A 71,606-nucleotide genomic window follows, 5' to 3' on the forward strand; every position below is an offset into this window, starting at 1 on the left:
TGTTGTGATGTGGTATTACACAGGTGCACATTTTATATCCTGATTTGTGCTCGAGTACTGATAGCAACATTCAGCCAATTGGGTTTTATTTCCTTGAGCAACCTTCTCCTTTCCAGCGTCCGGGGGCTGAGGGGCCCTCTCTAGGTCTCTTGATATTTGACATTCTGCTTGAAATAATCCCAGTTTGGTCATTCAACTCCATTCTTTGCTCCCAAGGCAAAAAGTACCCTTTTCATTTCCATACTTCTGCAAAGCAAATCGTTGTGTTACAATATATGTGAAGCGTGACAGCAGTTTAGTTCCCTCATCCTCTGCTCCAACAGAGACCTACTTCTACAAGTGACATGTAAACAGTTACTGCTGCAAGGAGAAACTACCATCCAGTTTTTTAAGTGACAATTTAAGGAACTTTAATAGTTCAGTCTTGCAGAAAAAGAATAATAAATCATTCTTATGATTCTTTTAGTGTTGGGAAATGCTGGCTTCTAAACAAGAACTTTGCGACCTTATTTAAGAAGCCATTCATTTACAGAAATACATGCTTCCTGAATCACAAGCTGAGTTTCCTTTAACAACTCTGAACATCAATCACTGTGACCTCTTCTCCCAATGGCTGGTGCAGAAAGTCATAACAGACATAACAAGTGCTTTTCTTCCAAAAAATATTGAGCAGAAATTATTGTCACATAGTACAAAAGTCACTCCCATTTTATTTACTGACTTGAATTAAACAAAAATGAACATCCATGGCCGCTGTCACACAATGCAAGCCTCAGGGATGATGTACAAAGATAGTTTGTTTGAGGTGTGAAGGTTTATAACACAACGCCGTCGAAACAAACCTAGTCAATCTTATATGCAAGCAGTCAATCCAATTTAGTCCTCTAATAACCTATGCAACCACGCTGCAGTCAGCCGGGACAGCTGACGTGACGTCAGTCAGTACGGACAGCAGCGTGAGGCGCCGGTTTTAGGAAAGGGTTAAATTTCCAGAGCAATACCAACAACTGATTGTGAGGCTAACCAGTGAGGTCCATCGGCGCCCACTTACACCTCACCTAAAGGCTGACCCAATAGTCTCTCCCTACACCCAGCTCAATCTGAATTTAGCAGACCGAGCACACCACCGAGCACACCGCAACAGCGGGGCTTGGCTCAAACACTATAATGCTACTGTCGGCCCTATTTACATTAGGACTCGGAGGAGAAACGGCTATTAATTTTTCTAGCGAGGCACAGAAAAGTTGACTCAAAAAAGTCATAAGGCACCACTGATTCAATCTGGTCTGTATTCTTTTTTTAACACTTCATAGTGAAATAAATACTTTAATACTGATCATATTGTAAATAGCTACTGATATATGAAGCAATATATTGAATGATAAAATGCTGCATTGTTCTGGAATATATCTAGGGACTTTTATTGCAAATAGTAAAGTTGCTGTTAGGTGAAAAAAATACCTCTTTCTGCATTGTTGAGCTATTTTACATATATGCCAAACATCCATTCTGAAGAGGTTTCTACAGTACAAAGAAGTGCTAAAACCCAAGCAGCTCAGGTTTCTTGGCTTGTTGACTTGAGGGCCTTTTACACAGCATTTTAAAGTGAGATGGAAGCTGGTTTGCCAAGTCTTTGGTAGTGGTCCAGAATTTCTGGTCAGGAAACCTTGCTCAAAAGATCAAATATAGGGCATTTTGAATGATGCGGAGAGTTGTCAGAACAACGTGCAGCATTTTCATTGACTTAAAGTAAAACATTCATGCTGGAAGCAGGTAAGTTACAAAACGGGTATAGTTTCTGGAGGTTTGGGGTTTTTTTGGCTGCATAGCTATTTGGCTATTAAGAAGGATTTGGCAGGTCAAGGTACGGAAAATATTGTATTCTTAAATTCAAAACGTTGTTCCTTAGAAAGTTATAAGTGCTTCAGTTTAAAAACATGAATACAATAATTTATCTTTTAAGTTATTATCCTAAAAATCTCATTTGGACTTCTATTCACATCATAATATCCCAAAGAGAAAGGCACTTTAAGTGACATCCATAAAATACATTTACAAATTCAGCATTGTGCTAGCTTTGATCCCAAGGTGCACCTGTCACATGGCGGTCCCGCTAACGTCTGTTTAAGAAACTCTTACAGCCACGATCCTGCAATTAGGTGTAGATACATCCCTGCGCCTGCGCATTCAATTGCAGGTTCAAGACCATAAACAGTAACTTAAAATAGGCCATTAGATATAAAAATATAAAAAACAGGTACGTAGGCAAATGCTATCTGAGCTAACAAGATTTTGTAAACAAACACTGAAAAGGCCAAATTAAATTTGATCTGGCCGAATCCAACTCTGTCTCATCCCCTTCACTGTGGGACAGAAATGGGATCTGCCCGTCCACACCCCCCGACAGAGCAAAAAGCCCTACGCACCGACGCTTCAGTGGGGTCCACACTCTCTTTGGCTAGATCCCCTAGATTTTCAAGGGCTGACCTATTCTAGCCGCAGAGCGTACTTAGGATCATGTCTCCCACGCTAGAGAAACATTTTCTTAACCTATATGACTGCTTTTTCTATTTATTTTTTTTTTGGAGCTAAACCCTGTGAAGCACGACTGCTGATACAGGCTTGGTGGGGATCCCAAGGAGTATGTTGAAGAAACAGAAACTGTTGAGGAGACAGAGGAGAAGTTTTTCAGAGCTAACCTTCAGAAGTCCAATTAACAAAGAGCTATCATTCAGCGATGAATTCAGCAAATCCAGAATTATCATCTTCAATTTCCAAAGGCATTTTATGTACATTTAGATCTGTTTGTAAAAGGCACTCGTACAATGAACTCTTTTCTCATATACAAAATTCCAAAGCCATTAAACATATGCACCAAATGTCACAATGTTGAAATACTTTACTCTCTCTTCTGTTAAAGTAAGCCTTGCAGCTCTCTGCAGAGAACTCCCTGCAGCAAAGTTTGAAAGGACAGGCTTCATGGTAAACTCAGAAGGCCAAATCTTCCCATTGCTCTCGAACCAGCACAGACAGCAAATTTTGGAGCTACTGCTCCCACTGGAATGCACAAACGCCAGACCTCCTTCACTACATCAAAGGACCGCTCTACTGTAACGCAATTCAAATACAATCTCTCTTGAGAGTTGTGACCTAAACCCCAGGAAGCTTTTTAAGTCAAAACCCATCATTTAATTGTACTAAAGAAAACAACCGGGAAGCAGTCTGTGGAGTACTGGTGTTAGCGATGCTTTACAGAAGGAGGCTGCAACTACAATAACTTTTGCATTTGCACCAAGACTACTTTCTGAGGACTCTTCGCATGTAGTCTTAGGTAGAGGGCATTAATCCAGGACACAGATGACTGTGGGTTGGTCCACACCAGAGCAGGAAAGAATTAGGTGACTAAAAGCGAACACTATTTAGAAACAAGGAAAGAGGGATAAAAAAACCAAAAAAGATATTTTTATGCTGCTGAATTCTTCACTTGTGCTTTTCTTTGGAAGATTCTCCGCAGATAAAAACAAGGCCAGACACACTCCATCCTCAGGGCAGGATGCGCTATCTATAGTTTAAAATAAGGTTTGCTTGGCTAAGCTGAGGTGAAAAGGTTAAGGATGAACTCTTGGTCACCATGTAGTAGGTCTATGGCTTGCAGAAGCAGATGGGCCAAGTTAGGCATGCAAAGAAGGATCCAGGGGACTCTTGGCTACACGGATTTCCCCAGCAACTGTTTTTTTGAACAGAAAATAGACTGTACTTTACCATTCAAATAATACAGCCACTGTACCCAAAGTGAATGAAACAGCTTTGTTCCAGCTCTCATTCAATTCAAAGCCAGACCTTCCGTGGAGCTCTCAAGGGGACAGGGCTGGACACGGTAAGCATGATGCACATATGTTGTGTATGGTCCACAAAATGCCTTTCATGACAGCCTGCAGTATAAGCAAATAAAATTTATAGCTTTGAGCAACTATAGTTCATAAGCTGCATCTATTACTTCTGTAATAGAGACTGAAGTTTGTTCCAGCTGACAAGCCAAAAGTGGAAATAAAGCAAAACAGACAACTTTCCAATGATGTGGACAGGAGAGCTGACTCGAAGGAAACTTGAAAACAGACGTTGCCCAAAGATGGGCCAGAACCCATTTCACCTTGGTATCGGCGGAAGCGGGGGGGCACCTCTTTCTTTTCGGCCAGAGCCACCTAAAAGAGAAGGAAAGTTTTTTGTGTTACTCCTCCAGCTTTCTTCTAAAGTGTGAGTTTACATCCAAGCCATTCAGTAACTGGTGAAGATCTACTCATTTTCTTGCCTAGCCATTTTACTAAAAAAAAAATCTTTGTAGAGTTTCCGGTTAGTTTATTAAAGGTCATCAGAACTTCAAACAGCGTAAAAGAAAGCTTTTAACTGACACTATCCCTAAATGTCAGGCAAGCATATGTATTTTAGTCCTTTGTCCCCTTCTCAAAACAGATTGATGGCTCGTTAGCCACACTATTTGATGTGAACACATACCTTCTCAGTGCTACTTGCAACACAGGCAGATTTCAGTGAAAGTGGCAAGCTCTAAATACAGGAACATTTCGAAGTTCCTCGTGTTTTTCCCTATGTGAAGATTTTCATTGCAAACTCGTGAAAGGAAACATCAAAAATGCACATATTACTTTGCCTGCCTTTGTGGAGTAACACGAATGGGATGAAAGCGAACAGGGCAAAGTGAAGGGTCAGGGACTAACAGGAATTTCTGCTCCAAACAAAACCTCATCATTTGGCAACAGGAGAGAGAGAGAAACATTGAGTGTACAGATGATTACAGGATAACTATGAGCCACCGATGTCACTGGTTGTGAAAGAAGTAAATTGATCCTTGGGTGTATCAGGGAAAATATCACTAATGAAGATAGATAGGAAACATTTATGCCGCTGTAGAAGACGACGTGGTTGAGACCTGAACTGAAACAGCACGTAACACTGATTGGAGAAGTCAAAGTCAAACTGAAATGTACACAGAGGCAATCCCGATGATCAGAGAACATATCTTGGAAGCAGAGCGTAGTACATCCTGATTTAATCAGCCCAGCAAAACAAAAGCTGAGAGGAGGATATGACTGTTGTCTTAAAAAATATTAGGAGTTTAACACACCAAGGAGGGAGGATAACTAAACTCAAGGATGACGTTGGGACATAAATAAATGAGTTGTGCATGACTTTAGATGGGAAATGAGGAGGAAGTCCTAAGGGATTTTGTGGTTCTGGCTGCCTGTAGCAGAAGGGCTGACAATAATGGCAGAGGTGGACTCTTACAATACATGTTCCAACTTAAAAAACAAACAATTCTCCCCTCAAATACAAGTTTAAGAGGGCTTGTGCCTGCGAACCTGCATTTACTTTTTTTTCTGTGGTAGGGAAAGGTGACCAGGCTGTTAGTCTGAGAAGCTGTGAAACCTCAGCATCCAGTCTCTTCCCCATCCACATTGTTTTTAGGATGATACGCTGAAATTCCAACAGCAGAGGTGAAACAAACTTACCTCTACTTTCATTTCTTGCTAGTTTACTGGGATAACTTCTGTTCACGGGTACATAAGGCTCTGGAGGCGGCAAATCAGATATAGGATGAAAAGAAAATCTGCTTTCCCATTCATCTGAAAAAAAACCCCACACAGTTTACTTGTTAGTTTTGTGACACAGCTTCAGGAAAGTAAATTGACATTAACATCAGGTTTAACGCATGTTTTATATTGCAAAATGCTTACATAGCTGAGTATTGAACTGACACCCTACTGGGAAGTGAGGGAAGGTTAGTTTGAGAATGAAAATTATTGTTAACTTTAACTGATCACTCAGCCAATTTAACGCAAAATCACGTATCAGGAAAATGGCCATAATTCCACTGAAATAAGCGCTATGTTCCCTTCCATGTATAATAGATGTGCTTTTTTAACACACACATGCATACATATACACGTTATCACACAGTGTCTCCTACTTCAGAACAGATTCTGTTCCTGGATATAGAATTTTCAGATATTCATCCTTTGTTGATATAGAGAGCTCAAAAGCATCATTAAAAGCACACTGACCTATAAGTGGTGTTTTTTCTTTCTTAATTTTTATACAGGAAAATTTGTGGCCATTATGATAAAATTTATGGTGACACAGAAACCTGTATGTAACTAATGTCAAAAATGGAGAAATATGTCAGTTGAAACTATATCTCTCGAGACTAACTACAAGGGCCCTATTACAAAATCTATATGATTCTAAAGAACAAAGCAAGCTGTTCAGTTTCCTTAATGAAATAATAGGAAATGTTTACGGAGCTCTGCTCTGCACTTGAATTTGGAGGCCCAAGGAAGAAAGCGTGGGCTATCTTAAACTTGCTCATCTCTTCACTTGGTTGCTTCAGGACTTTGCAACCATAACTTTCTTGCAATATTGTTATATTTTATTGCATAATGTAATGAACAGCTGAGTAAGTTTTGCCCAGAAGTTGTACATGTGGTTATTTGCTGGGATCCAGTTTTCCTACGTTTACTCCCAATGGTTGCAATTAGAAACCAGTGTGTAAACGAGCTGCAGGTTCTGAACCCTGCAAATGACTTGTGTAGAAAAAAGTGTGTCTGTGACCCACCTGCCTTATCTGATGTGTGAAGATGCTTCAAAAGTGTGAGTTACAGTTCTATTTTCTGCTTGCTTTTCCTAACCTTATAAACGTCAGAAATACCGATTTGGCCTCCCATAATTAGACGAAAGATTTACCTGTCCTTTGCAAATAGAGAACAATTAAAAAGAAAACCATAATGAATCTTTAAAACACAGTAATCTCAGACCTCACCTTTTCAATAAACACTAGCAAAAACAGAGAGACTTGAGATTTTCAGCAGTGTTCTGACAATCTCCTCCCTCATCTGTTTGTCAGCTTTCAGCTTTTGAGTCGTCATCTAACTAGTTCTGTCTTCCAAAGACTCTTAGTGTAGCTATGGTTTGCATTTGTAGTCGTGTCAGAGTGATCCCCTTAAGCCTTGTTTACGTATTGTAGGAAAGCACGGTGAATATGTTTCTTTTTTTCAGGCTATTTTTCAAGGGGTTGTTTTGGAGACTGTATTGATGACTTTGCAGTTCTGCTCTGCATATGGCATATTTACTCCATTCTTACTGGGCAGGGTTAATTGAGACCCAAATGACACCTCTGTTGGTCAGAAATCAAAGGTCTGCACTAGAAACAAAGCCTCTATCCCAAATTTTTTTTGATGTATTAAGGCCAAAAGCTGCTACACGGTCTCTGCCAAAGGCAAACAACTGGGAGGATGGCTTACCGTCACCTGGATCCTGGAAGCCGTTTCTGACAGCCGATGAAGGCGGTGGTGGCGGCGGCGGTGCTGCTGAGCCTGGCCGGTCGGGGGGAAGCGGTGGTCGTGGTCCACCTCTCTGGTTCTCCAGCCCTGCCCGGGAGGGCAGCTGGGGAGTAGCAGGCAAAGCTCTTGAAGTGCTTCCATTCCTGCTTATGGGAGGAGGTGGTGGGAGGGGGCCTGCAGCAAGACAAGAGGCAAGCACACAAACACCGTTTGCACCAGACGTTATTCTGCTGGTGGTAAGATGCTGCCTGTGTCCCACGGCCTCACATTAACAAACTAGAGAGGGTGGACTGGCTTGGGACCCTCAGCCCCAGAGGGAATCGTCCTCAGCACCCACTTCCCTGATCTCCAGGGCGCTCTAGGGAATTGGTGCTTATTTGAAGAGCAGAGATCAGGGGAGCAGGGTATATCTAAGCATAAATACACCTTAGTGCCCATATTCCCGTTTCCCTCAGCTACAGAATCCTCTGTAGAGGTGCTAGTCCTTGAAGCCACTTTCAAACCACTCTAAATTACGTTGGCCACTACGAGCAGAAGTTACAGCTGGAATTCAGGACATTGCAGAGGTCCAAACCATAGCCCATTTCCTTTCCACGTACCACTGCAAGGCAAGAGAATGTGTAGAAGAGCCCTGCTACCCTCAGAGGCTCTTCGCCCATAGGCATGGTCCCCTCTGGGTGTCACAGCCAGGGTCTGCAGTGGTGCACAGGGGAATTCAGCCCAGGAGTGGCAGCGTTAAGCAGCACGGCATCAGGCGCTCATTTATAAATATATGTGCTGCATGCCAGGTTTTTTGGATAGTTGGAGCATATCCACCTCCCACTAAACTGGAAACAGACCTCACACGTAGACTGGCATTCCCAGTGTCTGCGTATCTGAGTAACTGGCGTGGGACAGGTCAAATACGAAGGCACAGCCCACATAACACAAGACCAGGGCTCTCCTGAGGGCAGGGAAGGTGCTTCTCAGAGGGGAGCCAGTAAATAAAGGCAAGCAAGCTGCTGCTGCCAGGAGAGGTACCCACGGTTAGGACACAAGGAGACAAAGCAGAGGGCGTGGAGGGCTATGTGTGTTCAAAGGTCTCGCTACCTCTGTTTGGCAAAGTTGGGCAACTAACAATTATGTTTGTTTTTATGAAATGCTTCCTTGTCCTGATGAAATCTAGCTACAGATGTGCATTTTGAACACATACTGTGTCTCTAGAAACAAGCATTGAAACATGCTTCAAGAAACATGCTGGACTTTATAGGTTTTTTTCTTTTTTTTCCCCTTTTTTTTAAAATTTAATCTCCTTCTTTTTTTACAAATTATTCACTTGCCTTCAGGGAATGGTTTCTAAGAATAATAAGCATTTAACTTTCAGAATACTTTTGCCAGCAGAAAGCCAGCAGAAAGCTAGCGTGGATTTGCTAAAACCGTCTCCCTCAGAAAAGAGCCAACTAGGAAAGCACCGGTGGAAGCAGAGGCCATCACAGCAGCAGCTCTTGGAAGCATCTGAATAATTGCAGATGCTCTCTGTGACTTTGACCCATGCTCCCAGTCAAACGTGACCAGATTTCTCTGATTTATTTACTGCAGGCTGCGCTGGCATCCTGCCACCCTTTGGGCTGGCAACCAGCTCCACAATGCACGGTTTCAGGGCCAGTATTTTCAGGGCATGGCTATTTGTCCCTAAATTCTCTCATCTCCAAAGGGAGAACCATCAGGTATTAAGAGAGCTAAATTATGCTGGGCAATTCTTAAAAGTTATGAACAACAGTTGTTAAAGTGTATTATGAAATAACCCAAAGGAGAAAATGCTATTTTTAGCCTCATTTGAAATCTGCATATGGTAAATAACAGCAGTTAGTCCTGCTGTAACAATTGCCATCATATTTGACAACTGTTGGCTAGGTCTTTTATTAAAATAATTTGTATTTGGCTGTAAGTGCTCATGTCTCCCAACACGTAGAAGGTCGGGTTCTGCAAACCTCCATTCATGAGAACGCCACCATTAAGTCGCGCTGGTTGACTCAGGGAGGCAAATGCTGTCACCTATCAGAAGCCAGAGAAAACTGCTTCTTTGCATCAAAGAACATCATGGGGAAACCCCCTGTTTGCAACCCTTTTTAATTACAGTAATTATTACGAAAGTTGCTGAGGTCTGCAAAAGCAGATGTGAGCAGGCTGGTGATGCACAGTGACTTTCCTTAAGCCACTGTGATGCCCGTGAACCCTCACATCCAACTGCAGGATCCCTGGCGCGGAGCATCACCGCCTGTTGCCCACACAAGGCATGGCACGGCCAGCATCACACACGGTGGAAAAGTGACACTGCTGCTCCTTCTGGGTGACAGCAGGCCATGCACCCCCAGGGCTGTATCGGGGCTGGGCGGCTGAAGATTCTGGGTTCCACTCCAAGGGGCACAGCCCAACGCCACCGTTGGGCAAACTGAAAGTTTCCCCAGTCCATAAAGAACTGTCACTTCATCTCACAGCATCCATCCATCCATCCATCCATCCAACCCCCGTCATGCTGCCGCCTGCGGGACCCTCAGCCCCCCGGCTCCCCAGCTCCCTACCTGACCGGCTGGGGGGGTCTCTGACGGGCGGCGGGGGCCTCTCGCTGGGCGGGGGGGGCAGGGGTCCGGAGCGCCCCCCCACGCCGCCGGGCGCCGAGGAGGAGCCCAGCGAGATGTTCCTCTGGGGCAGCCGCGGCATCTCGTCGCTGCCGCCGGGGACGGGCGGGACGGGGGGCGGCCCCGGCCTGCTGGGTGGGGGCGGCGGGGGCGCCGGGGCGCCGAGGCCGGGCCTGGGGGCGGAGGGTACCGGCGGCTTGCTGTTCTGCGGAGGCGGCGGGGGCAGAGCCGCCTCACGGGCGGCGGGCGGCCTGTGCCCGGCGGGGGGCGGCGGGGGCGGCGGCTTGTCGTCCGCCGGCCGGCCCGGGGTGGGCGGCAGCGGCGGCCGGCCGGAGAAGGGGGTCGCCGGGCCGGGGCCGGGCTGCCGGAGGGGCCCGGCCGACCCCGCGCTCCGGCTGCCCGGGAACGGCGGGGGCGAGGGCCCCAGGCTGGGCTGCCGGCTCAGGGCCGGCACCGGGGGCGAGCCCCTGTTGTGCAGGCTGGAGATGGGCCGGGGGGTGCTGGGCACCGGCGGCGGCACGGCCTCGGGCTTGGAGCCGACGTCGGGCCTCAGCGGCGGCATGCGGCTCCTCTGCGGCTCGGGAGCGGAGGTCCGCGGCCCCGAGGGTGGCCCGGGGAAGCGCGGCGGGCCGCTCGGCGGCGAGAAGGGCTTGGCGGCAGCGGAGCGGCCTCCGGGCGGCAGGGCGGGCGGGCGGCCTCCTCCCCCGGCATCTGCGGACACAGGAGAGGGGCATCAGCGTCCCGCCGGGATGGGGCTTCCCCCCGGGCATCAGCATCCCACCGGACAGGGGCTTCGCCTGGGCATCAGCATCCCATCGGACAGGGGCTTCGCCTGGGCATCAGCATCCCATCGGACAGGGGTTTCGCCTGGGCATCAGCATCCTGCTGGATGAGGGCTTTGCCGGGGCATCAGCATCCCATCAGACAGGGGCTTCACCCAGCAGTTTGCTAACAGGCTGTGTCCTAAGGCACGGCAAACACAAGGGGGCTGGCACCGGCATGGGGTGCACAAGCCTTCAGGGCCTGGCACCCAGGAACAGTTATCAGCAGTTTTGATAACGCTGGGGAACTGCTCTGGAGTAGCAGGTTACATCCTGATAATGCTTGTGAGGGACGACTTGTGAGAGACCAAAGTGGCCCCAAGGTAACACAACAAATGTGGCCATCACACAGCACGCAGTAACAGGGGGAGGGAAGAAATGGTGAAGAAGAAGTATTTGGTACCATCAACCTGAAAGCAAGGGAATCTTAGCTTTTAAATGACATTTAACAACAACAGTCTGGCAAAAGGCTGTTTTAAGCCTGTTCTAGTAGCTGTTAGATCTAAGGATGTACTTGCGCACATCAGGAAGAAGGCAGCCAGCCTTGCAGTTAAAGAAGTACTGTTCTGTGATGCCAGGAACTTTTGTATTAATACGTATTCCCAAAATAGACTGTGACACAATAGAAAATACCAGCTCTAAGAGACTGTTTTGTACACGTGATGAAAAATTACGTTAGTCTATAAAATATGTAATGTTCATAACACCCTACAACCCCCCTTGCCCAGTCCTCCTTCAACAAGCTTGAAATCCTGCATCCTTAACCTTACAAAACTCACTGGCCCCAGATGGCCCTCGTTTCATGGGGCACGAGGCTTTGGGCAGCTGTTTTGCCAGCCAGAAGAATACAGTGCATGTCCCAGACAAGCCTCCAACTGCAGTGTACGTACCAGCCAGCTGGGGTGCCTCGTGCACTCCCTAAGTGGTAAATCATGCTGCTGTAGAGCCGACGCAGATGTACTTTCCATTTGCGGAAAATGGAAAGTTTTTCCTGGTGCACGAGAGAGAATTAACCTGAAGAGCTCTTATGCTCCCCCTCTGCTCCTGCACACCCACTGCTAAGGCAAGACCTACTCTGCCTGGCTCTACTTCACAGGTAGCCATTCAGCTTCGCTGAGATCTTTAGTTCTCATCAATAACTAGGAGGATGGGTGGAAAGAGGAGTCTCACCTCATAAAACCTAGTATTAAGAATAAAACAAGACTGAAGCTGAAAATTACATTTCCTAAGACCTCCTAAGAGTTCCTAAGAACATTTGAAGACTTTTTCAATCCCAGCAGGCGATTGATTGCAGTGCTATGAACGTTTTAAGCAATGTCATTTACTTTCTCATGCTGGAAATACAAGGTCTTTCTTACCGGCATCTCGACTTGCGGCAGATCTGAGCTTTGGCATTCCGGCTTGAAAAAGGCCTCCAAGGCCAGGTGGTCCACCACCACCAAAGCTGCCACCACCGCCGCCGCCACCACCAAAACCCCCGCTGCTTCCACCGCCACCTCCTCCGAAGCCACCACCGCCACCTCCAGCAGGTCCTTTGGGTTCTGTTGGGAAAAAAATCCTCCATGTTAGTGTCCTGCTTTGGGGTGAAGCAGAGCCAATTTTGTGTTCAGTGAGGGAGGCTCTTGTATACACTTGTTGCCGTGGCAACCAGGGTCACACCTGTGGGCAGGTGAGGTGACCCAGACTGACCCATCGGGTGTTCCATCCCATCCATCATGCTCAGTAGATAAACTGAGGGATCAAAGGGATCAGGCTGGCTCCTCTCCAAGGACTCTTCTTCTTCAGATCTTCTGCAGTGGGCTCTTCTCCAAGGACTCTTTTCCAAGGGCTCTTCTTTGGATCTTCTCCAGAGGCCTCTTCTTCAATGGCTTGGCTTCTTCAATGTCTCTCTTTCTTCAATGACTGACGTCTGAGGAGGACCCCGTCAGCTCATCTGCCTTTTCATCCCGGTCAGTGTGTTTCAGTTCCCATTTGTTACGGAGCTCAGTCTGGAACTTTCACAGTGCCTACCAGTGCCCTCCTAGGAACTTGATCCTAGGTTTCGTATATATTTATTTATATTGTATCTATTTCATTATATCCTTTTTTATATTATTATTAATTTTTCATTAAAGTAGTTTAGTTTTTTTCCTAAACTCACAAATCTCTATCTCTCTTCTTCCTCTCCTTAGAGTGAGAGGTGGGGGAGATCATCTGTTGTCTTGTCATTGGCCAACCTGGCCCACACCACGACAGGTAGAGAAGCGAGACTGATCCTGCAAAGTAATCTCTTTCCTTAGAGCAATGCTTGCAGCTGGGGACAAATGGACAAGCTTTCAAAACACACAAGTCCTTGTTCAGGTTGGATCGTCGCAGCTACCATCACCACCACTACTGCACCATGGAAGCGGTGGTGCAATAAACATAGTCACTGTTTTATTAAGCCATCACTTTCTTTTAGTCTGCTCTGGACTGGAAAGTAGAGAAACAGTCACTATGGAGAATTTGGAGCAGCATAGACAGGAGGGACCTCTGAGAATATCGTGTTGTCTTTGTTAGCATCTTTGTAGCTGCTTCCCATTTCTTCATACCTTTGCTCTTTTATCCTCCCCCTCCACTTCTCCATAAGCAAACTGAGAGACAAGGCAATCTCCTGGAAAATGAGGACAGAAGGAGGAAGCCAGAGGGGTCACCTCTTGGTGGTGGCTCTGGTGATCAATTCTGGGAATGCACAGAACTCTGTCACTATTGATGACGCTGCAACTTATCTACTTATTTAAACAAAGCCTAGTGGGGAAAGAGATTTCATGCCTGATTATTTTCCTGTAGGTCCAGAAATGCAGTGACAGGATCATTAGCTGCTAATTTTTCCAATAGGCAGGAATTATTTTATCAGCCCCGCCTCCCTTCCTCTCCCATTTCTCTCTACTGTCAATATTTCTGCTGTGACAACACTGAGATGCTAAAAATAAAATGAAAGTGTTTCCACAACTACAAATACAGGGATGAGCCCTGTTCAGAGCACCACTGTAAAATGAGCAGGTTGGGATATCCGTGGGGATCAGCTCTCAGGTGATGGGCTACCTGGCTGAGGATCAGCTGTTTAATTTCTTGGCATCTCGATTTCCACAACTTTGGGTGGGTGAAAATTTCACTGACTTCAAAGTAATTAAAACCTGTGGATGAAAAGCACTTCTAATAATCCCACCCAGAAAAAAGAAGGAAGAATGTGTTCAGGGGGGAATGTTTCACCTTATCCTCCTCTTTTCTTAAGCATGTTAGCTCAGTTCAGCTCTGACTCATGTAGGGTGTGAACCTCCAGAGAAATGCTACTATGGTTTAGCCTTTCATCATGATTTGTTAATTCATGTAAACAAGATAATAGGCTACATCATTTTAGTCTTACCTTTACTCCCCCTTTAATCCCCTTAATGCTGTTCTCCAGCTCATTCCAATAGCTAGAACAGGTAACTTTGCTTTCAGAGATAAAAATCAAGGGTTTAAAAACAAAGTACCTGGCTGACTGTGGGGCACTATCGATTTTTTCAATTACTCTTATTTGACCACACTCCTTTGGGCATTTCCTTCTTTCCTCATCATCTTCCTATCACAGTCTAGCCTTTAACTGCACAGCCAGACCTGGACTGAGTTGTATCACATTTGCTAATCAGTCTGTAGAAGCATCTTCTCTCCCTAGGCAATAAATGCTGTTCCTCTGATGCAGCAGGCCCTTATTCCTCAGCTCTTGGCCTGTTTCTTTTCTGTCTTCCCAATACTTTTGCTACACGGGCTTTTCCAGCCTCCTCTCAGCACGTGCCGAGATGTAGAGTGAGATGCAGCAGCAGCGCAGCTGGAGGGAGACCTTGTCTCCATTCAGGTAAGCTGAGCAAGAGGCTCAGCCAAAAAGTTAACAGCACTGAGTCACTCCAGGAGTGGCACGACTGCGAGCAGCAGAGTGACACCCAGGTGGGGCCGTGGCTCCTGGCTCTGGTTTTGCTTTAAGTGGTACTGGGGCCACTCACAAGCCAACGGTGTCATGCCAGAGGTGCCTTTATTTTTATACCATTTCTGCAAAAGTAGAGTCTGAAATTCCACTTTATTTTCTGTGCTCTCCTCAGTCCCGACGGGGGGGTTTGTTTCCCTGATCTGCTGCAGCTCCTCAGCAGAGCTCCTGGTAGCGTTTGCACAGTTTTCTGATTTCAGCAAACAAGAAAATGAACTGCTTTATGAGAGTAAGCAAACAAATTAACACTCACGTTTCATAAGCTTGATTTCTGAGCCGACTTAACCCACGGTGAACAGAATAATTTATTTTTATGCATGCCAACTTCTGGCATTTTATTTACCTGTTTCCCTCATGGCAGTTCATCTGATGATATGTAAAATAATTTTCTGCATTCAGATATGTAGAACCATTCAAACATACAGAAACTCCAACACGCAGAATTGTACTTACTGTCTAGAATTGGAGCACTTCTGTCATTAGTAACAGTCTTCTTTAGCTTTTTTCCTTTGGTAATATCAGATAATAGAGCATTTCGCCCTGCTTGTTCTGACCTGCTTAGGGACGGCTTTTCAGTATTTGCCTGCAAAATAAAATTAAAAATGAGGAGACAAAAATAAACCTCAACTTCTAGCTACAAAGTTCTGCTCAAATATGGTAGTTACTTGAGACCTCTATTTCTGTTTTAACAGCACTGGCGTGGGTAGCATGCCACGTCTGGTTTTGTGAATGATGTTATAGGTAGCCAGCCTTGTTACTGACTCCAGGCCCCAAATGCCGCTGAAATTTTAACCCACACTTTTGACTGGAAACAGAACACTTTTATGTGAATTCACATTTTTTTAACTCACAATTTAGAGTCTCTGATTTTTTTTAAAGCCAAGGCACAAATATGGCAAAATGGCATTTTGGAGATGGAACAAGAACAGACTCCACACGTAATTTGATGACACAAAAAGGTGGAGGCTCTTGAAAGCTGTAGTGAAAACTCCTAATATGCAAATTCTGGATAAATCAGAAGAAAGACAGAACTTTATCTACTACTTTAGTTTTGACAGAACTACTTTAAAATGGCAATCACCACTTCAACAATATAGATCTTTTCAAATAGACCCAATAAAACCTTTAGATGCACGGGGTTCGTCTCAGTGGTCCTCTCTTTTGAGTTTATGTTTTGGTGACACAATTTTTCAAGGAAGAACCAAAAAAACCCCCAACATACACATATATGCATACACGCACATATGTATATATGGCTATTCCTTCTAGGAAATGGTGGTTCCTGAAAAAGCTTTCTAACTTATCAGATCAGTGTTATGGAAATTTCCTGAAAGGTGGTGAGACTTGCCATGGAGGGACCAAGCACTGAGCCTGTATCTTGCTTGTGGTGGAAAATGAGGGAAAGACTCTTCAGTGGCACAAATCTGTGTAACCAGAGAGGGTTTTTCTATGAAAATACCCTGAGTATTTTACAACGGCATTTCAAGAAGCCTTTTCTTTCTTGTCAGTGAGGTGTCTGACTGTCAGAAGGCAAACACAACCCAAGCTCTATTGCAGCTTAGGCTGCTGTACGTCAAGTTTGACGTAGTCTCGCCCACCATGCTGTGCCAGCAGCGGATCCTCTGCTCTGATACCACAGGCTGGCTGAGGCAGCTGTGCTGGCCAAGAACTATCCTTAACAAATTTAAACAATAGGATTGATTTTTTTCTATCTCGGATCATGTAAGTACTAGAATAGAACGTGGGAGAAGGTGGGAGTATGTGGCTGGAGAAAGGCAAGGGGAGCGCAAGACTTCAATTCCTCTGACTTAGACAAGCTGCTGAGGAGCTGCGCCTCTCCACCCAGGATCCCTACGCCAGATCAAACCACCAGTGTGGGAGGAAGAGGAGGATGGAAAGTCAATGTGGCTAGTGACATCCATATGGGCACTGGAAGGGAGTGGAAGTGATGGTCCCTCTTGTAGGATCAATCATAAAAAAAATTTTGGAGAGCTTTCCCCAAATATCATGCATACGCTCGTCCACACCTCAGTGCCTCTGGACATCCTGTTCAATGTGATAAGCAGGAACAGAAGCAGTGTAAATGGTACATTTACATCCTGTAAAGCTCACCAAGGCCAGTGTTGGGGGCGGCGGGGGAGCTGGAGGGGGAGGCACGGGCATGGTGGAAGACTCAACTCCGTCCGGTCTTGCTAAGAAACCTGCACAGCAAAACAGACAAATGCACAAGGCCTAGAGATTAATAAATCTTAATAAATAAATTTATACTCAGCTAAAAAACATCCTTGCAGCTAACAGGTTTATCTGCTACATTTTCTAAATCTAAATAATCTGTAAAAAGCAACTCATGTTTCATTGCAGCCGTAAACGGAGGCTCCCTACATTGCCATACAAACTCATGGACGTACATATCCAGTTTTGCAAGGATCCCCTTGCCATACAAACTCACGGACACACACATCCAGTTTTGCACACATACATAACCCATGCATTGCTATGGCAATGCCCAAAAATGCAATAACAAAATTGAACTCTGTTCAATCCACCAATCTTCTTCCAGCTTCAGGATAATCCCATAGCTATACCATCAACCCTTACTTGAAGAAGGCATCATCTCTTTAAGGGCATACTCAGAAACAGATGCTGACCTTTTAAAGCCCTTAAATTGCTGGAAGAATCCCCCCCCTTCCTGCACACACACTGTTGTGGGTATGGCGGAACAGCAGAGCTCTAGGAAAGACTCATGCTTCTTCCTTTCTCCCTGCTCGCTCTGAAGACTCCAAGCTCTGTCATCACCCCTGAACGCACCTTCCTTCTGGTCAGGAGCAGCACACACAGCCATGCTCTGTGCCCTTTCCCAGAGGAGGAAGAGCAGGCAGGTAGCCCGGCCTCTCAGACGCAGGCTGCTGCAGAGGGAAAAGCCTGGCTGCCAAAGCTCAGCCTTCCCAGAGCTTCCCTGCCGGAGACCAGGCTTGTCCCCACCCCAAGCAGAACTTCCAACCTAGAGCAATCCCAGGAGGGTCACACCTGAGACGTAGAACTTCATTGTAATGAAAAATATTAAATGAAAACAAAGAAAGGACAAGCATCGAGGAATTTTTTTTTTCAAGTCACAAGGGCTTTTTGCGGCATTTTGGCACAGCGCTTGCTGGAGCTGTGCCTATTGGAGGCTCCCGGGCTTTTCTAATGGTGCTATGGCGTGTGCTTTGCTCTTACCTATTCACCTGAGCCAGCTTTAGTAACAGGGATTTGCCACCATTTATATCATGTTTGCACAAGACAGGTAAACACAATGGGACTAGGAATGAGGGTTGTCCTCCAGACAATCCCAGGCTGACAGCTGAGGTCCCCAGGGAAGTTACTTACAAAGAATACACAGATCTTACTTTCTGAAGTCACTTAATTGTTTTTGATAAAGCCAAGGAGAACTGTAATTCCACAGGATCTGCCCAATCAACTTCAGCGCAGTACCCTTTACAGTTTAAATGAGCCTTAGGAAAATGTTCAGAATGGAACAAAAAATGGCATTTGCAGTGAAGGTTTGAGGTGAGTCACCACCTATGAAGTCCGTAGCGGCTCTGAGATGATCCATGATATGTGTGGGAGAAGAATGGTTAGAAGTACAGATTTATCTCGTCAGATGCTTGTGCTTCTAAAGGATTAGAATACAGCTATAAACCCACTCACACCAAAAAATTGCAGAGCTACCTTCCTCAGAAGAAAGATTTGCCAAAATAAGACTTTAATGGATTTTGTCTAAAATCTTTAGGAAGGAAAGGGCTTGGAAAGGAGTTGGACACATCACCCCTAGCTCTGGCTGACTATCTAGAAAAAAACATGGAGTTCAAAGCGGCGTGAGGCACTGCCACCGTCTCTAGTGTTTGTTTGCAGCTTTTCTTCTTCTCCTGTGCTGCAGAAGCTCTTTCTCTTTCCGGTTACTGCAAAAGAGCAAGCGGAGCAGGGGGGAAGCTGGCAGATGGACAGACTGACTGACAAAGAGGAAACTGTGCGAAGCCCAGCCTACGCAGCGCTGCGCACACACACGCATTTGCAAAGTCCTGCAAACGGACCAGGGTGCTCTCGTCCGTCGTCTGGTGCGTTCCTGCGCATCTTACGGCGTCTCCAGAGCAGCACCAGCTTCACGTTCAGAGGATCTGTTTGAATTTGGTTATATTCCTGTCTTCTGCATTTCTAGCTCTCAGTCGTTACATAAAACTCTGCACAAAGCCTTATCCTCTCCCAATCTGCTTATCCTAAATGCAAAATTTGAAATCTGAAGCCTATTAAAAGCACCAAGACTAATGCTGCTTTGTTCTTCAGCTTCCTGTTTAAAAAAATAGTCAACAGGAAAATTATTTCTTACAGCAGACCACAACCATCCTGTTTCTTAACACAGTCTTTTCACAGCTGCAGTTGTCTCTAGCATTAACTGTGCCATTAGGCTATTTCACCGAGCTTTTAACTCCTTCAGCTGATTAAAAAGAGAAATTCTGCTCTCTGCGCTGCTTTGATAAGAGGCCAAAGCAGTCTGGATAACGCGCTGCGAGTCTCCTCGGCACTCTATGTGCCATGGGAAAGTTTCTGGAGCAGGCAGAATACAGTTTGGTTTAATATCAGACTTTTAAATGAATTCCTTAAGGCAGCTCAGACCTGAATGCAGCAAGTGAGCCAGCTGGTCCTCAAAGTGCTTTCTTTAAAAAGCTGTATTTTTGCAAACGCTGTAACCTGTCTACCTCCCTGTAAATTAAGCCATTGCTTTCTGCACACTTGTCCTGCTCTGTTCTACTTATTTTTTTCTTTCCTTTTAACCCGGCTGTTTTAGATCAACTTCGCAAGGAATTGGTGGGGACAGAGGGGAAGCGAGGTAACGCTCAAAGCTCGACTTCTCTAAGGGGAAGCCACTCACTACCCAGGGACACATCCAGCCTCTCCAAAACCCTCCCTGCACACATTACTTGCAAGGAGGTAAGGAGGAGCAAGGCACTGGGTGCCGCCTCTTTCCCTATCCCATCTTCCAGAGGGATGACATCCTCTGATGTACCTGTAGTCACCAGCTGCACACTAGCTGGTACCTTTTCTGGTACCCATGGGCTTTCTCAACAGGACAGGAGTGGAAATGAGGTACACAGCTGCACAGAATCACAGAATGGTAGGGGCTGGAAGGGACCTCTGGAGATCATCTAGTCCAACCCCCTGCCAGAGCAGGGTCACCCAGAGCAGGTTGCACAGGAACACGTCCAGGCGGGGTTTGAATGTCTCCAGAGATGGAGACTCCACCACCTCTCTGGGCAGCCTGTGCCAGGGCTCTGCCACCCTCAAAGGAAAGAAGTTCCTCCTCATGTTTAAGTGGAGCTTCCTATGTTCAAGTTTGTGCCTGTTACCCCCTTGTCCTGTTGCCGGGCACCATTGAAAAGAGCCTGTCCCCATCCTCCTGACACCCACCCTTTAAGGATTTATAAGCACGGATAAGATCCCCCTCAGTCATCTTTTTTCCAGACTAGAATCATAGAATGTGTTGGGTTGGAAGGGACCTTTAAAGGCCATCTAGTCCAACCCCCCTGCAGTAAACAGGGACATCTTCAACTAGATCAGGTTGCTCAGAGCCTCATCAAGCCTGGCCTTGAACACCTCCAGGGATGGGGCATCCACCACTTCTCTGGGCAGCCTGTTCCTGTGTCTCATCACCCTCATTGTAAAGAACTTCTTCCTAATGCCTAATCTAAACCCACCCTGCTCTAGTTTAAAACCATTGCCCCTCGGCCTATCGCTACATACCCTTGCAAACAGCCCCTCCCCAGCTTTCTTGCAGGCCCCCTTCAGGTACTGGAAGGAGCTATAAGGTCTCCATGGAGCCTTCTCTTCTCCAGGCTGAACAACCCCAACTCTCTCAGCATGTCTTCACAGGAGAGGTGCTCCAGCCCTTGGATCATCTTCGTGGCCCTCCTCTGGACCCACTCCAACAGGTCCATGTCCTTCTTGTGCTGAGGGCTCCAGAGCTGGACACAGTACTCCAGGTGGGGTCTCATGAGAGCAGAGTAGAGGGGGATAATCACCTCTCTGGATCTGCTGGCCACGGTTCTTTAGATGCAGTCCAGGATGCAATTGGCCTTCTGGACTGCAAGCACACATTGTTGGCTCATGTCCAGCTTTTCATCCACGAGTACCCCCAAGTCCTTTTCCGCAGGGCTGCTCTCTATCACATCATCCCCCAGCCTGTATTGACAGCAAGGGTTGTCCCGACCCAAGCGTAAGACCTTGCACTTGGCCTTGTTGAACTTCATAAGGTTTGCTCAGGCCCACCACTCTACCTCGTCCAGGTCCCTCTGGATGACATCCCATCCCTCTGGCACATCGACCGCAACACTCAGCTTAGTATCGTTGACAAACTTGCTGAGGGTGCCCTTGATCCCACTGTCTATGTCATTGACAAAGATGTTGAACAGCACTAAAAAGACCCAAATCCCTCAGCCTATCTTCATAAGAGAGGTGTTCCAGTCCTCTAATCATCTTGGTAGCCCTCACATTGATGAGCTTAGCATTTAGCTACTGCTGAACAAGCCCTGTAGCCCCAGGGCAGTTACCAGAAGGGTCTGGACAACAGCATTTTGGAAGCACAGTACAAGCTTCTGCAACAGGCTGATCTCAGGCAGAACTGGCTCGCAGTCTAATGCAAGCATCCTGCAGAGTTGTTTACTCATGATATTCTAGAGCACACATCTCCCTCAGGAGCCATCAGGAAAGAGATCATATGGCATGACTCAGAAACCTGCATGCCCACACACAAACGTATAATGCATCACTTACAGAGCCAGTGAAACACTCCAGTTTGTCAAATTTTAGCTTAAAATGTAAGTTACAACACTGCTTCGCTCTTACTTTTGTCACACTCTGACTCTGCTCCCGCAGCTGAGAATTTCAGAAACTTAAGCTGAAACTCTGCAGCAAGAAATAGCACCTCTGTCTTTGAAGCTCTAACTCACCCTGCCATTCAGTTGTTTGATTTTGTACAATCTATTTCTTTGTCTGACTTTTTGTAAGAAAAAAAAAAAAAAAAAAAGGCATGCTCTGGATTTTAAAATTTGATCGCTATAAACCTGCAGGCAGAAAAATAACATAGTGAAGAGACCCAGCGTGGCGCTGGGGCTGACGCTTGGGACGAGCAGCACCTCTCGGGCTGCAGCAGCAGAGCAGCTGAGTCAGCACAATGCCAAACCTGAATTCTGCAGCTGCTTTGCTCCTCACGAATTCGCAGGATCACCATTTTACGCATAGAGATGTCCTGAAATGTCATGTGTAATTCTGCCAGCAGAAGGAAACCCTGTTACACTTCATCAATGGACGCAGTTCGTTATTTGCTCTTGGTCAGTGGGGAAGAGCTGGATTTAAGAAATGAACATTATGTTCAGTTGCTAACAGCTGACACTAAAAAATATCTGAAATAGTAACCGATCCACCCAGTAGTCAGGGTGGCCAGCAGGTTGAGGGAGGTGATTCTGCCTCTCTACTCTGGTGAGACCCCACCTGGAGTACTGCGTCCAGCTCTGGAGTCCTCAACACAAGAAGGACATGGACCTGTTGGAGCAGATCCAGAGGAGGGCCACGAAGATGCTCAGAGGGCTGGAGCACCTCTGCTATGAGGACAGGCTGAGAGAGTTGGGGTTGTTCAGCCTGGAGAAGAGAAGGCTCCGGGGAGACCTTACAGTGGCCTACCAGTACCTGCAGGGGGCCTGCAGGAAGGATGGGGAGGGACTCTTTATCAGGGAGTGTAGCGACAGGACACGGGGTTACGGCTTCAAACTGAAAGAGCATGGATTTAGATTGGATATCAGGAAGAAATTCTTTACTGTGAGGGTGGTGAGGCACTGGAACAGGTTGCCCAGGGAAGCTGTGGCTGCCCCATCCCTGGAAGTGTTCAAGGCCGGGCTGGATGGGGCTTTGAGCAGCCTGGTCTGGTGGGAGGTGTCCCTGCCCAGGGCAGGGGGTTGGAACTAGATGATCTTTACGGTCGCTTCCAACCCGAGCCATTGTGTGATTCTGTGATTCAGTAACAAATGTTACCTACCAAATCTATTAACAAGCAAGCTGCTTATAACACTCGGTGCTGCAGGGTGTTGAAAAGGAGCCAACGCCAAAGGACCGAGGCTGAAGGCATGGTGGTTTTTTGAAACCCAGGACACATGTCCTTACATAATTTACCCTACTGCTGAGAAAAAAAAAAAAAAAAAAATCACAGCTTTTAAGCAGCTATATGGAAACGTTACATCTAGCTGAGCATCGGTGGTGCGGCAGAAAGGGTTATGGTAACGAACCCGCACAAGCACACCACAGTGTGGGCCCTAGAGCCCCCAGCACAAAGCCCGGCATTGTTGGCGGGAGAGAAGGATTTCCACAGCTGGCAGCAGCGGCGGCAGCTGCTCTCCCGCTGTGGGGTGGGCGCCAGCAGCGCCATGCACGCTGATGGTGCCTCCGCGGGTCCACCACCGGGAGCCGGCACCCTACCACAGTCCTCACCCTCGTTCTGCACCTCCTTCAGCTACAGCACACCCCCTCCTGGTGCCGGGGCGGCCGCCCTGCAGACCCCCACCGCCACCTTCTCGAGAGCATCTGCTGCCTTTTCACAGACCAGCCCAGCCGTTAGCAAACCAGGCGCCCACCTCATCCCAGGTAAATCATATCATCGCATAAGGAAGCTCTGATTTTTGCAAGCTAGCAGGTGCAGCTGGCAGTCGCTATCAGAAACACTATTAAAATACTATTATATGCAACACGTGATAAAAACTGATTTCATTCAAACACCAAAGTATAAGAGACAGTATATGACGCGTTCTGCACAGAGCCTCTTGCGCCGTGAAGTAATCCCTAAAGAGCAATAAGCAAAAGTGGCACTAACTTGAACTCGCTGAAGTGCAAACTCCGGGCATTTCAGAATTAATTTTGTCCCGCAGAAATAATTTCAGGAGTGTTATGAATGCTGAAAAGTTTGCACCCAGTCAGCCATTTTGAGCTGCTTGGAGGCGTCCCCTCTTCAACACATTGAGTCAGAGGCAGACAGACAGCTCGCTGTGGTTAATCATTTCCTGCATGATTAATTTCCAAGCAAAAAAAGAGGAAGGAACAAACAACTGCAGAAATAAAATAGAAGTGATAGAACACAAGGGAGGGAAAAAAAAACAACCAACCACCCTAAAGTCACCAATTAAAATGCTGATTGGCCCTCTATGCAAAAGGCCCTAACTTCCAAACCCATATTGATTTAGTTTTTTTCAAAATGCATTACTTCCTGCTAATGAAAGAAAGGAAAATTTTAAAAATCTGAATTTGAGGAAACTGGGCTGGGTTACCAAGCACTTTAGTAAGGTAGCTCTCAAAACAAAAAAGGGCAACTAACTACTATAAACACATCACAAAGTAGTTGGAAAACAATTTAAAGTCAGTTTCATACAGATATTTTTCCATGAACTGTTTTTTAATGGGGTACAGAACTGTTAAAGCGTTTTGATAATAAAAAAGAGTTACTGGATTTTCTTATGAAATCTGTTCGAGTCCCCCGGCTCCCACTTCCCTTGGTGGACACGAGTCATTAGTAAGTCTACATGTCCCAGGCTCCTCCACCGTATATTCCAAAGGCCGGAGGGGCTGCGGGAGCGCGGCAAGGTGTGAATGAGAGCTTTAGAGGATGCTGAAGACACTCCTCCCATGCAACAAACACCATGCCAGTAAATCCCACCTGAAAAATCCCTGATGTTTTTCCTCTTCTCTTTTTATTAAAGTTTCTATAAATTTAGAAAACTATAAATAAATATGTAGATAGATGCTTTTAAACCCCCAAAGAATTCAACGAGGACACCAAACTCAACCCAGTGCAGCACGATGCTGCCCGAATATACTGAAGAGGAATTCCCCCACCAGGGTGAAGAAAGAACATTTAGGAGACTCTGGCCTCCGTCACTCACCCAGAGTAAGGCAAAGCCTCTGACAAACGCTAAAGTAACCCAAAGCAAGATCTACTTCGGACACCACAGGACTGCTGTATAACTGCTCTATACTCAGCACTCCTCCTAACTGGGATAAACCTTCCGAATTCCAGGAGCAGGAAAGGGACATTAAAACGCTATTTGCAGTATTTTTGGGTCATTTAACATCAGTGACTGGTCTTTCAAGGATGGCTTCTGCCTGAAACAACACTCCTTTTGGTGCAGGGATTTCAAGACTGTGTGGCCTGAGAAAGCACATTATAAGGGCGTGAGAATGCAAATTGTCCTGTCCTGTCCCGAGGAAGTTGTGGTAGCAAAAGGAAGCACTAACGTTTCACCCTTAAAACCACTTGCAGAGAACTGGACAGCCAAAAGAGAGACCAACAGAGAAGTTACTTTGGATGCATGAGACCCAGGGAAATTCTGGGGACCTGCTGCTGCCAGAGAGAGGAAGCCAACTATATTTGGGACTTTTCGCATTTCAAAGAAACTCTCCACAATACCTGAAATGGGTGATATGACTTTCCACCCAGACTGAAAAATGTCACCGCCTAAACAAAACGCCAGGGCAGAGAAAGTGGCTGGTACCAGCGATGCCAAAGAGCTCTTGCCCAAACCCCAAGTCAGAGTGTTCTTTCTCTTTCCACAAGTGGCCCTCAGAGAGGTGACAGATGATAGGCATCATTCACAGGCACACCGGTAAAGTGGATGAGGCCTATGTCACCCCAAAATGGGACTTAGCCCAACCTGAATGACACAGAGGGGCTGGCAATAACAGGAAGATCTGCCACGGGGAACCACACCTTCACAAACTCAGCAGTGAGCGACTTGGGGGATGCCAAGTGAGGGGCCAAAAAGGAGAGGAGAGGAAAGCAAGAGCATGGAGGTCTCTGGCAGGAATGCACGGGGCAGTCCTTGGGGAAGAAATGCATGTCAAGCCAGTATCACAGTGAGCATTTTTTCAGCCCTATTTGGCTGCAGAGGGATAATATATTTTTGTTTCATTTTGTTTTAGACATAACCTTTTCAATAAATCGCAGAGTTCTAATCTTTTACCTCTTACAGCAGCGTAACTGAGCTATGTGAAAGGTGCAGGTGCTGGAGGGGCTAGTGAGGGGCACTAAGATAAATAACCACAACAGCAAACGAAGCACGAGACTAGTCCGAAAAAAAAGGAGAGGATGCCAGGAAGTGCTTTCACACCTCCGTGTGTGTTACCCCAGGCACCCGTGCCCTGCCAGCCCTTCAGCATCTCCATCTTCCTCCACCCCTCCTGCTCACCTCCCTCACCCCTGAGCTGCCGCTCACACTGGGCAATCCCCTAGAGTCTTAAAACCCCCTAAACATTTTCGATCTACTTCTTACCATCACAGGAAAACAGTAATAAAGCAGGTTACGGTAACAAAGTCAGTGACAAGTGAACTATCAGACCACTGAGCCAGTGCATGACCGTGGGGCACCAAGAGCAGTAACAGCCTAATGCACTCCTGGTCCACGGTAGGTTGCATCCGGCAAACCTCATGTGTCAAAGGCAACCAGGAGTTATATGGCAGAAATCCAGCAGTGCTGCATCCATGGAAAATTACAGCTAAGAAACAGGCCGCTGTGGTGTCAGAATGTTGTTTTAATCCAAGTATTTTTAAAAGTATTTTTTCTTTTCAGTGACATATTTTTCAAGATATGCAGAGAATCACAGGCAATGGCTAGCTTTGGAGAACTGCCCCCAGTCACCAATATAGTCACTATTTGGAAGAAGCAGGAAAGCTTTTGGTCAGTTAAGTGTTTGGATGTTGGTTTAAGAAAAGCTGATAATGTAAGAGCAAATACAGTATAGCGGAAAGTATCTCTCTGACTCACCGAAAACAGAAATTGCTTCCATCCAATCCATGCTCCTACCATTTCTTTCAGCAAGTGCTTTCAGGGGAGACGTACAGAAATATTCCTGTCTGCTCAGACTCCCTGAGTCGGCTCGCCATCCCCACCGCGGCCACCCTGCCCGGGGAGCGGGACCTCAGCCCCACAAACGGCGCCAGCAGCAAAGCCCCTGTACCAAGCATGGCAGGAGGGAGCGTTTTAAAACAAGCACCTGTGTGTCACTCCTCAGCAGGAGGCTGGGGCCAAACGCAGCAGAGAAATCTACAGTTCCTAGGCTATAGCCTAGCCCTCAGAGCGGGAAGACTGGGGAGGGGTCTGGAGAATAAGCCTTATGAGGAGCAGCTGAGGGAGCTGGGGGTGTTCAGCCTGGAGAAAAGGAGGCTGAGGAGAGACCTTCTTGCTCTCTACAACTGCCTGAAAGGAGGGTGTAGAGCGGTGGGGGTCAGTCTCTGCTCCCAAGGAACGGGCAATAGTACAAGAGGAAATGGCCTCAAGTTGTGCCAGGGCAGGTCTAGACTGAATATTAGGAAAAATTGTGACACTGAAAGGGTTATTAAGCACTGGAATAGGCTGCCCAGGGAAGTGGTTGAGGCACCATCCCTGGAGGTATTTAAAAGCCGGGCAGACACAGTGCTTAGAGATAGGGTTTAGTGATAGTTTTTGTCTGAGTTGGGTTGATGGTTGGACTGGATGATCTGAAAGGTCCCTTCCAACCCAGGCGGTTCTATGATTCTAAGACACAACTTGAGACATTGCAACCTCCTACAGCTCCCTCCCCACTCCCGCCTCCCTGCCAAAAAATGAAAAGCCCTTCCCCCAGCCCCTCCACAAGGAACAGCCCCACAGCAAACAGCTTCACCCTCTCTCCCAGGCAGAAGTGATGGTTCAGGACCCACCTGTTTGTGCCTAAGCTCTTCCTTCAGCTGTCCAGAGTACAGCTGCCTGCCATATTCAATCACCCACCATTCAAGGCCACCTTCAGTCAACCCGAATGTTTGAAAGGACGCACAAGGCTGTATTATCCTGGGCACACTGCCCAATGCAGCCAATGAGGGATTGACCCAGGCTGGAGGCAACCTCAGCATGCAGCCCTAAAGAAAGAGACCCTCGTTACGGTGTGAGCCGTAGGGACAACCCCTCCACACAGGGACAACGCACCTGGGGCAACAAGGACCTCACGTCTCTCTCCATCTTATTCTCTCGCCTGTTCCTCCTTGCGAACATTTTGTGTGCATAAAATACTGTTCCCAATACATAGCCCAAGAGCTTCTCTCTGATGGGGCTGCTTTTTCCAGTGTCTCATTATTGCAGAGGTGACCACTCAGCGTCATGTGGCTGTTCAGCGGCATGTGCTTCACTGCACGGCTTTCTCCCCAAAACTTGAGCTGCCTTAAGCTGTAGGAGCTGTTGGTAGGGTGATCAGGCTAGCTCAGACATTAAGGATTTCTGAGTATCTCCTCCAGCTTATTCAGTCCTAAAGCAGAACAAAAACGCATTGCATTAAGTTGGAAGGAGTCCTGAAGAATGGGGCATTTTCCACCAGCTTGTCCTCGCAGCACAGCAGAGCTCAGCTCCCTGAGGGGACAGGGCCATGGGTGGCCTGAGGGTGGCAGGCAGCCTGCACAGAGGCTGGTGGAGGGCAGGGAGGGATATTTCCCCACACCTGGTGACCCAGGGGTGGAAAGGCATGAGTTGGCCCTCGGAGCCCCTGGCTTGTTACCGTGGGAAAATAACTTTTGTTCACGTTAGCGTCCCCGCCTTTTGCCTTTCCACCTATTGCTCCATTTTTATTTTTTTTTTCTTTTTAGGATGTTACAGGTCTGACCACTTGTTTGCTTTGTGTGGCAGGAAACAACTTCTGCCATTTGAACCAAACTGACAGAAACCTGGAGGATTTTTTTTCCCCTCCTCTCCACTGTTTCATGGCATAACAGGCCAAAAACTATTAGAAATTAGTTTGAATGGGGTTTTTGTTGGACACTTGGGCTGTTGCAACCTTTATCCAGTGTGGAAAGAAGTCATAGGAACCAAATTTGGTGACCAAGCCCTGGGATTTTGCTGGTGGACTTCTGCTGACCCCCCAGCATGCTGTATGTCCCCTTCACAGCAGTGGTTATAAGGAGAGGGGCTTCTCTCTGCAAAACCTGAGGCTGGGATGACAAGAGCCTGTTTGGAGCCAGAGGTTACATGGTGGGAGCTCTGGGACACCCCACACTGCACCCTCTCCTTGCCCGGGGTACTAATAACGTTGTGACCTGCAGAACACCACTGCTGAAGCTGTCTTCATTCACCTTTCTCTTCTGACCAACAGGATGACATGAAGCTGCATTTCACCATAATGAAGGCATACAGAAAAGGATCAAGGATCTCGCACGCTGCCAGATTATTTTACCTCTCAGTAGGCGTAGGTTTAGAATTCAATTGGCCTCAGCATTCAAATAGGCTTTTTTAACATAAAGTGTTTCCTTCATCACAATCAACTAAGTCTTACTAAATGCGCAGTGAACTGTGACTGGTCTACTAAAGCCAACATCTATAAAATAATATTAAAATAGCAACTACCTCTGAAGGGGAAATCTGAGGCATATAAGGGCCAGACATGTGGAATGGATTTAAAACACCGTTTTCCAATCCCTCTCTCTTGTAAATATTGCAATATTCCTATAAGAATGTTGAAAAACTACAGCACACAGAGATTAGGTCAGATTTCACATCAAAAGCCCAAACAAAAAGTTAAGTGGCCTGGGCAGTCAGCAGGGAAAGGGCAACTACACAAGCAAGGGTGCATTGGAGTTTTTACAGCCCAGGTGTCGACATGAATTAGAAAGTAACTTGAATACCTGTCATTAGAGGAGCAATCAAAGACTGACCTGCCCGGAGTGTGGGAAAAACAAAACAAAACCCAGCCCCAGAGCTGCACAATGTACGGCAGCCCGCGCCGCCAAAGACAGTTCAGAAAAACCAATACCTCCTCAGCGCCAGGTTACTGTCAATAAAAGGCTCAGCTCAGTGCGGCAAGCCCCATAAATCAGTTTTGCGAGAAACAGGCAACCCGGTCTGGTAGAGATTTTAATTAAAAAGAAAAAAAATAATAAATCCAATTTTCCATTCTGAAAGTTAATTTTGGATGCAAAGTGCCGAGACTCCAAACCTCCACTAAAATGGGTGGAGATGGAGAGTCTGACTTTACTCAGAGTTCGTGGAAAGGCTCAGGCCAGTTTTCAGAGGGGGCTGGAAGAGACCCATCGTACTTTATGACTTTGCTGAAAGTGTTTGAATTATTTGGGATGATCAGACTTAAAGATTAAGAAGAGTACAGCCTGCAGACTCCCTTGATGTTCTCTGCTCTGCAGGGATTTTCGCTGTAGCTCAGGGTTAGTCATAAAACGAGATCATTTTTGAGGCGCTGAATCATGTTTGCACAGAAGTAACGAATTTGAGGAGCGTCATGGTCAGCAATCAAGGTTGGCATTGGCTCCCACAACACCGTCTTTTGGATGCAGGACCACAGCCACAGTCGGCACAGAGATGCCATCACTTGTGTTGAGCGCTGCTGGCATCCTGCTTCATGAACTCAGGGAGAGCAACCATCAGGGTACACTGTCATCTGTCTCAAAGGACCATGACCTATTGAAAAACTCCCCGTAACTTTCCCTCTGTGCCCTGCTCACAGACCACAAACTGAATAGGAACTCACGTCAGACCTTACAAACTGACTAGATATTAAATGAGGACTCATTCTGCATATGACTTTTATCCCCTGTGTTCATAAGCCTTCTCTGACCTCTGATGCAAAAAGCTATAAAATAGCATTTGATCTGCCATTTAAATGCTTATTTCAGTAACATAGCCAGGAAAAGTTCAGTTTTTGTAGACTTTGCTGGGCTGTTACAAAACAATTACATTTTTTTAGAATTCACATTCCCAAAGGAATTAATGCAAGCTTGCAAATAAAGCAATGGAAAATTTTCAGCTTACTGAGGTATAAATGAATAGCCACAAAATATACCATTACTTTGCACACTTTAGAGTTTTTAGTATGTACCAGGATTGGTGTCTTATCACAGATCCTCTGCTGAGAATAGCTACAAAATGAAACTCCCTCTAGCATAATTTGTTTAATAACTAACTTACAGTAAAAATGAATATCACTCTCAAAGGCTGAGAACCCTGACATAGGTGAAGCTGGGCAGCGCGCGCACCGGGTTATCTGCACAGGCAGGGAGTTGGACGACACAGTGTCCATTTGCACAAGCAATCAAAGCGACTCGCGGCATCCGTTCTTGCTCGCTTGGAAGGGAGCCTCTGCCCTCTGAGGTTTGGCCTGCTGTGTAGCTCATACTGCGTCTCAGAAAGCTTTCAGATGGGCTGCTATGGTTTCAGTAATTATTTTTAAAGGTTCTCAGCAATATAAAAACAAATCCATGGAAGAGGTTTTAAAATCGGGATGGAAATAATAAAGGGGGGGAGGGGGAAGAGGAGGCAAAAAGTAATCTGAAACAAACAGAGGGGCTGCTTCAGCAAACAAACCCCTCCCTTCCCAAACTCCAGGACTTCAATCGCCCCTTTTTCATGTTGGAGCCAACCTCAGCTCACCCCAGACTACTCAGATGCTGTGGCCAAAAGGTGATCATCTTTTCAAAAAGGTCTACACAACTTTTGAAACTTCATCCAAAGCAATACAAAAAAAAAAAAAATACCCCAAACCCAAGGTGAATTAAGGATAAGAGATTCATTTTAATCGTAAATACCCTACCGTACATATTTTGGTTTGAAATGGACTCATGTAAAAACAACAAAGAAAAGCAACAGTGTTCCTGAAAACACATTATTTCACATGTGAATTTACATGATCGCCTAATATCCTGGCAGCACTGGCAAATGATGGCTTTTTCTAATCCATATTAAAAACAAGTCCAAAATGTTATGTTCCTGCACCACCAGATTATTTGCCTGGTTGGAATCCAGCAAGAAACTTCTGCAACTTACTTCAGAGAAATAGACAGAGGAAGAAATACATTACCGCTATTAAAAATTGTCCAATAAGACAACACAAAAAACTACCTTTAGATGGCTTGTACAAAACTAACAGACCAGATAACCATTAAATAAAGTAGACTGAAGGTTGCCATTTTCTCTATATCGTTTGGTTCTTTGTATCATCAATAAAATCTACTAAATCAGACCATCTTTTTCTCTATTTTAAAAAACATAGCTTTTATAAAATACCCATATTAACTGTGTTGATCCAGCGCCTTTATTATTACAGCACGAAAAGCTTAATTTTAAAAGTCTAATTTTTAAATAAGAGTAAAAAAGTGTATCAGCTGATAGGAACCGCTCTAGTTTCACTCCAGATCTACGAAGTCTTCTACCAGAGGAAGATATGGTCAAAAAGTAGCAATGTGAATCTGTGTGATAAATGATGAGGGCCGCCAGCTGAAGCTCTAGGGCTAAAGCAGACTACCAGCAGGGAAGATGAAGAATTGTCTTTTCTTCCTGCGATACCGAACCACTGAATCCATCCCATGCCTTATTCTGAGCTGGCAAGCACTTCCCTGCCTCAAGACCAGTCACCAGACAAAACAAGCTGCAACCTAATGGAAATACATATAGAAACCCTGCAGAGGATCTCCTGCTCTAGATTCGCTTTTTGGGAAGAGCAGCTCCAGAGCAAATTAGCAGTTTGGTGACTGCCCTTGCAGCAGGTCACCTCCAAGCCAGGGGCCAACCGAATGGATGGGTGGAGGAGCAAAGGCAGGAGGGTGCTTGGAGACACCCTCCCTCTTTGGTCAGCCTGGAGATGAGCTCCAGATCATCCTCCTGAATCAAAAACATGTAAACGAGGTGGAACCAGTGGTGTGGTGTTCGGAGAGGTCCCCAGGCAAGGAGCCTGATGGCTGCTATCTCAGACTCCCATTCACAGCTGGAGCGGTGGAAGGACAGACCTGAAATTCTGCCTCTGTTTGGATTTAGAATCATAGAATGGTTCGGGTTGGAAACAACCATAAAGATCACCTAGCTCCAGCTTCCCTGCCATGGGCAGGGACACCTCCCACTAGACCAGGCTGCTCAAAGCCCCATCCAGCCTGGCCTTGAACACCTCCAGGGATGGGGCAGCCACAACCTCCCTGGGCAACCTGTTCAGTGCCTCACCACCTTCACAATAAAGAATTTCTTCCTAATATCCAATCTAAATCTCCCCTCCTTCAGTTTGAAACCATTTCCCCTTGTCCTATCATTACACTCCCTGATAAAGAGTCCCTCCCCATCTTTCCTGTAGGCCCCCTTTAGGTACTGGAAGGGGCTATAAGGTCTCCCCGGAGCCTTCTCTTCTCCAGGCTGAACAACCCCAACTCTCCCGGCCTGTCATTTACTTTGGCTCTTTGTGAAGCATTAAAAATCTAACCCATGGTGCACTGAATACCACTCCATGTGTAACAGGAGAGACCTTAGCCTTCAGCATCTGAGTTTGCCTGTGTGCAAGTCACCCCTGACGCTCATGCGCTGTTCCTATCACCGGCTATTTCCATTTGGTCCATTCCGGAAAACATCCTGAGTAATACAAGGATGAATTTTTCTGTTAAGTATTTCCAAAGCTGGCTTTTGGCAAGAAAAAATGTCAAAAGTCACTTGGAAAAGAAAGGTACAGCTAAGAGATGTTTCAATTATTTAATAAATAAGCTGCAAAAATGCAAAGATTAAAATCCAGGCAATACTAATATTCTTCATGTTTATACCATTATAAGCCGAGCAGAGAGAAGAGTATTGACCAACAGCAATTACATTTTGTTTCATTTACTAGAAAAATTCAACTCAAAATAGCTTTGTAAAGCCATTTTTACATCAATCTTGGGAGTTTTGTCTCCTTTTAAAGCAGGACTCGATATTTATGAAACATAGGCGAGACAACTTTGAAACAGAGGGTTCAGATTTTACACCTAGCACCTTAGCTGAAGTCTCAACCTTGATATTGGGACTATGAAATTTGTACATTTGCATCTGAGTACACAGTACACATCTGCAGCAGATGATGCCAATTTAAAGACCTACAGTAAAGGCACACAGTTAAGCTGTTCATACCTAATCTCAGGTTTTCATTGTCCAGTTGAAAGCCCTATAAGTAAGGGCAGCTTCTGAAGATTTCATTTATGAAATACACTTCATTACTTGTTTTGGCAATTATCAAATAGACAGCAAGATAGAAGTCCTGTTTTGCATCACTCTCTGGTTCTTTTAAACTCAAAGCAATTGTAGTGTTATATGAAAGACTAACTCAGTCTAGGAATTTAGATTCCCTGTTCTACCTGGAGAGGTACTAAAATTTGTCTATGTTGGTATACTACAAAATTTAATAATGTGGGGTTTGGGGGAAAGAAATAGAGTAAAGTGGGAAACTGTCTCAATTTTATGTCCTGTCCCGCCAAAACCACGACACCTGACAAAGTTTGAGGCATGAAGAGATTTCTATCTTAATCAGGAATTTAAAAAAAAAACCAACACAGTTTTGTTGTTAGAAGCGCAAATTTCAACAGAGCCTACATTTGCTTTAGGTAATTTACATTTCTTTTAAAAGATTATTTTAGAATTTTTCATATCTGAGATGATTTAGAATTTTTCATATCTGAAATTTAACTTTTGTGCCAAATTCACCTTTGATGTCGGAGAGGGAAAAAAAAATTAAGATTTTGATAAATGGATGGTTTTAATTAGAAAAGCTTTTCAGTAAAAATATCCTGAAAAACTGTAACTGCGATCGTTACCTTTGACATCCAAACAGAAATTTTCCAACTTAGGCATCTCAACCCTATTGCTAGAGGCTTCTGTTTTCATAGCTTCACTAGCGTATCGTCATGCTGACCCAGCACAGGGACTCCCTTGCTGTTTCCTGACTGCCTTGATCATCCCCTGGTCCCGGGAGGGAGACGGGGCAAGTTGGTGCCACTAGAGCTAAGACTTGGGGGGACGTGGATGCGGACAAGCGAGGGATCCCAAAGTTCTGCAAAGGGGACTAGTTTAAAGCATGGCACAAATCAAACCAAAAGCAACCAAGGACAACAAAGTGAAAACGCCCTTCTGCTTTCCTCCACGTCTCCGATTACAGAAGTCTTTGCTCCAATTTGTTTCTCTTTGGAAACAACTTTTTACAGCTGCACATGGCAAGTGCTGCGCTAGCGAGTGAAGAAGAGAAGCTGGAAAGAATGATTATTAATGGATTCTGCCAAAAAAACAGGCAGGGCAATGCCTTTCACGGCTTAGCACAAGACCTAGTCAATCTTCCCCTACGCAAAGAGGAGGCTTGTCCTGCGTTGCCTTCCTGAGAAGGAAAACGGCGCCGCCGCGTTGCCCACTGCAGCAACCTGGGCAGGACCCCAAGGATACATGCGGCACCCCCCACTTTCTACTTGTAAAGCTGGTCGACTCCACACACATCAAAAGATGGCGTTTGCCCAAGTCATTGTCAGTTAAAACCAAGTGATTCCATTCATCTACCTGCATTTTATTTTAAATTTTAGATATTTAGATCTCCAACTGTTTTCCATGACCTTTGACAACCAAGTGTTTCCATGCAGCAAGCATAGTCAAAGGCAACATGCCATGATGGTGCCTGCCCTGGAGGACACAGGTTTACCAGGGGGCTTGGGACTGTAGTGACATCACACATGAGGTCATATCTAGCTGACTGTGTAGGTCAGACCCAGGCAGATGTGCAAGGCAGGTGAATACTCTAAGAGGGACAAATCCACATCTTGCTTGAACTCGGTGGGAGCTACAAGCCATTGCTTGAGGAGAGAGACAAGGTGCCCTGGCCAGCGGCTCTGAGGCCAGCAGCAGTTCCTTGTTCCTGCCAGGTTTTTGGAAGCGGTGCCCAGGCAGCATCGCACCTCCGTGTTAGCCGGCAGCTCTGAGCCAGCCTGCTCCACAGGAGCTCACTGGGAGCCCAGGGAGCAGCTGGTTTTGGAGGTTATTTGCCTCCATGCAAGGCAGCAGGTCTAGCTGAGCTCCTGCTAGTATTCCAAATGCAGCTTTTTGCATAAAAAGTAGTAGTTTGGTGCTGTTTAATCTAAAAAAAAAAAAAAAAATGTATAAATGTATGTATGGCATGATACTGCCAGGAAAAACCATACCCACAAAACCAAAAGCAGCCACATACCATCATTCAACACTTGCATTTCCTCTTTAGAGCATTCATCGGCAAGTCCTCTTACTCCACAGGGCTGCTCAAATTTAACCTTGCTAATGCCCATCTACCAGAAGCTCAGAGGAGAAAACAAATCAGCCATTGCAGGCCGGAGTGCTCAGTTCAGGTGCCCTGAAACAGCAGGTATTGGAGGGTGGCAGCCAATTTCCCCTTTCTTTGTAATAAGGGTGGTTGTCACAGTTGTTAAACCCTAGCTAAAGTTAGCATCACATCTGCTGAATCCTGTAAATATGGCCGAAACCTTGATCGAACTGGCTGATGGGGTTGGCTAGCTTGCACGGGCAAAAAACAAACTGGTTTTATTTTAAGTGAGTTTGAAGACTAAGTTTAGCACAACGGCAGACTGAAGTATGACTTCTAACACTGCTGCTTTCAAAAACCAGAATTGGTAATTAAAGAGAGAGTTTAAGAACCACTTCAAATCTGAGGCCACAAGCTTCCAGATAAAAAGAAAACTTTTTCCTCAGAAAGCTGTTGTATCTGGATCAAACCCACAGCTTGGTTTTATCAGGTCATAAGACACTATTACTCTCATGAAGTCTACTTTCTCTCTTAAACTGCAGTCCTGGTGAGTGGCAGTCCTCAGACTATCTTAAGGATCGCTGTTTTCTTCCATATCTGCCAAGGCCCCTACAAGCAGGCTGGCCCACAGCGGGCTGGGCTACAGGTGGTGCTGGTCCGGGCACCAGCGCCCAGAGAAAAAGCCCCGCTTCTGCCCAGAACAGGCACGGCAGCACCAGGGCTGTCCTCCGAAGAAAGCCTGGACCCTGCAGCCAAACGCTGCCTCAGGCGAGCCCTGATCCATCAAACCTGGCTGTTAGGAAAGGCTGTTCGGTGCAGACCAAACTGGTTTTGCATGGCCAGCATGAGTCTAAGGTTTGCCATTAGTACCAAAGTTTTGAGATCCATGATAAAATGAGCAGTTTTCTGTCTTCCCGCAACTGTTCACCTGAGAAAGCAGCACAGCCTGACTTTTCAGGTCTCCCTCTTACGCCGGGAGCAGACCTGGTAGTCACCTTGCCAGCTGCTAGTGATAACAACTCCACACTCTGCCACAGTCCCCAGTATAGTGCACTCATTTTATTTGTTGACTCCCAAATTAGAAGAACAAAATCTCCTCAAGAAACTCAGGAATAGCATGTCACCTTCCCTCCCTGAAAAGTGGAGTACGGGGTATACTGTACCATACCTATGGAAGTGTTTATTGCCTTTAAAATAACTATTCAGCTGTCATCAATAACCAGAAAAATTTAAAGTCACTGTCAACAAGGGATTGAAATACAGAATGACCTTCACCTGAGTCACTATCAATTATATCATTCCTGGCAGGTATTTATCACTTCTCTCCCTAAAAATCTCCAGTGACAGAAATTCTGCAATATCCCTCAGTCGCCTACTTCGTTAGCCTTACAACTAATGAAGCTTTTCCCAGTACCTAATCTAAACCTCCTCTGCTGTGTTTTCATTTGCTATTTCTCATCTGATTTACAACCAATGTGCAGCGTAATTTATTCCTCTCCTCTTTGTGGATATTTGGAAACTGTTTACGAGTCTGATCTTCTTTAGGCTAAGCAATCCTATTGTCTCCAGTCTTTCCTCACAGGCTGTATTTAGTCTGTCCCTCATTACTGCTGTTCCTAGGACATTTCATAATCCCGCATCATATTTGAAATGGGTGAGGGTGACCCAATTCACCATCTTTATCTCAGTATTGCATTGTATGTTCTTTTGCAGCATCCAATTTACTAATTTGAAATAAAATATAAATGTCAATTTAAAAACACTCATATTTTCCCTATATGCATAACTCCCTCCTGCAAAGCAGCCATCCTTTCCATACATCCGCAGTGTCAAAACAGGTGTGTTTGGTTACTGATCACGCAGTAGTACCATCGTTTTTGGTCCTCTAATATGGAATAACTCCCCAAATACTAGGCTTTGCACCAATCCTCATCCTGGCAGCAGTTCATCATGCTCGATATGAGTTGTGGAGCCACGAATGAAGCGAGATGTTTGTCTGCTCCTATGGCTAACTCTTCCCTCTCGCATCTCCCAAGCCCGGCACCCAGATTTCTCCAGCCTGAGGTTTCCAAAGCAAGCGCGCTGCTGAAACTACACCAAAGCATCGACCCACATGGACCAGCAACAGATCTGATCAAGAAGCCCAAAATGGTTTTTGTGCTCACATCTATGGAGAACCAAAATCCCAAGCACCTCTGGGACCCTCCCAGCACCAGTTTCTACCTGGCCCACTAATCACAAAGAAGCCACAGTCAAAGCTTACAGCACAGTGCATTCAAGCTAGGAAATAATATTTGATCTGCTGAACTGCACCAGCTCTAGGTCAGCATGTTCCAGCTTATCTACAGCACATGCTTTCTGCTTCAGCCTCTGCTGCAATGAAAAAAATAAAATTAAAAAGTAAACTCACTATTATTTCTTTCTTTCTGATTCACTATGTGTCTCAGTAGACCTTTTCATACTATTTCTGTTCATTAGCATCAAACTCTGAACATTGCAGACTTCACTGTGCAGCTTTCAAGTGTAACGTCATTTGCTCTAAAGTCAGGTCAAGTACGAATTCACAGTGCCTGCTCAAATCATATCTTAGGTCTCCTGACCTACTTGTGAAGTCTTAAATCCCTCCACTGTTAGACATGTGTTACTGGAATGAAAAAAAAACAAACGAACAACCCACTGCATGTGTTAAGTAAAAGCTTGCGGGTTTGGCAGCAAATTTGATGTAACCTAAGGCACCTAAATCTGACATTAGGAAAGGCGTGCCACATCAGAGCACGTCAGTAAACTGGCACTGCCATTAATCCTGCCCTGGAGATGAATGACTCCCGTATTGTCACACTGCAAATCAAGACATGAGATGGCTCTGTGCCTTCTGGCTGTGATGGGCCAGGGATGGCACACGCCGGAGATGTGTCTCCCTGTTCCGCGGCTCACACAGAGACTCCTCCCTGCTCCCATCCCTCTCCTGGTGCAAACCTCGTGGACTCCGTACCTCGTCACCAGCCGGAGAGACGCTTGCACAGAATAGGAGGCCTGGCAAATTCAGTCCAGAATACACTTGCTGCTAGATCGCAATAACATTTCCCAGGGTGCACATTCCTGCAGGGAAGAAGAAACAAATAAACAATCAACCCCAAAACTATTAATTGCGAAACTGAAACGTTGGGGACCACAGAGCCTAAGTATGTATCTATTATGCATTTCCTTGCGTAAGCAGAAAGTCTGCATGAGAAACTGGCAGCGTGTAAAGAAGAGCCCGCCTCCATCTAAAGAGGAATCAGAACAGGAAAAATACACTGACTGTGCTCTCCACATCAGTCCCTCAGGCCAAGGGGCCCAATTTGTTCTCAAAGAAATTTAAGACAATTTCCCTGACTTCAGCATAGCACAGTAAAAGCCAATATAAATGGTGGAATGAAAACAGAAAAGCCTAAAAACACGTGTGGATGGATGTGGTGGTAAAACTGAGCAGAGTTACCCACTGCTAGAGTTGCTCCTCTTAAAAGAGCCATGGTTCACTGACCAGCTTTGTAATAAGGAGGTTTCTATAATTTAGGCTAAAGAAAAATGCATGCAAAAGCTGAAACAAATCAACTAAAAAAAAGTAAAACCAACCTCCTTCAACCTCTAGATGCATTTAACAGCTAATTACAGAAATGATTTGCAGAACTTGCATTCAAGTGTGTGGTGGGGCAGAAAGGGGGAGGGAATGGCCAGCAAGACGTGACAGAGACATGCTGCGAATAACATCCCAGCAAAAGATACCCTTGTCCATGTGATGTATTTAATATTAAAACAACAAAGTGTCTTCAACAATCCAGTCAGTTTAAAATAAAATACGAGAACAGCAGCTATTCAGCATTTTATGGATTTACTTGTGTTTAGAGATCAGAGTCTCGAGACTCCACTCCCTTACTGGTGTGAAACCTTTGCATACACCAGGTGGTGAAATGGAACCCACAAGGGGATCCTGCTATAAACTCTCCAAAGCAGTTCAGGTTTGTATTCGTTCATCTTAACTCCTGTTTTTTCCCATGCAGAGAGAAGGGCAAGCCTGTGCCATGGATCCAAGCGTCCAGCGGACACGAAGTCAAGACAGCAGTGCGGCTGAGTAGCTTTTGGGGAACAAAACTGGCCAGCAATTAAAATGGCATCCCAAGCAGTTCATTCTGTGTAATTGCAAAATTAAGGATATTTTAAAGCTGCTTTCATCTAACTTTGAAGCTCTCTCAAACTTACAAACTTTTATACTAATACTGCCCAAGGGAAAGAAACCAAAAGAAATAATTTTTAAAAAATCATACAGGAAAATGAATTTTTCTTCCATAGATACTATGCATATATGAAAATGCACACACACATTCACCCTTCCTTCTGAAGTTCAGTAAAAGAGGAGGGTTTTCTCCTGAGCACAGAATTTGTCCCCATCTGGTTCCATTTTTTACTATTTTCTTTTTTTGGTTTCCTTCTCTCTCATTCCAATCCATATTTATTTCCTTTTGTTTAGTCTGTGCTCTTTATTCCCTTTCCTCTTTTTGCAGATTTCCTTTTTAATTTGTTTGAGAAAGAAACATTCTTTCCCTGGTTTTCATAACGCAAGCTGGTGTAACTGGCCCATTCAGAAATTCCCCCTCTCCCGCTCTTTTCCTCCTCTTTCAGTCTGGTTGTCTGCGCTCGCTCTTGGTAGCAGAGCAAGAGTGTCAGGCTTTATTTATTTAAGACAGTGTATCAGTTTATTCTTTAATTCAGTTTCAAATACCTGGCGCAAACCACTGTGTGGAGGCTCAAATATATTATTTATGAGCCATTATATTTAGCTTAAAACAACTCATAATCTATTTGAGATAAGCCGCTATGGGGCAGGATTAGGCTGAAATGAAAATGTCTGCAGCGGGATTTTACTAAATTGGTTTTAAATCACATTCTTAGTTAAACAGAGTTGAGTTTCACCGCGCTCTGGTGAAGGCTGTAAACCCTAATAGAGCAGAAAGGCTGGTTTTGGGCAGAACTTTTGCTCTCTTTGCAAAACTTGCTGGTTTTACAGAAGCTGAGAAGCCCAGTTAAGGCCAGAGCCTTCTGGGTGTGAAACTCCAAAGCTCCAAACCTGAGACCAGGCTTCAAAAGGCTGTGGAGAGAGACAGCCACAGAGCAGTAAACTGCCAGAAAAGGGACACTGCTATTCCCAAACGGCTGAGACCCTCAGTGCCCTGTGGCAGGGCCAGACCCAGCATCCACCTCCCCAGGCAGGAGGCAGCGATGACCTGGTCCTTCCTCAGCCACTGTGTTCATTTTTTTTATGCTGAGATCAGGATGAACACACAGGGTGGTGTGAGGAGGGTATAACAGCAGTGCAACTTAGTCTGTTTTTCTACATCATCAGGGAAATGTTTTTAAAAAGATTTAGGAAGAAGCATGGACAGTTTTAGGAATACTTGCCTGACACTCAAATCTCTGATTTTAATGTCTGGCAAGCCCTTGGTACGGCATCTGTCATCATCCCCAACAGCTGCATTTTGTGCTAGATCACAACCGCTTCCACTGCCCAGCCTGGCAAGCTGTGACCTTGCCTAGCGAGCCAGGGAGTCTCTGCATGGGGCAAGCACCTTTGCCACCGACCGCCACTGCCAGCACAGGCTGCGCAGCCCTCGCCTCCTCTTCCCCCCACGCTCTCCCAGCACCACGTGTGCCCCGCGCTGGGGCTTAGTTTTAGTTCAGGTTCTCTGATACGCTACTACAATACTCTACATTTTATCATCCTGAAGTTTATTTTCTTTCAAACTTCCATTCTCACTTTGCATTCAAAATTGTTAGTTAACCACAATGGCCTAGTAACGTTTCAAAGTAATGAATGTATTTTTGTGCAGGAATACAAAATGCACATCCCATCAAACAGCCTCCCTCTGAGAAGTCACAAGTTCTCCAGCACCAAACTGGTGCCAGTTCATTCCTAATACGGCGCATTCCCAAGCCAAAACCCTCTAGCACAGAAAAGCCGGGATGGAATTTCTCAGCAGAAATCACCAGGAATGAGAGAAAACCTCAACAAGAGACTACACCAATAAAATCGAACAGAACAGCTATATACTTAGTACGGCCAAATCAAACAAAGGGAAGTTCTCACTATAGTCAATAGCTTTAACCTGTGCTTGGAAAAGCACTTCCTAGTATTTATTAACACTGAACGCTTCTATTAAAAATACAGACCTTTTGCTCATTATATGAACATCTTAACAAGACAGGGAAGATTTCATTCACACCTCTGAGGTGATTCAGGTCCATGCTGCTCTTGTACGGCAAGGCAGGCTCCAAGCTTCTCACAAACCAGGCTAACCCTCAGAAGAGCTTCCTATTTTTGCCCCATAAGGTCCTGCTCTGAAAGCCCATGTCACTCGCTACCTGCTAACTCAAGTGCCCTATGGACCACTTCTTATCCACCCCACCCTGCCACAAGTCTGTGAAAATATGTATGCAGAACCCCAGCAGGATGGCGACAGACATTTTAAGAGGACTAACCTGTGCTATTTGAATCCGTTGGAGGTCACCCAGTTCTGAACTTCCCCAGCAGCTTCAGTCTCGTTTCCTGTAGAGCTGCATGTGACACCGCACTTCCTCACCGCACCTTGCTAGCCTCGCTTCGCTTACTTTTTAAAATCAGATGAAGAAACTAACTGTCCTTTACGGCACGTTTAAGAGCTTTCCTGCTCTTATGTTGAATCGTTGACATTTCTACGTAGCCAAAGAGCACTCCTCTGTCGCCTTCTGAGTCACTCCATGATTCAACGGACCTTTACATACTATTTCTTTGTATTAATACCAAACGCTGAATGTGATTCTGTTACAGTATGCTCAGTGCCCCCCCTCTTCTTTTAAAGAGGAAACAAATGCAATAGTGGAGAATGTAATTACACTGCAGGCATGGGAAATTTCACTTCCAGGATACTCGTTTATAAAATTTTCAGAGTGGTAATGAATTGTTGCATTCAAATAGATGCAGTTATCAGCAATTTTCAGGAATATTTTCCATTTGAATGTGGCAAACAGTTTGAGTCTTATGAAAAATAGCTTATGTCTTAAGTAGATATAGACTCATAGAATGGTTTGGGTTGGAAGGGACCTTAAAGATCATCTAGTTCCACCCCCGTGCCCTGGGCAGGGACACCTCCCACTAGACCAGGCTGCTCAAAGCCCCATCCAGCCTGGCCTTAAACATATCCTCTTAGTTGTAGCAATGTGCATCCATATATTGTCATCTTGTGATGGAACAAACAGGCCTGAACATATGTCACAAAAGGAAGGAGGACAGTAAATTCCTAAACTGGAAGAATATGTTTACAGGATTAGTCAAAAGGTGGTGCTTTAGTAGAATTCTTTTTAAAGACATGTGAATTTTGGAAAGGCAATCTAGTCCTGAGAACAGCCTGGAGATAAAGTTTGAAGACTACCATGTCAGAGGAGATGCAGAATGGTCTTACCAGGGTCAGCAAGGAGCGCTGGAAGATGCTCCTTGTGGAGCACGTTACACACCCTCCAATTAGGCTAAGTGGGGCAGAGGGGGAGAGATCAATTAAACATCTCTTTATTTAGTGAGAGCTGAAATAACAACAGCCAATGCCTGGGGCAGCAGCAAGGACTGAGTGAAGGTGGATGGGTTACACAGACCAAGGGGTTCCCTCAGAGACTGACTGCAAACATCTGTGCTGGGGCACTGCTGGAGTTAGCTGTACCTAAGCATGGACATGAAGAACCTGAAGGCAGGAAGAGAGTGACCAGAGAGACAGCAATGCTGCACATTTGGGATGCACAGCTTTCATCAGCAACACACTCCTTTATGGCTGTCCTCCCACTGCCATTCATTTCTCCCTCCATGCCCCATGGCCCTCTCAGGTGTGTTGGCACAGTTGTTCCACAGCCTGTGCCATGGACCATATTGAAGAACTGATCTTATCTGCAAAAGTTGATGAGTTTTTTGTTGGGGTTTTTTTTTTTTTTCTTTTTCTTACTGTCAGGCAGCAGGGGACAACTGCTAGCACAAAGCTGGCTCTGCTGCTACCCAGGCTGTAACACAAAGCCACAGCTCACAGTGAGAAGCCCACAGCAAACCCATGGGAGCTGCTGCTTTGCCCATTGGTTGGTGCATTCTATGTAATTTCTGCATAAATTAAGATGTTTCCACTAAAAATGTCATCTTTCAAATTAGACTGCGCCAGCTGAAGACGTCGGTATTGCGAGCAGCCTCCTGGTGACCACCAGCAAAGGATTACCTCCCCAGCTGCTAGCTGCTGCCTTGGGGCTCCTTACCACTGCTCACTACTTTACCACTATCAAACGAGCCAAATTAGCACCAATAATTTTTATCAGTGGGTTAAAGTAGCCTGACCAATCCTGCTGGAAATCGAGTGGCAAAGGTTTCGAGGATGCCTCCTACCCACAGAGGTGGGGGAGAAGTGACCTCTGGCAAAGAGGCAGCCACAAACAAGAAGATTTCAGACAGCAGCACGTGCCTGCCGCTGGGGTTGCCGGCTGCCAAGTTCTGTGCTTGTGCAAGAGCAGCTGTGCAAGGATAATCCCGCCTCCCCTGGAAGCTGGCAGACAGCGTATAAAAAGTTGCCGGATAAAGGGACAAGCTCAGGAAAGGGGAGGATCCATTCAGGCTGGCAAGGTGAGAACAGCACAAACCTTCCCAATTCAAGGAACTTCAGCAGCTAAGTGTTGAACAAATCGTAGAATGGTTTAGGCTGGAAGGGACCTGGAAGATCACCAAGTTCCAATCCCCCTGCCATGGGCAGGGACACCTCCCACTAGACCAGGTTGCTCAAAGCCCCGTCCAGCCTGGCCTTGAACACCTCCAGGGATGAGGCAGCCACAGCTTCCCTGGGCAGCTTGTTGCAGTGTCTCACCACCCCAATAACGAAAAATTTCTTCCCGATATCTAATTTAAATCTACCTTCTTCTGATTTGAAGCCATTACCCCTCATCCTACGACTACATACCCTTGTAAAAAGTCCCACTCCAGGGAAAGCTGCTTTAAGGTCTCCATCAAATCACCCCCATCTAAGAAGCAACACAAGTATTTTAAGTGTAAACATACAGAGGATACCCACACAAAAGGAAATGCATGTGTGACTAAAAAAAAAAAAAAAAAAGGCTAGTCCACAAAATGGATGCTTTTGCATCAAGACTCTTTTTGGGCACATACACACACCGGAGCTCCCACGGCTGTAGCGGGAGCACACATGCAAACACACGCCGGCAGATGCACCTGCTCTGCCCCCATGTAAGAGTTTTTGGGCCAAATGGCCAAGGCATTATTTACACTGGAAGAGACTGGAGAGCGCTGCGGGAGGCGTGTGGCTTAGGCATTTATTTTCCCCTCAGTACGCGTGCAGAGAGGCGACAGGCCGGACCCCGAGCTTCAGAGGCGGCTGAGGGGAAGTTGAAGAGTTCAGGAAGCGGCCATGTTTGCTCTCAGCACACTGCCTCTTTGTCCTCCCCCCGCGGCTCGCCCCGGGGCCTTCAGGCAGCCTGAATCCCTCACAGGAGACACGTTATTTCTCTCCATTTTAAGAAGAGGCTACGTTTACAAAGTCACTTTTAATGTGTCAGCCGCCGTGCGCAGATCTAGCGGCGTATATTGGACCGTGCCAGAGCTGTGCTTTGGAGTTGCTGGTGGGGCAAACGGACTTTTATATCCCCCCCCGCCAGATACTCTGGGGTTGTTCAAGACAGGAGGAATGTGTTCGCCCAGCAGGTAACTCCCAGCAGTCTCCCAGCTGCTTTTAAGCTATGCCCAAGGAAAACGGCCTCCCAGGGCATCGCTCCAGCTGAGGCCGGAGCGCAAGCGGCACCTCACTGTGCCGGTCAGTGGGGCCATGGAGATGGAGGTGGCGCCACAGGGACAGCAAAGGCAGCTGCGTGACACCGGGGGGGACTCGCTGTGTCCGCAGAGCCCAGCCGGGTTTGCTGAACCGCCAAGGACAGCAGAGGATGTGTCAAGCTCTGACCACTGGCCGTTAAGACGCGAAGGGAAACATCTGAAGCCTGATAAAGTCTGTCCTCTCTAAGCAAAACCGCTCATTTCTCCATCCTTATCACAGATGGGGAATCTATTGACTGGCATCTTCCAGAGGACTGAAGCCTTGACAGGATTTTCATCAGTAATCCCACACAATAAGCCAACTGCTTGTAACTAATGCTCTATCTCACCTTGTATACACACAAGACAAAACCATCTCTTTATCTTCTGAGTGAAAAGTATACTTGAAGCTCCTCCTTATATACACCCGGGTATCTAATGGAGACATGCATTAGTAACCCTGCAGATGGCACAAGTTGTTTTTAAGGCGGTAAACTGACTTCCCCTCACTTGCCATGAGATCAAACAGTGTTTGATTTATGGATAAAGGACCACCCCGGCAGCAATAACAAGTTGCACAGTGGCCTGACAGATAAGCTACACCAGAATGGTAATAGACACAGCTGTAAAACTATTTACACAAATAATTTGCTGTCCTATGGTATGGGGATAAAAAGGCAATCATGGACTCTGACAGTTTTGGCTTAGAGATGTGCACTACCCTACATCCACACATTTGAGTAAGCCTGGATCACCGTATCCAGTAAATGGAGCATGCTGAACCCCAGCACTGAAACCCACACCAATACCACTTATTGCCTTATAAATATGCCTTATAAAAATGGGCCCCATTTATTCATTCTATGGAAACTCACCCCCTTCGCCAATATGGCTGAGACTCTATACACACAGAATAGTGGATATGGTGGGGACTGTTTTCTGTCTGGTACCTGTCACCAGCAAATATGAGCAATTAACATCTCGGTGATTGGGCAAAGCAACCTGTGTACTGCTCCTGACCTCGAGCAGGCACAACACATGCGACTGCAGGAGTAAGCCATCATGTGGAGCTGCTAATATGCAACTACAAAAAAACCCCCGAACAACCCACCCCAAATCTGTTTGCCAAATCACCAGAGCCAAGCACTAATACAGAGGTGTTCAAACTTCAAAGCAGGAGCACAGTCGGCAAGAGTTTGTTGAAAGAATTACAACCAGGCATGGAAACTGGGACTTCTCAGTAGCATATAATCCCTGCTGTTTCCATTTCCTCTTGCTCATTATCAGCACAGACGGGGGCTGAAGATTAGTAAACAGTGGGTGTTTGGGGTGAATTAGAGCATGTGTGATGTAGAGGTAAGTATCCTGGTGGCATCTGTGTGACTTTGCGGAGAGATGTAAATATTTAATGTTGCCCACTATGTTGCTTCAGAATGATGAAATATTAACATGTTCCTTGGGGGTGGGAGAATCATATCAGATAAAACAGAGAGTCTATCTTGACCTCCATCCGGGATGTAAGCAAAATCTGATGGTCAAGAAAATTTCTGGCAATACCCCCTTCGTAGCCATGTGTGTGTGGAAGATGAAGAGCTTTCACACTGCTCCAGTCCTGTCTGAAACAGGAAAAAACAAGTTCTGGCACAAAAAACCTACATACAGGTACATGTGTATGAGCCTTCAGATTTTCAGCTATTGCCCTTGGTTACCACAAGTTATCCTTTCCGAGGACAGACAAGTAAATAAAAGCCGTTACTAAGACAATGTAGTATGCCTAGAAACGCCTACAAATTTCTCGACTCAAGTGAAAACTGCTGAACTGACAAACCCTGCTCTCAGAAAGTTACTTGTCCTCCCTGCCCCGATAATACAGATGCTAACAGACTCCTGAAAAAAAGTCCTGCACTGCACATGTATTATGAAATATATCACAAAATATATTTCTAAAAGGTGAACTTCATCTTTGTGGAAGTCTTTTCATATCATTATAGATATTTCAAATAACTTTAATTTGTTTTCAGGAACCAAACGAGCTTAAAAGTAATGACATTGGTCATTGCTTACAATACTTTCACATAAAGCCTAATTTCTTAGTTTGCAGCCTTTTTACACAGTAAGCTTAAGACACAGTTTCTCTTTGACCTGATCAAAGAAAATGGAATTACTCAACACATCCACCAACATAAGAAACAACATATTCTATCTTTCCAAAGAGTATTTGCAACAATTTCTGCTCAGTAAAAATTGCCAAGCTGTTTTTCTAGAGCAGTTTGGGGGTTTGATTTTTTTTTTTTTATACCTTGCCAATGACAAGTATCTTGTTCAATACATGAACATTGCTATGATGGTGATATTAAAAGGGATTTATTACAGAGCAATTTGTCTTTAGCTATTAGCATGAGTCCTAAAGTTTAGGAAGTTTCAGGTATGAACAACATGATGAAGAGTCACACATACATATATACACAAGTGAAAAAAGCTAAATAAATCTGTACCTTAGAAATCATGACCTACCACAACAGCCACACATTTTAAAGCCACAAAAATAATATTCATTGGCAAGAGCAATTTTGCATCTGACACAGGCCATACAGTTTCAAGCGGTTACTTCTGCTTAGTTTATTTCCCCTTTAAACCCTGAATCTTCATACTAGAAGGACTGAAAACTTTTCCCTAGGTAGAAAATAGAGAGGGAGCTAGCTACAAGCAGGATGATATAAAAGTATACATTGGCATGATTTCACTGGAGTCAAAAGAGCCATGCACCATTTTATAGCAGGAGCATCCTATCCAAAGCTCATACCCTTTTTTTTTTTTTTTTTTAAGTGAAAATAAGTCCCAAACAGTGGGAACTTTAGTCCATTTCTTGCATTCTTCCCATGGGTGGTATATTCCACATCAGGAATATTTGGATGCCAAATATAGACACAGATCAGAGTCTGTGCATACTTGCTGGGTGATTATAAAACCGAAGCAGCTTCTCTGCTGTATAATGGATATGATCTTTTATTCCTTGCTTAGGTACAAGTGCCAGCAATCCCATACTGGCTGGAACTACGCCCGAGTGAGGTGAGCAAGATCAGATCATGTGCAAGATCAGATCATACATTTTTCTTTCATTAATGTTTATTGAAAACAATATTCTCCCAAGAATAAAAGAGGAGAAAGGGAGGCTCAGTATATGAATATGTATATCTACTGCATGCCACATTCTCATTTAATTAGCTATGCAATTACTATGAATCAGGAGAGTTTATTACTATGAATTAAGAAAGCAGTAGTTAAGAAACTAACAAGGAACTGCAGGGTCCATGAAAAGCATGCAGATAACAGCCTTGGAGACTAAAGGTCTCTGTTTCCTTAGTGAAAAATTCAGCCCCATTGAGAGATCCTACATCTCAGTCATACATAAGGGGCAGCTACATGGGACACATCAAAGCGAGATTGCTCACACCACCATGCCCAGTGTTGGCCCTGGTCTGAAAGGGTCACTCACTAGCCACCCAGGAAGTTTTAATCCTCATTCATCATCTGACTACTTCATGATGGCTTTCAGCACGGAAGTCGGACAACATCATTTTGAGCAAGAACTTTTGTCTTATAGACCTGTGATTACTGACTCTTTGCACTTAGACTACACTAAAACTGACAGAAAACAATGTTTAGTCACGGCTCACCCAGCTTAGAGGTAAACTACTGATCTAGAAATAAAATGCCCTACGTTGCCAGCCACCTACACCCGGTTTCATCAAGTGCTGCAGCAGAGTCAATTATCAGGAGACTGCACTCAGAGGACAAAGCAACACCTCTGCCTCAAAAGGGTATGGGGACATCCTGTCGTCCCCACAGCTGGCCAAATAAACGGAGCTGGGCTTCTGATGCGTTGGCTACGCAAGTTCCCATAACACGCTTGGGAACTGGCGATCAGGATAAGCCCCAGGATGCGCAGGCTGAGATTGAGAGTGGAGGCAGCAGTTTGTTACTCTGGCTCGAAACAGCTTGGCACCAGGTCTCCCTTGTGAGCAGAAGTTCTGCACAAGAAGATAACTGAACTTGTAATCACCTGTCGGTATCCCACTCTGCATGTGTTTTGTTTCTTCTTTCCTCTCCCAATAGCAAAAGGCCAGGTACTCAGTAGGGAGCAGAATAATTAAATTTATAGCTAAGTATATGGCTTACGGCTCTGAGGATATTACCTATGCACAACAGAAACCCCCACTTTAGGTATTTTGAAGCATGGCTGTCTGAAAAGGTGCTGCTAACAGAGCAGAAACACCTTACTGTCCAATTTCTAGACTATTCAGCAGAACTGGCTGGCTCCCCTGTGAGGCTGCACCATGGCGGTAACCTAAGAACAGCGCAGAGGAAAGCAGCGGGGGCCTCCTAAAACCCTCCTGCTCAGCCGGAAGAATTAGAGCTGCCCCACAGTAAGGGGGGGGAATACAGTATAGGCTCCTTTGGGGAGGCAGGAAGATTAGTCACGGGCATTTCGTTAGAGCCCACACTTCCAGTTGGTCTGTAAGCCAGGTCCCAGCAGAGCCAGCACGTCCCGACAACTGTCCCTCATGGAGGATGAATTGTGAGATGATATTCCCTGGCTGTCGTTGGTGATGCCCTGAAGCATCCCTGCACGCTGCAGGAGTCTAAAGGTGTTTCTTCACCCGCTTCCCTGTCGCTACATGCTGCCAGTGGGGGCTGAGCTACACCAGCTGTGATGGAGGCTGTTTATACCTACTTGAGGTTTCATGATGTTAATAGTTTGGATTTAAGTAAACTTTGTGACATAATTTAACTTTGGGCTTTTTGCTGCTAAATGGGACAAGGACTGTTCTGTCAACTTTTAATGCCAAAGCCAGCATCTCATGTTGCTCTTGGGAATTCCAGTTTTGAAGGCCTGTGATTGTCCATGAGGCTGTTTCCATAATTATACCCTTAAGAATTATTTTAAAAAAAAAAGTCCCTTATTTTTTACTTGCCCTTATACCAGACAGAATTCCTTAGTAATGTGGTCTGAGATCCTGCACTGATGCATGTTACAAAAAATGACAGTGATACCGAGGGTCATGTGCTCCGTTGAGAAATGAAGAAACCAGGACCTGAACACGCCAGAGTTAGATACAGAGAAGTGGGACTGCAATTTGTGACAACTGCACTGTAAAGAACTGAGATTTATTACATCAAACATGCCTGCAGATACTCTGGGATTTTTCCTCCCCGGTACAGTCATGTCACAGCAACCATCCAAAACTTTAGAAGATGTCTAAGGCACTGGAACTTCAGAGCAGAAGAAAGAGTGATCCTATCTTCAGGATGGCAATTTCCAGAAATAACCAGCAGCCTCCACCAGAGACTAGAGGGAGCACCTCCAGAAGCCTAATGGAAAACAGCCCTGAGGAAAGACGGGGAAACACCATCCTGACCTTGCCTGTAACAATCCTGCTCCACTGGTCTCTTCTCAGCACTGATCACCCACAGCAACCTTACATCAAGGGCAGGACTGGACCCAGGGTGGCACCTACCAGCCCTTTTGTTAGTTCGGAGTGATTTTTATTTTTGGTGTGTATCTGTTCTCACTTCCTAAGGCATGAAGTCATGCCTAGCTAAAAAATGGCAGCAGCATACTTCCTCCTTATCTCTATATAAAGAGAAGAAGGTGAAAATACATTATATATGTATATATATTTTTTATCTTATTTTTTTAAATTTTAACTTTCCCTTCTTGCAGGGTTTTTCCATTCTATTTTCATTTGCTTCCATCCACACCTCACAGTGGATGGCCTGGAGCAAAAACCTCGGAAGCTGTAAAGGCTGCAGTATTATATACCATGTGGTATCATTTCTTTAATGCCTCGTCAGTCTCACTGATTAGTGAGCAGAGGGTAAACAAACACATTTTGAGAAGAATAAAAAGCTTTCAGTCTAAGCAAAAAAGAGAAGTCATATACCGCTCTTACTGTAAACAACTTTAAACTCCATTATTCCTCCTAAGAGGGAACTTTCTTGGGGAACTTTTAAAGTAACACAAACCAGAAGACAACAATGACAGTTCTTAGCCTTGGAAGCACAAAATCCCTCAGTGTTCTCATTTAAGTACTGCACATGATGACATCCAACTGGGTTTTACCCTGCGATTCACTCGCATTATCAGGGATGTTCTGCTAAACAACTGGCACATTTTAGATGAATAAAGAGGGAACTTGTCCAGTCATCTCAAGCTGTTTGTCGGTTATGGAACACTTCATTTTCTAGTTCCCTATAGCAGCTCAAGTTAATTTGTCTTCCTCTTGACGCCAGTCAGCATGCACACATTTTTAAGGACGCACAAATGAAAAAAAGAAAAAGCTATAATAAAACCTGTAGACGCTGATCCTGCAGAGAGCTGCTAGGAAGAGGATAACCAATAAATGAGGAAATAAATATTGCTCTGGCTCCACTTAAGGGGACAAGTATAAGTACGTAGCTACTTTACAGAGTAAGATGCTTCATTTTGAAAAGCATCATCTTATTTGATATTAAAAGTACACCAGACAAGAATATGAGCTGATCATTATACCCAAGAGACAACTAGTCAATTCAATTAGGGATAATCTATTTAAAGTAAGTTGTGCCAAAAAACAAGTTTTCTGCCCCTCCCCAAGCCACCTATTCAGTTCAAATGCATTTGAAGATACAGTAGGAAAGTCCAAGGAAGAACTATTTCCTTGTGGTTTGTTGCTGCCTAGTATCAAAATAAAGTTTTGGGGCTGTTTGCTGCCGTTTGAGAGTTTCAGGTTCCAAGAGGCCACCAGAACCACTGTTTGGAAAAGTTGTACTTTTAAGGAATATCTTTCTCTCAGTTTCAAAGTAGTATTAGTCTGAGGTGATTTGAAAATGCAACCTGCAGACAGGAACGACGATATACTGGTATGTGTCCTCTCTGTGGCCTCAGATGAATAGCTTTCTCTCCAAAACCAAGAGAGTCATATTTGCATACCTTCCTTACCACCACATTGCTATCATTTGATTTTTCATTTCATCCTATTGGAATAGAAAGTGTATTCTACTGGGCATTGGTCAAATGCATTCCCTTAAAATCAAAGGGAAGGCGTGTAACCATATGAAAAGCAAGAAGTAGCATCTGACCAAATAGAGATACATTTAAAGAGATCAATACATTGAGTCATGCAAACTCACTTATGTGCGTGAGCGTGTGGTTTGTTTACTTAAAACATATGCAACACACAGCACCTTTCACAGTTTACATTTAAAACTTCCTTTAAAAACTGTTTTCAGTAGCTTCAAATGCTAAAGCAAGAGTAAAAATTCTCTATTTTGCATTTCCATGCCAGAAAAAGAACTTTTGGAAATACATTAGGCAAAGCGGGTCAGTCAATGCTGGGTAAATGAGGGGAAGAACAGTGGCGGATGTGATGGGAGGCGTGATGAGTTGGGGTAAACGGAGGAGAGGACTGTCGTAGTGCATGGCTGATGCTGGCCGTGTCTGCCAAACTGCGATCCAAATTGATCCAAAGGAGTGTCAATGGAGTACCCTTGAATTACTGCCTGAGGAGCACTTCCAATCCTTCCCCCCACCCCCCAAAGTATTTTTCATCATCTGTCTTTCTATTAAAAAGCTACCTAGCTGATTCTAGTTACAAAACCAGTTACCTTCCTGTTTAGGCTCCTCATAAAAGGAAGGTTCCCGATTCATGCCACCCTCTTACAGCTCTGAAGTGCTAACCCAGCAGCTGGAGTTTGCAAGCTGCCTCCAAGCACCTACATCTTTCCTCAGGGACCAGGGTAATTTGAGGGCAGCTGTAAGGTCCCACCATGTTTGGATCCTGCCGGTGAGGTGAGCTAATGAGGCACTGTCTGTTGTTCCCAGCAGAAATAGCAGAGACCCCACGGATCTAGGGCAGCAGCTCTCAAACTTAACTGCTCACATCGCTGCTTTAAAAAAGAAAAGATAAGAGTTGTAGGGGGAAAAAAAAAAAAAAACAAAAGGAAACTCAGGCAAACTCCTCTTTCACTTCTTAAAAAAGGAGCCAGGGCACAGCTCTGAGCCACCGGGTGCACAGACTGGTCTGGAGGGACACTGTATCTGCTGGAACTCATTTTACCTTCTTAATTCCCAAGAACAAGTATTTTAAGGGTTGCATTTTGCACATTTGATAACACTGCACTTACGCTTTCAGTCTCTCTTGCATGTGGAGATCTTTAAACCAGCAAAAGAGAAGACAAGAAAAAAAAATCTGAAAACAAAACCAGAGACCGGATCAGAAAATTCATTACTTAGTCTATGATTTAATACCCAGAAGTATGGGAGATTAAGTTTTATATACCCTCAAGGTTAAGTGGGAAGAAACTCGTGCTGCTCACCAAATCCTGTGGTATGCTGAGCCACTGTTACAAACCTGGGGGCACAGCCTGGACCTGCCAGCCTTGTGCACTGCAGCTATTTCCCTTGCCAAGAAATCCCAACTTCTCAGCTCCACACATGTCCTTTTCTATGGTTTGAGACAGTTTGCTGTATCCAGCTGTATCACTGAGCATGGCTAATTTGGGATACATTCACAAGCACCCACACTTGCACTTCCACAGCAGGCAGGCGTCGCACCCATACCTACCTTCCAAGCAAAGCTGCCCAGACAATTCAGCTTTATGTAGCTGGCAGGCTCAGCTGTCACAGGGCATTACCCCGACACACAGCTCGCGTATAATCGGACAACAGGTTGTGGCGACAATAAAACAACACATTATCCTATCTGATTCCTAGGACTTAAAGGATTTCCCAACTTTCCGTGCTTGCTGATGCCCTCTTAGTATTTAGATACCCATGTCAAGTAAGTTACAAAACCAATCTGTTATTGTGGTGAATAAGTGATGGGCAGATCTGCTGAATGATGCAAGGCTCTACTGACTTTTAGTTATGCTTATGTAAGTCCATAGTCTCACAGCTGCTAATGATTAGCAGATGACCTGCATAAGTGCTAGACAAAAAAAGATGGGAAAGAAGAATCCTGCTTCATCACTTCAGAAACAAGCCACCAAAACAAGAGTAATGATTCTTTTTTCCTGCCATGATTTTCTTTTTCTCCTCTCAACAGAATTCAAACAAACACAGCATAACGAATTCAGTATAACTTATAACTGAAGATCTGAATGGTCCCTTGTTCGTAGCATTTGGATTTGAAACACAGATGCAGTTAACTCACAGCTTAACTCCTTCCATGGTACTCTTAAAAATGCTGATCTGTGTTCTTCTCAGCTTCCAGATTTTAAAAAGTTTTCTTCAAGTGATTTTTATTTTTTTTAAACAAAGAGAGATTCAAACTTGGATTCAGTGTGCAGCTTCCTCTGCTCTTTTCCTCTCTTAAAAATAAGAGATTAATTGTTATGCAGCAAACTGGGAATAACATCACTTTCTAAAAATTTCCTATGCAGCTCTTGTCTTTATTTCACCAAATTCTTTTCCAGATCTGATGTTCTGAGTGTTTCCTGAAAAAGTGAATGCAATAAACTGTTCTTTAGTACTAAAAAGGCCTATGAATATGACAGATAAAGGAAAAAACCAACCAACCAAAACAAAAAAAAAAAAAAGAGATCCTTGGAGGATAAGAGTAGTCTTTGTTGCCAAGTGATCCGAAAGTAGTTGAGTAGGGAAAGGAGACCGTTTTATGCTTAAAGACAACATGTTTTAGCTACTAAGGCACTAGTCTGCCAGTCAGGAGATTTATGATCCTCTCCCAGCACTACCACTGACCTGCTGCTATGAGACTTTGGGCAAAGCCATTTCCCCACACTATGATTCTCTATGCACTCCAATTTTCAAAGTCCTTATTCAGACTTCCCAAGGCCAGTTTTGGATGTTTTGAGACCACTTTTACTCCCAGATGTTCTGGGGACAGACAAAAGCAGCCATGCTTATCCAATAATGAAAAAATACAGCATCCAGCCAGCTGGAAGGAACCGCTGGATCCCATCTAGTTCAGAGCAGGGCTAACCTGGCTTAAAGCGGATTGCTTGGGCCTTGTCCAGTCCAGTTTTTAGACTGTCTCCAAGGAGAGAGACTCCACAATCTCTCTGGACAACCAGTTCCAGTGCTTGGCCAGCCTCACCATGAAGGACCTTAGTAGCAATTTCGGTGGGGAGCAGGAGCAGTACAACAAGCAGAGGAATGCAATTTCTTCTTAGGGCTAATTTCTGGTCCTCTTAAGCCAGGGTCTGTAAAAATTCAGAGAGAAACCTGCTCGATGCTGCCTGCTCTTCATGGTAAGAGGATTTTAGCACTTAAGGACAGCATTCAGCAAAAATATTAAAGAGAGGGAGGAAGAGGGAATCACCCCACTTCCTGAAGTTATCACAAGAGAAACATGCACAAACTATTTTGGGCTCACTGAAGCTGCTAAGACCATTTAGTTTAACCTCTATATTGCTTCCCATTAAAGAATATCCCGTAGTTTCTTCAGCAGGAGAGATGTACTCAAGTTTAGCTCAAATAAGGAGGAGAGCTCTCTCACGAAGACATGCATTAGAGGACAGGAGGGCCCTTCACATGGACTTAGTCCCAGGAAGGGAATGGCAAGAGCTACACGCATACACACACCGAAGAGATTAAAGATGACAGAGTGCCACATAAACAGCTTAAGTCTTCGGAACTTCCGCTTCTGCAACATTAGTAGTTTGAGGAGTTACAAAAGTATACATTTTAACTCCAAAATGTACTTACGTGTAATTGGAACCAAATGTAGAAGAACACTAATGAGGTTACAGCCGAGTTAAGTGTTACAAAACAGACTCTCAAACTACTCCTTGTGCTTCCCGTTTATCTCCTTCCAGGAATAAGGAAAAACTTTCTATTCTGAACTCCTTTGATCTCTTAGATTTAGACGAAACTGCTCCCTCGCCACTTGCGTCTCCAGCCTTAGGGACACTCTTCACTGATCTTTGTGAACCGAGCTGGATGAGACCCAAGGACAGCTGCTCTTTCAGACCTGCATGCCTGCAAGGCTGAACAGCCACCGCAGTTATCTTTCACAGCCCTGATGTTCAGGGTTGTTTCAACTGAAAAAAGATAGTCTTTTCACAATTCAGACTTCACTTAGAACTCAGCAGGGGTGGCACAGTGCTTGCAGAGGATCACAACTGAGCACTGATGTAGTAAACAGTTCATTGATTTCCTTCCCCTTGCTCCTCTTTGGATATCTTGACATATGCACACATGTGATGCTACATGAGAGCACCACACTGCTATCATACTGGTCACCACGAGCCTCCAAAATCTTTTAAATGAAACCCTCTACTAAAGCATGATTCTAGACATCTTTATGAAATTTAGTTTTTAATAATCCCTTTTCTGGGCCATTTGCCAACTAACAGTTCAACAGTTATTATTCAATAACAGAGAGATTTTCACATCCGTCTTTGAAGTAAGGAGCTAAACCCGAAGGTGTTAATTGCACACCCAACAGCACATAGAACAGACAGGTGCCTTGAAGATTTGTGGCCACTTCCAGCATCCTCATCTTTGGTACTACCAAGTCCTCTTCTACCACCCCCGAACTTAACTATCTCCCAATAAAAAGAATACTCTCCCCACCCCTGCTCAAATACAGGTAGCACCATGGATTTTTGAACCAAGATACTCAACAGTCCCTTTTTATAATGGATCCAACAGACACAAGTGTTAGAGTGCACCACACAAAGAAAAGGAGAAAGTGTCCTCATTCGAGCCAAGAATACGAGAAGTCAGTAGAAAGAACACAAAAGCATTTAATTAGATTTGAATTTTGATAGCAATTCATTGTTGTGAAGAAGCCACAATTAAAATATGTTTGCCTTGGCAAAAGCATACACTTTAAAGAAACCCTCCTCTCTCCATTGCATCGCTGTTTCTCATGGTTTCTATACATAAGTCTGTTATCCAGATGGAAATTCAATGCACAGAACATTTCTAAAGGCTGTTGCATAAAGACATTCTACTAAAATATGTATATACCAAGAACAATATATTTGACTCTAAAGGAAACTTACGAATTCATGTCACATTTCAGATAACACCAACACACACTCTTTTCTTTCTCCAAAAAAGCTTGGTGTTTATACCAGCAAGGCAGAAAACCACTAGCTGTTAGTACTTTATGCACTGTAGGTAATGGAGAGCAATACTGCAGTGTGTTTCCTTCACAAAGGGCTTAGTGTTGCTCCTGCTCCTCGGTGGCCTCTCCACCAGAAGGGGTCTGGAGGTCATCCAATATAAAGGTCATACCTGTTGTCACCGGTGGGAAATTGCTGCCTTTTAGATAATACCTTTTTCTTTCAACTCTGACTCTACTGCACTAGTAAAAGCACTGAAGCCCTAATGCAGTTTTGTGGTAACTCTGGGTTTCTCCTCAGAAAAAAAAAAAAAAAAAAAAAAAAAGAGAGAGAGAGAGAGAGAGAAAGGTCTAATAGTCTCGTAGCAATGCAGCCCCCAAAGACAGCACCTTGCTACCTGATGCTGTTCAGAGTGATGTAATGCTTTACAAAGTTAAAAGTAGGCGTTCAGTAGAAATACTAAGGCAGCAGAAGTCAGGACGCAGCTAGAGAGCTTCAACTGTTTTAACCCCACTTGTGGTCTCAAAGCAGGAGGCAGAGGAGAGGCAGCATAGGGCTGATCAGGGAGATTTGTAGAGGCAGAGGGAGGGACTGCTGCTCCTCCTCCCCTCTCTCCTTTTCCTAAGGTTTTTAACCCAGATTGGTGAACCTTTCAGCAATTCAGTTCACAGAGCAACCCCAGGGGTAACTGGGAGAGGCTGAACGAGCTGCAGGAACAGGTGACCATCAATGAGAGATAAGGGGGGGGGGGGGGGGGCAGGAGTGGAGGCAGAAATCCCTGAAGTGCCAAGGGCAACGTGGAGAGTAACTGCAGCCTCCAGGGCACAGCCCCTGCCCCGAAGAGCTTACACCCCAGCCAAGGCCGACCACAGGAACTGGCGTGCCTCTCGCTTCACATTCCTTCGGAAACTTGCCTTAACCAACTATGGAAATAATCATTTCATGTACAACATGGAGAACTACACATTTGACAGGCAGACGCTAAGGGCAATGTCCTGCGCAGCTTGAGGTCAGAGGATGCTGAAAAGCCTAGAAAAGTGAGGGAGAGAGGCATACACGATACCCAAGGAATGAAAAACAGCACTTTCTGGAGGAACAATAACAGGGATTCAAGAGACACAATCTCATATTTTTTAGGATATTTGCTCTTGCCCTGGCTAAACAGACATTCAAACAAAATTTGTGCACACATACAAAGCTTTTCCTCTCCATTTGTAGCTTTCCTCTGTCCCCCCCCCGCCCCCCAATTCTCTCTCTGACTCTCTTCCTGAATCTCCCTTTCTGCGTCTGTCCTTCCCTCACGTGCTCCCGCTGCACGGAGGGCAGAAGTGCTCTGCAACAGCTGTATTTCCTCCTCACATGCTCCTTCCCCTCACCCGCGGAGGGGAAAGTACACGCCAGCTCAGCCCGTCTCGTGCTCCACCGCACTCAGGCAGGCACCCTGCCAGAGCGGGTCCCTCCAGGGCGGCACGGCCATGCCAAGCAGGGCACGCCGCGGGTAACAGGCGGAGGCCAAACAGCCTCTGAGAGGACCTCTTCTTTTTCCCGTGGCCTCTTGGGCCTCTGCACTCCGCTCCCAAGTTGGGCTCGGAGGAGCTAAAGGACAGAAAAAATAGATGGAAAAGTAGAAAGAGAGTGAAAAAGGATGCGAGCGAGGAGCAAAACATCCTCTGGAGGTCAAGACAACCCAGAACAGCTGCTTATTACAGCCCTCTCTTTGAGGAAGCATTTCAAGAATAAAAGAGCAACTTAGAAATACCTCACTGTGGGTTCCTGAACGTGCACATCTTAGTGCCAGAGACAGTGCTTATCACTTTTGTTTTAAATAAGAAGCCTGAGCAGAGCACGTGGAAGCAGCTGAAGAGCACCTACTCTCAGAGAGGGGATATAGCCCCGCACCACAGAAGGTGTTTATTAAAAGCCAAAGCACAGCCATTAGAGCAGCAGAGGCAAACAAAGGGGAAGACAAGCTAAAACTTTATGGCTGTTTACCTGAGGTTCCCAAACTTGACTCCTTCAAAAAAGTCCTCAGCTTGGAGGGGCAGAGACCTGCTTCGGTTGCCTCCACCATAAAGCCTAACTACAAGGTCCACCTCAACCTTTGCTGCAGACGAAAGCCCTCGAGGGAGGGAGGCTGCAGCACAAAGACCTCTGTGAGCCAGCGACCGCAACAGCACCCTGCTTGGGTGCCACATGCATGGGCAGTGGTGTGTGCCACCCCCCGGCTATGGCTCGCCACACCAAGCCGGCATCTCACAGCCAGGGAACGGACACGGATGCCACCAGCCCCTTCCATGGAGGTCGGGGCCGAGGAGGCGCAAGGCGAGGGGCCAGACACCATCCTCCATCCCGGGGCCACGCACCCCAACCCCGCGGTGGTGGTGGCGGGAGGGGGCGGGTGGGGGGGGACGGACGGACACACACACAAAAAACAAGCGAGAGGGAAGCGGGGAGGGATCCCAACCCCGCCGGCAGGGCTTCGGAAAGCAGGAGGAGCACATCCCGAGACAGAGAGGTCTGGAAGAAAAGAGAGAAAGAGAAAACAGCCACGAAGAGAGACTCGGAAGCCGTTGCCCCTTGTACCAGCGGGGCGGGGGGGGCCCTGCCCGCCCCGCACGGACACCCCCCCACGCCGCGCAAAGCGAACCCCATCCCGCCTCCCCTCGGTCCCCTTACCGCTCTCCGCGGGGGGGAGTTAGACGGCGGGAGGGGACGGCAGCTCCCTCCGGAGCTCCAGCCGCTGCGGCGGCCGGGACATGTTGGTCCGGGCGCGGTTATTTATAGCGGCAGGAAGCGGCTCGGCTCGGCTCTGGGGCGCCGCTCCCCCGCCGGCCGCGCCGCCGCACATGTCCCGGTTCCCCCTCCCGGAGAACGAGGGGCGCTGGATGGATCGCTGGATGGGTGGGTGGGTGGGTGGATGGATGAGTGTCCGTCGTTCCCCCCACCTCCCCGAGCAGAGAAATCCCCATGGGGTGGCTCTTCCCAGGTAGCATTGGGCTGGTGGTGAAGGTCCCAGGTGTTCCACTTGGAAGGTAAAACCAGAGTTAATGGGATAACCACACGGCAGGGAAAGGTTTTCAGTGTAAACAGGCCCAACGGTGAATACTGGGAGCTTTTCCAGGGGTTCACCCGGTCCTCCAAAGCCTCATGGGTTCCCTGCTTGCACCCATGACTACCTGCATCTGCAACTTTTGGCCTCCATCGTCAGTTCTACTTTCTGCAACCTCTCGGCCTCCGGTGCACCCACCTGCCCAGCACTGCACCCTCCTGCCCCAGCAACCTGGGAAAGCCCCAAAGGCCCTTAAGCAGGGTCTCCTCTCACCCCAGCTCCCGATGCTCTGTTTGCCCGCAGAGGTCTCAACAGCGCTTCATTTTCCTTCCCTGCCTCTCATGGCCTTGATAGCAGCCAGCAGGGGAGGGGTAGTGGAGCTTGGGGAATGGCAAGGCAGCAGGAAGAGACACACACAGTGCAGTAGAAACGTAATTAAACAGTGGGAAAGATGTACTTGCTTTTTCCCTTTTAAGGTTTGCAGAGTGCTGAGGTGTGGGAAGGTCAATTACCCCTCTCTACGTGATGCCCCAGAAGGCGTTTGTGCTTCTTACCTCAATTAACTCACGCAGAGATTGCTTTGCCAGACAAGCAATAGATTCTGCTTCCTTTTCCTTCTCAGCTTGACTAAGTTTTCTAGAAACAAAACTTCTGTTAATGTTTTTGGGTCCAGCGCTGAGGTCTTGCATGGAAAAATGCCTGAAGTATATGTAACAGAGTAGCTTGGGAAAATAGGAGCAAGTTTTGAAGGGTGAGCGCTGTGTCCCGAGCACCTATTTGAGCTGATACATTGATCCCACATGCTTTTGTCTCTGTAGGATTTCACATTTTTGAGGTATTTGGATGTTTTTGTGTTTACTCCATGCATGAACATGGTCCAGCCCAGCAGCTACATAACACTGTTGTCTAAAATATACGAATGTTAGGGACAGGTTTCCTGAAGAACTTAAATATGTTCTTGATTCACTTGTAGCAACACGTCCCAGCTGAGTAGCCTGTGTGCTGAGCTAACTTGCTACAACTTTCATGTTTTAAGCATGACACCACCAGTTGCCCAAAGACACAGCATTATGGTGAGACACACTGTCCCAAGAGCAATGGCGTTACTGATTTGCCTTCAGCGTAAGGTTTCAAAACTTGCCAGGCTTTTATGTAGGTCATTTCTCTGTTTCTGTGTCATTGCATGCTCAGAACATTACAAGATGGACACAGAAACAGGTACAATATTTTCTCTCTACCGTCTTCTGATTGCACGCACACAGCCTAGATTAGCTTGAAAGCAAAAGTTACGGAGCTCACAAATGGAAAAACTGCAGGTACTCTGTGTTTACTGTCTTTACAGACCTAAAGCTCCCTAAAGAGGGTCACAAATCCACATGAGGTTCCTAAGCACGGCATACCGCATTTAGGTCATTGGTTAGCTGAAAAGTCACGTAGAGGCAAACAGCTTCCTCTTGACTACGTACTGGAGAAATACCATGTGGTGTGTTTATTCCAGGCTCCATATGGGATAAATAACAAACACCGATACAGATCTGCTTGTCTGTTGGAAGTCAGGAAGATGTGCTGCAGTGGGAGGTCTGTGTTGGGATGACAGGAAACAATGACGACCCTTGCTAGGGAAGAGTTCCCCCTCTATGGGGAATCCACCGAGTGACCCATCATCATCACCACACTGCGGTAGCCTACAAACTGCTTTGGACTCTTGCCTGCTGGTCAGTCCAGCCTGTCGCATGGTAACAAGTGAGATTGCTCTGTCCTTGTTGTAAATAACCCACCTACAGCTAATGGAACTCAGCAGGGCTCTCGGCACGAGCATGGGAATGGTGGCTTGCAGGTTGGCTGTTTTCCAATTGGCCAGTCTTTCATACTTTATGAGGGACTGGATATTAGGAAAAATTGTGACACTGAAAGGGTTATTAAGCATTGGAACAGGCTGCCCAGGGAAGTGGTTGAGGCACCATCCCTGGAGGTATTTAAAAGCCGGGCAGACACAGTGCTTAGAGATAGGGTTTAGTGATGGTTTTTGTCAGAGTTAAGTTGATTGGACTGGATGATCTGAAAGGTCCCTTCCAACCTTGGCCATTTTATGTTTGTTTTAGAGAATCTTTTGCAAAGCAATGAGTGATTGCCCCGTCTGTAGTTGGGATTTGATTTCCAGAAAGGGAAAAAGTACTCCAGAGCTTTGTCAGAAGCCAGTGTCTGCACAACATTCATCTGAGAGGAGCTCGGGAGACTTTGTACCAACTTCACGATTTTTCAGGAAGAAAAAGAGGGAGGGAATTTACAAGCAGGAGCATGCGTAGGGGCATGGAGGCCCTGCTAGACTTTATCTAGCACTAGTAAACATACAAAAACATGAGGTCTTGCAACTGAATCCAAGCACGGCAACCCTCTAAAAGCGTTCAAAGTCAAAAGCATATCTGATGTGCTAAACTATCGGTGACTTTAAAGGCAACACCTCGCATGCCGCCATACCAGAAGACAAACTCTTCAGGCGGGTAATGTGCTTCCCTTCTCCAATAGCAGCACAATGTTTATGCACTTTGTGGGTCCTGTGTTCCACAGACTCTTTCGTCTTGCTGTCCCTGCCCACTGCGGTTTGCTTCAGCTATGGAAACAGGAACCGCTGGGTCAGCACGCTGATGAAACTCGGGCTGCTTTCACACATCTCCGGGGAGACGGCCACAGCAAGGAGACCAGCAGCAACTTACATCCTGGAGAACAAAATGAGTACTTAAATTGTCTGAAACAATAATCTGATTTCTTAAAAACTCCCAAACTGGAGGCAGCTTCAAGACCCAAGCACAAGTTGCAGATGAGTGATGACACCTGACACACGCAAGCTCATGATCAAGCGTTTAGAGTTCAGTGAATGTAATTTTTCTTCTCGCTCTGTTCATCAATTCAACTATGTTTTACAAAGCCGAGTGCAACTGCCTAAATAGACAGAATAAGGCCAGCAAATTTAGCTCATCTGCCTGGTGATGTCAGAGAGCAGCAGCCTGTTCTGATTCCAGACTCACACAGAGGTGAAATTGCTCCCTTGGAGCTGGTACAAGGTAATGGACTTTTAAAAATTCAAATAAACCCCTCAGAAGGGTCAGGTCTCCTGAATGGCGCGAGTGCCATAAGGAAGAGAGATCTGCGGATGACCGCATCTCGGGGAGTAAAATATCCATGGCACAGCAGAAAGTAACTGAAGGTCAGATAAGGGGATGGGAAGGGGAAAGTTAATTGCCAAATTGTTTAAAAATTGGAATCAGATGGAAGAAGACGGAGATGTTCCAGAGAGCCATTCTATTAAGGACATAAATAGGGTGTTATCAACAAGCTCAAAGTGAACAAAAGCAGCTTTAGTAGCAAGGTGATGGCAGCTAAAAGAGGGACCCATTAACTGCTTGGAGAACCTTCGCTGTCAAAGCGGCACCTTCTCACCCAGAGGCCCCTGGTCTGCTGGCATTTAAATGATGTCTGCTTACTTCAGCACCATGGTATTTGCATTTCATTACTTTTTTAACATGTATTAGAGAAATTTAACAGTGAAAGTGTGAGGCCTCTTTCCTGTTTTGCTTAAAATCAGAATTGTTAGTTGAAGCTCAGAGCCGAAATGTGCCTGTTGAAGGCAACCGGTGGCACGAGCATTATCCATACAGGGCCACCTCCCCGGGGCCTCTGGTGCTACCCATGAAGGAGAGAGGAGAGTTCAGTGTTAAGATTGCAGGGAGAGACTACAGGGCTGTGAATGAGAAATCGTTAGACAATACATACTTACACAGTGACAGCAAATTAGCTTTGACAGTGACTGAGCATATTTACCACCTCCAAAGCTGGTATTTTAGCAGGTGTACAGATGTGCTGATGTGTCAAAAGGACAGTAGCAGATGAGCAGGACTAGTCTGTACATAGGTAAGGGTACTCTCTTTCAGTAGATGGATACTGGTAACAGAGAATGTTGGTGGTATGTCAGAAAAATGTGCCACAAAGGTGAGCTAGGAACACAGAATAAAGACTGGGATAGTCTGAGTGTTCAAAGCAAAGCAAATAAAAAAATGCAGATCAACTGTCTCCTGAAGTGTGCCGATTGATGTTTGAAAGACCATCTGTTTGGAGAGTCAGAGTACAATGCCCGGATTCTGCAACCTAAGAAGGGAAATTGTTAGCATTTATTTTTGCCTCGTGTCACATCTTTTGAGACGTGAGTAGTTCATCAAGACTCAGAGCGATAGGAAGGCAGAAGATTTGCTGTGCCCGTTAGACAGATCAAACTATCACAAATGAAAATTTTCAAATAAATAATTTCAATTTATTTTTTTTTCCTGAGGAAGTGGAAGAAAAGCACTGCAGCCTGGTAGCTAGCTGTGTATGAGGAGAGCTGGAGAAGCGAGCAGGCGTGTGTGCGCACAAGCACCCCGCAACACAAATAGGTGGAATTTGGAGGCCAAGACCCAGATCTGTCTTCAGGAAGCTGGGGAAGCTACACAAAGACACTGTGGATGCTCACCACAAATCTTGTTACTTGATGTTTATTTTTAATGCTAAGATTCAACCACATGCTGCTTTAAGAGAACTGGTCTGTCAATTTTAGTGCCAATCACAGTCTCCCAAATTAAGTCCCAGGCACTGTTAGGCTGCAGCTCAGCTCATCCTGAGCCGGGGAAATGCGTGACTCTCTCCAAGGGCTGAGAGCTGAAAACTTAGGCTGAAGATAAACAGAGCTGCAGCAAGCACTCCATCTGTCAGCAGAGGTTTCGCCCAGCATACATCTTCAGGCAACCGTTTACAGGGTTAATGATCATCCAGCGGGGCAAAGATTACCATCATCTAAACCGTGAGAGCTGAGCAGAGTGTTACAAGTGATCGATTGCCCCAGACAAACCGTTTGCTTTGCTTAGGACTGCAGCTCACCAAAACATTGCCCAGCAAACACTACGCAATGATGAAATTATTGCACAAGTGCCTAATTTTCCCTATAGAGCATTTCAAATGCCTGTTCTCTGCAGACATGACACATTCCTGTAGCGCAGTACCATAATACAAATTATTTTATTAAACTCACAGCAAATTATTTACAGCTGTTAACAAAGCAGTCCTATTGGCTCGGACAACCAGCTGGGAAAGATGAGTAACTTGTATCAGTTGCTCCACCTCTCCTTATTTTTTTTTTTTTTGAGAAAAATAGGCAGCACTGCTAGTATTTCCACGCTGCATTATTGAAACACACATGGGCTTGTTGCTTATGTAGAATATTTACTGAAACCCAAAGGTCTTTGGCCAAAAGCGGCACTACTTTGTTTTAGCCACTAGAGCGAGCTGCTGCTCAACATTTGAATAAAGTTTGAGTGATTATTTGTGCTGCTCAGAGGAGGAGGTGTCCTGTGATTTTGTCATACAGAAGTAGAATTGAGATCCGCATTGCTCCAGGAATGATCTTGGTGATGCTGTGTCTGGCTTTAATGCTCATGGCCTATTCAGCAGGGCAGGGGACAGTTTTCGGTGAACAGAAATAATTGTATTTAAGATGTGATACCGAGCACCCGCAAATTTGAAGCTGCCCCCACATTAGGCATCACTCAAAATGGAGAGTGGAAACCAACCTTCCAGGAGCAGAATAACGGAGTACAGAGGTTATCCTATGGATACCATCCTTTCCCCTCTGGCCTAAACTTTTTCCTTAGGATGCCAGTGCAGAACACCTCTGTTGACAATTGAAAATCCTGAGCATTAATACATAATGAATGTGGGGCTCCTTTTAATGGGTATTGGCAGTTAAAAAGAAGAGGGCAGCGACTGCAACGTAGTCACTGGGATGCCTGACGGTCACAGAGCAGGGCTCAGTGATAAAACAGGCCAAAAAATCCTCCTCTCAAAGTCCTTTATCATGGGACTTGACAGCAAAAAATACCTGTGGGACCTAACTGGCTGAGGCTGGATCCTTCCCACAGTAAAGAACAGTCCCTCCTCTTGCTACATCAAGAGTTTCTACAGGTAGAGTCATGTGTGACAGTCAGTTGTTTCAGATTTGTGCATGAAAATCAAGTGCTTCAGCTTGGAGTTTGAGATATTTCTGCTGGTTACGTCTGGTGTTACAAGAGGAGTTGTTTGCGACTGCCAGTACAAAAACCACAGAACAGATATTGAAACCAGCTTGAATACAGATTTACAGCTTGGCTAAAGCTCATTACACTGCTCTTGATTTCACTGGAATTGTATCTCTGGGTTACGAAGTCAGACAGTCTTATTAATACATTAACATTTTTAATAAATGGTAAAACAGATCAAAACCTGGCTGACAGCCATTCAGTCTACCAGTAACGCAAGTGTTTCTTGTTGGCAATGAAATACCACCAAGCAGCAGCTCAGAAGTGCTAAGAATGGAGCCTTACGTTTTATTATTCCTGCTCTTTCCCAGCAAGGACCGATTCCTGCCTGTGAAACTTTTCGGAGGCTGGCCAGGTTTTGATGGTTAAGATGCTTTCAGATGCTAACCAGGGTAGCAAATAGTTTCCAGTTGATGTTCATCCTTGCTGATTTAATTCGATAAGGCGACCAGCGAATACAGCTAATGTTCCTATAATACAAACTAGCATAAATATGCCAAGGAGAAGATGATCAACCACCATCGCGACAAACTTCCACTCTTCTGCAGCCTGGGAAAGAAACAAAGGAGATGGTAAAACCTCTGCAGAGTCATGTTTGTTATGGGCATTCTTGTAATTTACTGTCTTGAACAAGGGAAAGGCTATTCCTTAAGTTCCACTATTATTATGCAAAAAATACTCATTTTCTTCTCAAAAGCAGGTCAGAGGTTGAGAAAGCCTAAGCTACCTAGAAATGCAAGTTTCAGGACTAAACTGTTTACAAACCCTGGCAATTCGGTGAACAATTTTGTTAAAAAGAAATGTTGAAAAGCTTAATCTTTAGTCAAATGGTTGCTTTTGAATGAGACTTTAAAATTTTGAAAGCAAAACACTTATTTGCACCCAACTGGTTTTCTACTGCTTTTTCATTCTCTCGGGGTACCTAAGGAATTACTGTTAGTTTAACTCTAGGCCCTGCTTTCCGTGCCTCATATCACTCTAAGGTCTAGGAAAACCTTCTCCGTAGCTCCCTTACTTTTTTCCAGTTGTGGGACACTGTGAACCCTGTGACTGTGTTTTCACTGGATGTTTTGGTTGGAACCCAGGACCGTAAAAGCAAGCAGAGGTGCTAACGGCAGCAGGGCTCAGGATTTCCACCTTGTAACTCTGCCTTATGGAGTGACACGTACTGGCCTAAGACACCCTCTACTTTTGCCTTAGTTGCCCCACAAGTAGAAGAGACTGTTGTATAATATCTAGAGGACACTGATAATCAATGCTGGTTTGAGGTTGTTCATAAGTGAGTAAGTGAATGCAACGAAGTGGCAGCCTTCAGAAGCCACAACCTTCAGTTTATTCGGGGAACTTGACTTCTGAAACCCCCTGGAAGTGGTATCAGTGGTGCCCAGATGACACCAGCAGCTGGGCTCCACTTCCGAAGGGAGCACTTGCCGGTAACCTGAAGACCCTCCTTGTAAGCCGAGGAGGAAGTGTATCCCAGAGGCGCTGAAGCCACGCCAGCCCTGCTGAAGGCAACACTTTATCTGCAGAGGGGCACAGGAGTCACGGGGAACGTGAGACCGCAGCCAGAGCCATTCCACTTGCTCCAGGAATTTGGTGACAGGAACAAACACCGTGGTGTAAATCCTGCTCGTGGGAAGGAGCCGCCTCCTTTTCAAGAGGATGGCCAAATTATTGTCCCGGAGAACTCTCTCCGCGACCTCAGGGTAGCCTGTGGCCCAAGAGGAAAGGTCTACGATGATTTAGAAAGACGAAGCACCAGGACCAAATTACCCTTGCAAAAGCCATGGGAGCTGTGATAACTAAAATAAAAGAGGGGGTTAATTGCATTGAATGTGCAAGAAGAAGGCCGAGCTAGGTTTTCCTGGGGAACACTGCCATATGTGACTCTACACGCATTTATCCTTCCTTTGGCTTGCAACGTGGAAAAAGTCGGTCATCAGAGTTAGCTCATGATGTGCTTCACTTGCAGGGACCACTTGTAGCATTCAGGAATAAAACAAAACCTTGTCGAAATTGAAATTATCATTTGTGAGTTACATTTGATGCTTCTCAGATAAAACTACTAGCTTTTTTGGAGTTTGGCTTGCTTCCTGGCTTTTCGAAAGCGACAGGAGCTTGCTTACCGCAGGGGGAAGATGCCTGAGTGGGAGAGAGGAGGAATGTGTTTTGGAACTTGCTTACGGTTCTTGAAACTGCTTTGCTGCTCACAGACCCTCTGTCTCTACAGCTTCACGCACCACGTTTAGAAAACCTTAGCACTGACGCTTTTTCTTTTTCCCCTTTCTCTTTCTTCTGGGCGGGGGGGGGGGGGGGGGTGGGGGGGTGGGGGGAGGGGGCAAGATTCAATTGCCATCTGCAACAATTATCTGTCCCTCCTCGTTGCCTGCATCAAGGGGAGGAGACTGTCCCCTGCTAAAGCCAAACCACGGCTTGGAGTGTTCTTGTGAGGTGGGGATATTTTGCCAAAAAAATAAGATGAAGCAATATAAAAAGCAAGAAATGAATCATGCACAAAAAATGCCTTACATTACTGGCTTCTTGGTCCGATTTCATCGTTTCCGCAATGTATTTGATTCCCTCTATAGCATTTTTCACATCTGGATTTTTGGTAAGCGGGGAGTAGAAGTTGACAGGCACAGAACCTGCCTTCCCAGAAATTTCAGAAATATCGATATCTTCTGCAAAAATATTTTTCTCTTGCCTATCCCTGGACGGTCGTTTCATCGTAGAGAAAAACATGATGTTTGGGATTGTGTCGATAAAGACCTGAAAGCAAAGGGGGAGCAGACGACAGTTGCTGGGCTGCAGGGCTGCGTTGCAGATGCAGCTGTGCACGGAACAAAGGCGAGCCTCTCCAGTCCCAAATCACTTCCCGCCCTGGATCAGCTACACATTCCCTCCCGGAATATGTCACAGCCTCCGCCACACTGGGGCTTTTGTCAGCCTTATGTCCTGGGGCAGATGGAGTCACCCGCAGGCCCGTTTTCTGGAAACCATTTCCCTCCCATTTCCCCCATCTACACACAAAGGGGAGTGCGAGGTCCCGGAGCAGACCCTCAGCTGGCGGGAGCTGACAGACCTCTACCAACCTCGTCTAATTTGGAACATATTGCCTACGAATGCGGCTTGAAGAATGGACTACAAAGCATCTCTTTTGGCTACTGACATTTGACTTTGCTATTACAATTGTTTGCTATACCTGCATATAAGGTTTACAATAATTTCCTTCAGAGTAACAAAGGCTGGCTGCCAGAGCAATTTTAGCACACGGCAGTGTTTGCCTGCTGAAATCTCCCTTCTGCGGGGATTGTTTTTGCTGCCAAGTGAATTTGATGTAAGCTGTAACCTTAAAAGTATTATTAGAAATACACAGAACAATCTCCTATTTGTGTCAAGTTTTAATATGAACCCAGGCAGGCTTAAAAAAAGGGCAAGAATAACCGAATGGATCCTCTTTGGTACCATCTCCCTGGCAAAGAACTTGTAATGACAGATATCCAATTTTTTCTACATCTTGTGGTTACCATTTAGACTACTGTGCAAGGATCTCCTTGCTTCCCAAGGACTGCAGAGCAACTGCATTCACTGGAAAAGCACAGGGAAGATCATAGCTTTTGCTAAACTGCCTTTTACAAAATGGGATGCTGAACGCAGGTATCCCCAACAGCCCTTGTACCCTGCACTCACACGGGCTGGCCAGCTTGGCCACTGGCAGGCAGCAGTGCTTTCCAGTCAGGTGGAGAATTAGACTAGGAAATGTAATTTGAGTCCAGCTGGACATTTTATTTTCCCTCTGCCTTCAGCTGCCTGTGTTTTGCCTCATCTGCTCCCTGCACGACTCTACCCCAGTGGACAATTCTCTTACTTAAAGGCACACTTCAGCAGTCTTGATGACTTTATGCACAGCTAAGTAGTAAACACGGGCTCTTGTGCCTAGAGAGATTTAACGTGATGCATTTACTTCCCCAATTCTTGTTGACTTTTATTGGAAAGCCTGCCAGTAAAATATGGAGTGCTCGGTGGAAACCAGGAAACACGCAAAGCCGTAGAGCTCACCTTCCTGACCCAGTGCGGCATGGTGTGAGTGCTGGGGGAGCGGTGGTGGGTGTTGATGACGATGACCGTGATGATGATTGAAGCGATGACAAACACCATTGTAAACAACATGTATTTGCCTATCAGGGGCACCGCGCTGGAGGTGGAGGGAATCAGCTCCACGATGACCAGCAGGAACACAGTCAGAGACAGCAGGACAGAGATGCTGAGAGTCATTTTCTCACCTGCCATGCAAAAAATAATAAAAAAATGATAATGCCATTGCTGCTCCTATCATTCAGTACAGAGAGTACTTTGAGAAGACAGGATGTGGAGGATGGCTATTCACACAAGCGTGCATCTGGAGTGCTATCATCTCTCCCGGCATCCAAAGCAGTAACTAGGCTGGCTGAACACGAGAGCCTGACGCAGCATCAGCTCCAGCATCAAGGTGGGAATCACCAGCTACGACTGGGCTGAGGTATGGGTGATGGATATGGAAAGCTTACTTGCCCGGGAGCACTTCACGGGCTGTGCATTTTGAATGATGAAGTGCGTGCACCTGATTAAGGCTTGCTCCACAGCCTCCTGGGGGTTCGCTTGCCTCACTCTCTGGCAGGCTCGTGCTGGGCTGACTGGGCAGAC

General features: G+C 45.7%; 2 protein-coding genes across 3 annotated transcripts in view; both read right to left on the minus strand.

The window, feature by feature from the left end:
• Window positions 1-2,570: 2,570 nt before the first annotated feature.
• WIPF1 (WAS/WASL interacting protein family member 1) lies at window positions 2,571-60,581 on the minus strand. 2 transcript variants are annotated; one of them, XM_063341914.1, is made up of 9 exons: window positions 60,450-60,581; window positions 38,838-38,944; window positions 16,886-16,974; window positions 15,227-15,356; window positions 12,150-12,332; window positions 9,914-10,681; window positions 7,314-7,526; window positions 5,526-5,639; window positions 2,571-4,202 (listed from the first exon to the last, which is right to left on the minus strand). In XM_063341914.1, exons 3-9 carry the CDS (start codon window positions 16,934-16,936, stop codon window positions 4,147-4,149), a joined length of 1,515 nt encoding a protein of 504 aa, XP_063197984.1. In that variant the 5' UTR covers window positions 16,937-16,974; window positions 38,838-38,944; window positions 60,450-60,581; the 3' UTR covers window positions 2,571-4,146. The 2 variants fall into 2 exon arrangements, with proteins under 2 accessions (XP_063197984.1, XP_063197983.1); XM_063341913.1 differs by lacking the exon at window positions 60,450-60,581 and adding an exon at window positions 42,359-42,405.
• A 4,569-nt stretch (window positions 60,582-65,150) lies between these two features.
• The window catches only part of CHRNA1 (cholinergic receptor nicotinic alpha 1 subunit), an 11,682-nt gene continuing 5,226 nt past the window's right edge, over window positions 65,151-71,606 (minus strand). Inside the window, exons 7-9 of the mRNA XM_063342156.1 lie at window positions 70,983-71,206; window positions 69,453-69,692; window positions 65,151-67,472 (exon numbers count right to left, since the gene is read on the minus strand). Of these exons, the coding sequence (XP_063198226.1) occupies window positions 67,341-67,472; window positions 69,453-69,692; window positions 70,983-71,206 (596 nt within the window). The 3' untranslated portion in view covers window positions 65,151-67,340. The remainder of the gene's footprint in view (window positions 67,473-69,452; window positions 69,693-70,982; window positions 71,207-71,606) is intronic.

Source organism: Chroicocephalus ridibundus, chromosome 7 (assembly GCF_963924245.1).
Source record: "Chroicocephalus ridibundus chromosome 7, bChrRid1.1, whole genome shotgun sequence".
Taxonomy (NCBI): Eukaryota; Metazoa; Chordata; class Aves; order Charadriiformes; family Laridae; genus Chroicocephalus; species Chroicocephalus ridibundus.

Coding starts and splice junctions, on each gene's coding strand:
- WIPF1 (XM_063341914.1), bottom strand. CDS start 16,936: ATGCCCGTGCCTCCCCCTCCAGCTCCCCCGCCGCCCCCAACACTGGCC. Junction 7,527..9,913: donor AGACCCCCCCAGCCGGTCAG/GTAGGGAGCTGG, acceptor GTCTTGCTGCAG/GCCCCCTCCCACCACCTCCT. Junction 4,203..5,525: donor AGCAAGAAATGAAAGTAGAG/GTAAGTTTGTTT, acceptor CTTCTCTTTTAG/GTGGCTCTGGCCGAAAAGAA.